Here is a 72089-nt window from a genome sequence, read left to right as displayed (position 1 = left end):
AGGTCGAGGTGAAAGGGATTATAATACTATAGTACCAGAATTCGGTTTTCGGATGGACGCCATTTAAGAGAAAATTAGTCTGGGAAAGCATATGTCTCTCTAGACTTTTCTATTATCCCGGTTAAAATATTCGCCTAAAATACAGGAAAATGTATTTTATATGTAGTTCGGCTTCTAAAATACTCCTTTAGTATCGTGGAATAAAAATGTTATATTGGAAACTTTGAAATATACTAAATTTCGGAAAATTTTTACGATTTCAGACAAGTATCTGACTTGAAGGTCTACCTATATTTTCCATTTTCGGATAAAATATTCGCCTAAAATACATGGAAATGTATTTTAGATGTAGTTCGGCTTCTAAAATACTCCTTTAGTATCATGGAATAAAAATATTATATTGGAAACTTTGAAATATACTAAATTTCGGATAATTTTTATGATTTAAGCCAAGAATCGAGTCTTAGAATACCTAAATTTTCTTATTTTCCGGTTAAAATATTAGTCTAAAATACATGGAAATGTATTTTAGATGTAGTTCGGCTTCTAAAATAACCACGAAGTATCGTTGAATGCAATTATTATATTAGATATTTTGAAATAAAGTCCTTTTAAACCAATTTATAAGGTTTCGTCAGTGATTTCAGTCTATAATACCTAAATTTTCTTATTTTCCCGTTAAAATGTTCGCCTAAAATACATGGAAATGTATTTTAGATGTAGTTCGGCTTCTAAAATACCCACGAAGTATCATTGAATACAATTACTATATTAGAAATTTTGAAATTAACCCAAACTTAGAGGAATTTTTAAAGATCTCAGCGGTTTTTCTGTCTACAACGTCACAATTTTCCAGTTTCAGATTAAAATATTCGCCTAAAATACATAGAAATGTAATAATGATGTAATTAGGCTCCTAAAATACTCTCGAAATATAGTTGATATGTTGTATCTTTTAAAAATAAACTTAATTTCGAGATTCTTTACGATTTCGGCCAGCAGTCAGTCCTGAATACCACAATTTTCTTGTTTCCCGGATAAAATATTCGCCTAAAATACAAGGAAATGTATTTTAGATGTAGTTCGGCTTCTAAAATACTCGTGAAGTATCATGGAATATAAATATCATATTAGAAATTTTGAAATAAACTAAATTTCGTTCAATTTATACGATTTCGTAAAAGATTTCAGTTTTAGAATACGAAAATTTTCTTATTTCCACATAAAATATTCGCCTAAAATACACAGAAATGTATTTTCGATGTAATTGGCTTATAAAATACTCCAGAAATATCATGGAATATAACTAATATATAAATTTTCAAACAATATAACGATATTTTCAAATTTCGTTCAATGTGCCAATTTAAACTACCTCAATTTTCCATCTTTTTACAAAAATATCCATTAAAGGAACAGCACAAGACAACAAATATTAAAATATTAATATAAAAAGAGATATTTTATAGATAAATACTAAAATATATAAATGAAATCAACACTGCACACTTACACGGTCACTTAACACTTTACTATGAACTACTTAACACCGTCAACACTTCAAGTTGTGTGTGTGTGTGTGTGTGTGTTTGCGCCTGTGCAAAGGACACCATGGAAGTGTAGGGACATGGAGTTAGTTAATGAAGGTAGTTAAAAGAGTTGCAACGTTGGGTAGTTAACTAGTTAAGAACTAGGTAGTTTGGCATGGATGTTTGAGGGGTGAGATTCTCTTCTCTCTCTCTCTCTCTCTCTCTCTCTCTCTCTCTCTCACACAAACATGTGCGAGGGATTTCAGTATTTATATATACTTAGGGGAGAGAGAGAGAAGAGAGAGAGAGAGAGAGAGAGATGGTCAATCTGTTTCCTGAGAGAGAGAGAGAGAGAGAGAGAATTATAGATGGTCAATCTGTTTTCCGGAGAGAGAGAGAGAGAGAGAGAGAGAGAGAGATGGTCAATCTGTTTCCATGAGAGAGAGAGAGAGAGAGAGAGAGAGGGAGAATAGATGGTCAATCTGTTTCCTGAGAGAGAGAGAGGAGGAGAGAGAGAGAGAGATGGTCAATCTGTTTCCTGTGAGAGAGAGAGAGAGAGAGAGAGAGAGAGAGATGGTCAATCTGTTGCCTCTAAGATAACCATGTGTAAGGGGAATTATCAAAGAGAGAGAGAGAGAGAGAGAGAGAGAGAGAGACGTGTGTGTGTGTGTCAATAAGAAAACTGCTGAGTAGCGCAGCTTCAATATCATCTAAGCTCTCTCTCTCTCTCTCTCTCTCTTTAAGAAAGACGGGAGGTATGTGAATCCGGGAGTTGAAATCTCCGTAGATTTTTCCACGGGACGGGGATGACCATCTACGCTAGTGCATAGTTCGCTCGTTAAGAGAGAGAGAGAGAGAGAGAGAGAGAGAGAGAGAGAGAGAGAATATAAGATTTAAAACCACGTTAGAATTTAGCTTCAAATACAAGGAATTTCAAAAAATTGCTAAATTACAGCATAAATGAATTTATAAATACCTATTAGGCTTAAAAGCTGTTATGAGTAATTAATATATAAAAAAGATGCTAAATATAAATAAATATATTAAATATATATAAAAATAAGACTTATTAAGTAGATAATATACTCACCAATCACTAAACAAGACGAGGTAAAATCCTGATAATGACTCTTTTTGGGGAAAAAATATACAATAATACACTAAATCACCGCTGATAACAGGAGACACGGCTGCATTTTTTCCACTAGAAGCAACGTAGGTATTTCATTTCACCACCATTGCAACATTGCAACGGAAAATATCAAAAATGAGAGGGATAAATTTTGTTTTTTTTTGCACAGCGCGCGCACGGATAACAGCTCCTCACGCCACTAAGTCCACATGGTATCTGACATTCGTTCTGCCGACTGACCCAGGAGCAACTAGACAATGCACGTGATGCCAGATGTTGCCATATTAGAAAATTGATTTATTTAGCGTTTTATCCTAACATTATCATTATATATAAGTTATGAATCCTTATATATATTCTTATTTTATCAAATTATATAAATTTTCAATTCGTAATGCATCTGGCTGGCATATTTCACCTGCATTGAGATGAATGGCTGGCCTGTAGTGCCATACACCGCCATATTGGAAAATCACATTTTTTATCATATCCTTCTCTGTTTAATAACATTCTAGCTTCACAATCATGTTGTTAATTTATCTATTATCATCTCTTTTTGCATTTGCAATGCATTAGATATGAGATTACACATGCATTGGGATGAATGGATGGGGGGTAGGATTTTCACGGTTGTTGTGAATTTACTACCCTCCCCCAAAGGCTGACCCCCACCCCCATTTATACCCCCCTACTTCTTGAGCACGTAGAAACATCATAAACACTGACAATTGAAAACAAATTGAGTATTTATAATGAAAAATACCATTAAAATTATATTTCTATACGATATTAATTACGAAAAACAAACGAAACGCGTAAATTCAAGCACATAACGGGGATAGGTCTATCCCTCGGGCGATAGAAATAGGCTTACTTGGATTCCGTAGGCCTATGTAATGCATTTCAATGGTGGCCGGGTTAAAAAAAAGAAATCCAATGGTTGTTCTTGTTGCTAAGCTCTCTCAATCCTTCCCCTTTCTCTTTATTCTCTTATTTATTCTTTATTTTCATTATCGCTTATTACTCCAAGTCCGTATTTTACTCTTTTTCCCCCTTCTATCCCGTTTAAGTAAAATGCATATAATTTAGTTTTTCTCTGTTTTAACCCCCGATATACCGAAAATAAATACGTCTTAGTTTAATTCCATTTAGAAATACGCTCAAATACGCCTAAATACGCCTAAATACGTCAACTTTAACTGGACTAAATTGTTATAAACATTAAAGCAATCGATATAAAAATCAGCCCTATTGACGCGTCTGCCTACTCCTGATTGATGCCAAACACCGCCATTTTAAATATTAATATTTAATATAGATAATTTATCAGCGAATAACGCATTTTATATATACCTCTTAGAGAAAGATTTAATTTTTTTGATAAAGTTAAATCGTTGTTTGGATAAAAGAGAATTTGATTTAATGGAGGGAAAAAGTTGATAAAATACGCAAATGGTCACGCTTTCGACAGCCAGGCTGAAAACGAAATTTTCTCACTCGCTCAGCGAGGGTAAAATAAAGTGTTTAGTTTATTATTTTACTTATATATATTTATATTTGTTTATTAAATTTATTAGGAAATTATATAGTTTAGGTTTTTTGTTTATTATATATTAATTTATTTGTTTTTAATTGTTTTAGGGTAAGAAAATTGTGTGAAATTCGCCGTGTTTTCCCAACCGAGCCGCGTTACCTGGAACGCGGCGAAATAAGGAAGTAGGAAAAGAGGCGGAAAGAGCTTGCCGCTCCACCTTTTCTCTCGTCTATCTGTCTCTGTCGGAGACTGGAATAGCGAAGGGGAACGAAGGCGAGGAAGAGGAGAGAGAGAGAAATTAAGTGATTTTGTTTGTGTCCGTCATGGAGTAGATACCAGATCCACCTCAAATTGCTCGCAGCAGTAGCAGGTAAGTGGGCGGAGGGCGTGCGAGGAGATGAAAACGGGCGGGCGGGCGTGGGGGAAAAGGGAAACCGAGTTTTGGATATGGAGGGAGAGAGGCGAGGAAGAAAATATGGAGGGAGAAAATGCCGATAAAAGAGGTGGCCGGAGATGGGGTGGGCCCTTATTTAGGGGGGGTGGGGGGGGAGAGGTAAAGGGGGAGGTCATGGAGAGGGAATAGAAGATAAAATACATGCTTTCCATGCATTGCTTGAGGAAAAGCAGCGTTAAGGAACAATTTTTTACGCCTAACGCGAAATTTAATCCGGACGAATTCGCGAAAATTATTTTAATTCAGTCCCCCCTCCCCGTCCCACCAAAGGCCTCATTTTTCGCGCGGCTTAATTTTAGCGATTAAATTCTTATTTAGGGGGGGTGGGGGGGAGAGAGGTAAAGGGGAGGTAATGGAGAGGGAATAGAGGGAAAAATACATGCTTTTTCATGCATTGCTTCAGGAAGTAAGGTTAAGGAACCATTTTTTAAGCCGATCGCGAAATTTAATCCCGACGAATTCGCGACCGTCCCACCAAAGGCCTTCCTCCTCCCGGGACCGTCCCACCAAAGTCCCTCCTCCCCCCACCGTCCCACCAAAGGTCTAATTTTTCGCGCGGCTTAATTTTAGCGATTCAATTCTTTCCCTCTCCTTCTCTTCCCCTCTCTTTCCCTCTCCTTCTCTCTTTCCCCTTCGAGGGGTGCTTCTCCTCAAGTGAGGAGTCGTAGGAGGAGGAGGAGGAGTTAAAGGAAGAGATGAGAAAACAAGAACGAAGGAATGAGGGGAGACACCTGTTGTCCTGCAGTCGTGACAATTAGATCCCGCCAAATATATCGATGTGCGTTCTTGTTTACAATTTTGCATTTACTGTATATATTAATACATATACATTATACGTATATGTATGTATATATTAACTCTTAATGTATACTTATGGGGTTTATATGAATGTATATGAATGTATGGGCTGTATGTATGGATATATATGGGTAAATCGTTTTGTATGAATAATATTAAAGGGAAGGTTTCCATACACTCACTCTCTCACACAAAGGGATATTAATGTCTGCTATTTTTATCCATTTTTATCCTTTATTTTATCCAAATTACTTTAAAATAGGATAAAAATAGGATAATATAGGATTATCTAATTAATGTCTACCATTTTTATCCATTATTTTATCCAAATTCCTTTAAAATAGGATAAAAATAGGATAATATAGGATTATCTAATTGATGTCTGCTATTTTTATTCATTTTTATCCATTATTTTATCCAAATTACTTTAAAATAGGATAAAAATAGGATAATATAGGATTATCTAATTAATGTCTGCTATTTTTATTCATTTTTATCCTTTATTTTATCCAAATTCCTTTAAAATAGGATAAAAATAGGATAATATAGGATTATATATTTAATGTCTGCTATTTTTATTCATTTTTATCCATTATTTTATCCAAATTACTTTAAAATAGGATAAAAATAGGATTAAATAGGATTATCCAATTGATTATATCATTATTTTAGCTTGAAATTTCCATATATGCATAATTTTTAACAATTAACAGCTTGTCGAAACCACTGATAACATTTGCACTATGCAACACTCACTCTCTCTCTCTCTCTCTCTCTCTCTCTCTCTCTCTCTCTCTCTCTCTCTCTCTCTCTCTCTCACCTACTTCATAGCCTTCTAATTGAGCTGTTTCATTTTAACCCAGAAAATAATTATATTTATATTGAATGAGATCATGAAATATCTATTATTGTTACTAGCCAAGCTACAACCCTAATTGCAAAAGCTGGATGCTATAAGCCCAAGGGCTCTAACCGTGAAAAATAGCCCAGTGAGGAAAGGCAATAAGGAAATAAAAAAAACTACAAGAGAAATAATGAACGATATAAATATTTTAAGAACAGTCATCAACAGCCATTGTCTGGCCCTCCTTGGTCCTACCTTGGGTGGAGGTAGCTCTAACTGCTGAGTCGTCAGTAGCCATTGCCTGGTTGTCCTTGGTCCTACCTTGGGTGGAGATAGCTCTAACTGTCGAGTCATCAGTAGCCATTGCCAGGTCCTCCTTGGTCCTACCTTGGGTGGAGGTAGCTCTAACTGCTGAGTCATTAGTAACCATTGCCTGGTTGTCCTTGGTCCTACCTTGGGTGCTGAACATTGTCCCTTGCATTAAAAATATATACAGTTGTATTATACAGTAAGCATTCAATTACTGTATTGTTCAATTATAAAGAATCGGGTCTATACAGCAGTTATAAATTAGTGTTGTGGTTCTAGTGTGTTCAAACTCATTAGTTTCTTTGGTCGCTACAACCTCACCATCATGAGCTAAGGATGGGGTGTTTGGGGGGAGCCTATAGGTCTATCTGCCGAGTCAACAGCAGCCCTTGCCTGGCCCTCCTTGGTCCTAGCTTGGGTGGAGAGGGGGGCTTGGACGCTGATCATATGTATATATGGTCAGTCTCTAGGGCATTGTCCTGCTTGATAGGGCAATGTCACTGTCCATTATCCCTGCCATTCATGAGCGGCCTTTAAACCTTTAACCCTTTTACCCCCAAAGGACGTACTGGTACGTTTCACAAAACTCATCCCTTTACCCCCCATGGATGTACCGGTACGTCCTTGCAAAAAAATGCTATAAAAATTTTTCTTTTCATATTTTTGATAATTTTTTGAGAAAATTCAGGCATTTTCCAAGAGAATGAGACCAACCTGACCTCTCTATGATGAAAATTAAGGTTGTTAGAGCAATTTAAAACAAATATACTGCAAAATGTGCTTGAAAAAAAATAACCCCTTGGGGTTAAGGGTTGGAAATTTCCAAAGAGCCTGGAAGTAAAAGGGTTAAAAAAGCTATTTTTTGGTATTGTTACAATAAAAAGTTTGCCAGAAGTAATGGCGTCACTAACAATCCTTCATCATTTTCATCGTCCTTTACGTTATTTGAATTTAGAACTAATTTACACACCGATAATTTAACCTCTTAACCATTATTGGCTTAGGTGACTTGCTTTGAATATAAACATAATAGGATAATGAAATAAATTGTTACTATAATACGAACTAATTGTTTGAAACTTCGATTACTCGGGCCTTCTCCATCATGAGGCTCAATACTACTCAATATTATAGAAGTTTTATTCCCGAACAAGTTGTGGAATGATCTTCCTAATCAGGTAGTTGAATCGGTAGAACTTGGAAAGTTTAAAGTTGCAGCCAATGTTTGTATGTTGAACAGGCTTAAATAATTCTCTTTTTATAGTTTATATATGAAATATCTTTTAATGTTAATGTCTTTAAAATATTTTATTATAATTGTTCATTACTTCTTATATCATTTGTTTCCTTATTTCTGTTCAGCGCTGGGCTATTTTTCCATGTCAGGGCCCCTGGGCTTATAGCATCTTGCTTTTCCAACTAGGGTTGTAGCTTAGCAGTTAATACTAATAATAATAATAACCAACGCATTCATTTCGAATCGCGAGCTTTGCCTCGAAAGTATTCTTGCGTCGTAATTATATACTATTACCATATTCCTTCTTCCTGTGAATATGTTTTCAGCCTTATGATCAGCACCCAAGTCCTCTCTCCACCCAAGCCATTACCTATTAGCTCCTCCAAACCCTCCTTCCATAGCTCATAAGGATGGCGAGATTACAGCGACCAAAGAAACTAACGACTTTCAGCGGGACTCGAACCCCAGTCTGGCGTTCACCCGCCAGGGACGTTACTGTATTGGCCACCACAACAGCGCCACTTGGCTCTCTAAATTCCATCAATAGAGCTCCATATTATTAAGTTTTCTTCTTATAGTTGTTTCGATAGATTCCACGCTTGCTATGGCTCCATACGCCGTCTCGGATACATTCACTACATGCTGATTAACCCTTTTACCATCAGGCTATTTGGAAATTTCCAACCCTTAACCCCCAGGGGTATTTTTTTTCAAGCACATTTTGCAGTATATTTTTTTTTTAAATTGCTCTAACAGCCTTAATTTTTGTCATAGAGAGGTCAGGTTGGTCTCATTCTCTTGGAAAATGCCTGAAGTTTCTCAAAACATTATAAAAAATATGCAAAAAAAAAATTTAAATGGCATTTTTTTGCAAGGACGTACCGGTACGTCCATGGGGGTAAAGGGATGAGTTTTGTGAAACGTACCAGTATGTCCATGGGGGTAAAGGGATGACATTCTGAAACGTACCAGTACGTCCTTTGGGGGTAAAAGGGTTAAGAACGGTTAAAACACTGTACTCTCCAAGGTTTCTCTTCTGCAATTGGCAATCTTTATAAATCTGACCCTCTTCAACTGAGACTGTCAATTACTTCATTTCTTGTGTGGATTCTTCCTTTACACTGGGAGTGCAGACCTCCGCCGCGGTAGCTTATTTCTCGTAGCCAGCTTGCCTTTCCCAGAATCAATTTATACCATAGGCATATTTGAAGTCTGTGTAACATCCGTGTGCGAACTTGGGATGAAGGTCAGGGTTGATTCAGTCGACCTTTTGCTCGACCTTGACCTTTCACCTTTGACCTAGGACTTTCTAAATCGAATCACTTCTACGTCTCAATATAACAGTTAATTCTTGTAAGTTTCAATATTCTATGAGTGAAAATGTGGCCAGGAAGCTGTTCAATGATAAAGAAACGCACAAACAGGGGCGAAAACATATCCTCCTTCCAACTTCGTTGGCGAAGGTTTAAACGATGGAATTATCACCTACAGAATGTGTTTTCGATACGTAGATACAGTATATCTTTTTTTTTTATTTAATTGTTTGTTTATTTCCTTGTTTCCTTCCCTCACGGGGCTATTTTTCCCTTTTGGAGCCCTTGGCCTTATAGCATCTTGCTCTTCCAACTAGGGTTGTAGCTTGGCTTGCAATAATAATAATAATAGGTCTTAAAAACTGAGGGAAAAAAAGATCAAACTTGTAACAAATGTTTTTATGTTGATTAAGCTGACTTAAGTCTTTTTATAGTAATATATGACTTAACTGTTTTAATGTTGTTACTGTTATAAAATATTTTATTGTTAATTATTTCTCATATTTATTTATTTTCTTATTTCCTTTCCTCACTGGGCTAATTTTCAATGTTGGGAGCCCTTGGGCTTATAGCATCTTGCTTTTCCAACGAGGGTTGTAGCTTAGCTAATAATAATAATAATAATAATAATAATAATAAAAATCTCTTGTTTCTGTGAATATTATTATATGCATAAATTGCAATGTGTTCTTCAGTAGACATAAAAAATATCAAAAGTCCTGAGTCAAATATGTGGTAATTTTAACAGTTCATTGCATATTTAACGTATTACTAGCTAAGCTACAACCCTAGTTGGAAAAGCAGGATGCCATAAGTCCAAGGGTCCAACAGGGAAAAATAACCCAGTGAGGAACGGAAATAAGTAAACTATGATTTAACGAATAATGAAAATAAAATGTAAATATCAACCACAATGGCATTTAATATCGAATTCTACCTTTGTGAATGTATATCCACTGGAAATTCATTTATGGTAACAGCTTCTGGCTGGGCAGAGATTCGAACCTATGCCGCTTAGTCGAAACCATGCCTTTGGACTCTAACCACCCATGCTATCAAGATAGTTAGTTCGAGTCCCTGTAAGCATGGTTTCGGCTAGGAGGCATAGGTTCGAATCTCTGCCCAGCCAGAAGCTGTTACCATATATGAATTTCCCGTGGATATACATTCACAAAGGTAGAATTTGATATTAACCCTTTTACCCCCAAAGGACGTACTGGTACGTTTCACAAAACCCATCCCTTTACCCCCATGGACGTACCGGTACGTCCTTGCAAAAAAATGCTATAAATATTTCTTTTTTTATATATATATTTTTGATGATTTTTTGAGAAAATTCAGGCATTTTCCAAAAGAATGAGACCTACCTGACCTCTCTATGACAAAAATTAAGGCTGTTAGAGCAATTTAAAAAAAAAATTACTGCAAAATGTGCTGGGAAAAAAAAAACCCCTTGGGGTTAAGGGTTGGAAATTTCCAAAGAGCCTGGGGGTAAAAGGGTTAAATGCTATTGTGGTTGATATTTACATTGATTAAAATCACAAATGTTAGTGATATACATTCAATAAATAAAAAATTAAATTATGTTAAAACAAATCTATCATATAAACTATGAAGTGAGACTCAACTACCTGATTAGAAAGATCATTCCACAATGTGGTCACAGCTGGGAAAAAGCTTCTAGAATACTGTGTAGTATTGAATCTTATAGTTTCAAATATGTAACTCCCCTGGTAGTTTCATACATATAGCTTAAATCCCACGTTTCGTCGCGCGCACGGCAGAAATTCAAATTTTCGCGGCAATCGCCGCCTTGACGGTAGGTGGTCATACACGAGCGTACAGTCAATTTACGCTACGTAGTACTCTTGACGATCATTATTGTTTCACAATTGTATCGTTATTTAATATTTCAATTTGGAGAATACTAATATTAATCATATAACCTATTATATTTTCATTCTAGCCCTTGGCGAAAGAGTATAATCTCTCGCGACGGGCAGCTCTATTTTGATCTAATGTGAAATAGTTAAAAGTGCTAGTGTTCAGTGGCAAGTAAAATAAGGCATTGCAGTGGAGGGTGCGTTCGTTCGTGTTCGTCATACTCCTATCCTGGGACCTCTTCCATGCTCCCCAACCCCTGGGAGAAGGAAAGTCGAAAGCCGAAGGGAGATGTTAGACCTTGATCAGCGAACTAACATCCCCTCGAGCGTTTCTGTTGTCGTATCCCAGTACACTTACCCTCTCCATTGGAAAGGCAAGGTAAAAGTGTTATCCTCGCCGTCGGTTGACGCGAGGCTGGCGTTTTACGTTTTCCCTTCCTGCTAGACAAGAGAGTTGCTCGTCGTGGAACCGAGCGTCGAGATCTCTCCCTCACAGCGATCTGGACGCGGTTCGGGAGGCGGTATAGATCTTGACGATCCCTCACAGCATGCTGGACCCACGTGGGCAGGATGGTTCCTCGCAGCATTCTGGACGCATGCGAGCAGGCCGCTTCCCCGCGTCAGGATCGCGAACATCATAGTTCCAAGCGCGCTCTCGCGGCTAGAACGCATGCGAGCTGCAGCGCCCATAGACGCTCCCTCGCAGCGGTCGGGACGCGTTAAAGAAAATGACAGGGTTGTGGATGCCCCCTCGCGGCATTCTGGAAGCTTACAGAAAGTGACAGGGTCGTGGATGCTCCCTCGCGGCATTCTGGAAGCTCACGGCAACCTGGACGCATGCAGTCAGGTTTTGTCTCCACAGCATGATAGACAAGCAGTTATCTCTCCTTCGCGTCATGCTGGACGCGCTTCTTACGCCTCCTCGCGTCAACAGCACGCAGCACGCTGGAACCTCACGGCATCCTGGACGCATGCAGCAATCTGGACTCGTAGTCAGGCCTTGTCCCCGCAGCATGATAGACAAGTTGTTGTCTCCCCTTCGCGACTCTCTGGATGCGTAGCGAACGCTTCCTCGCGTCACGCTTTTAACATACAGCATGATGGACTTATGCTGGAAGCACTTGAACTTGACTCTCCTTCAAGACATGCGTTAAGCTTCCTCGCAAATGGATAGTATCCTACGCGATGTTCCTTCACAACAGGATGACATTTTTGTGGAAGACGATAACCGACAGGATGACGCGGTTTGTTCTCCTACCCATTCGACTCAGGGGATCGATATTCCCTTAGCCGAAGTTTCAGAGAAGGAATCCCAGGTTACGGGCGGTTTTAACTTCACTATACCCAGAGGACTTTACCCAGCCTATGCCTCAGAGTCCGCCCTCTCAGTTTTTGAAGGGCAGACCCCACTAATCTTCCTCTTTCAAGGAAACATTCTCAGCCAGATTGGTCTAGAGGTCTTTTTCGACTCTGAACGATTGGATTCTCAAGAGAAAAGAACAAGGAAGGACAACCTTTTCCTTTCCCCCCCCCTACGAGATTGGCTTCTAGATCCTGTGTATGGTACAAGCCTGGGGAGGTTCTCGGTTCGGAAGTTCCTACCTCCTCCCAAGGAGACTTCTCCTTTTCGTTGACGCCTCACGTCGTTCAGCCATGACTAAGGCTAAGGTGATGCGGTCCACGTCGGAAATGGTTCGCTTGCAGAAGGACATCTTCAGAACAATCGAGGTCTTCAGCTCGATGGACTGGACTCTAGGAGTCCTCGCAGACGTCATGGATGATTTTGGCCTGTCTAGATGAGCCGTGAAGAACGGGTCAGTCGAATTCACAACCCTTTTGCACAACAGGTTTTATTGAGAAAGAGCTATGCTGTTTTCTTTCCTGTCGTCAGGATTGACTCTCGCTCAGCTCGCTCAGAGAGCAGAGCTCTTGTATGCTCCCTGGACCAAATTCGTCTTCCCTTCAGAGCTATTGAAGGACTTATCGGCAGCTCTTGCGCACAAGCAACGCAAGATCTGATTTCAAGGACTGCGAGGAAGTGCTTCCGACTAACCTTGTAGCCAGGAAGGAGAAGGAAGCTCCTCCCACGCGTCAGCCCTTTCGTGGGAGAGCTTGTCTAGAAGAGACCGGAGAATGGCTGCTGGAGGTCAACCTCTTAACCCCAAACAGAATAGAAGTGGTAGAAGTCCTCTCGTCAGAGGGATTTTACAACAGACTTTTTCTAGTTCCGTAGAAGATGGACGTGGCAGAAATGAGAATGCTTAGGTGGATGTCTGGGGTGACAAGAGAGGATCGGATAAGAAATGACTACATAAGGGGGTCGACAAAGGTGGTGGAAATATCAAAGAAAGTGCAGGAAGGGAGGCTGAGATGGTATGGACACCTGATGAGGAGAGATGAGGACCGCGTTGGGAGACATACTATGCAGATGGAGGTTCAGGGAAGAAGAAGATGGAGACCGAGAAAGAGATGGAGGGACTTTGTGAGAGGAGACTTACAGGAGAAAGGGATTGATGAGGCAGAAGCGCAGAATAGAAAAAGATGGAAACGGCTCATCCGCAACGGCGACCCCATATAAAAATGGGAACCAGCTGGGAAGAAGAAGAAGAAGAACTCAGGGTGATTGGAGACCCGTTCTGGACGTAAGTCCTCTGAACAAGTTCATAAGCAAGTCAAGTTTTCCTTGGAGTCTTCTGCGTCAGTCCTAGCAGGCACCAGACAGGGAGACTGGATGGTGTCGTTAGATCCGCAGGACGCGTATTTCCACGTCCCAATCCACCCGAACTACGGAAACTTTCTGAGATTTGTGTTCCAAGAAACTACTTATCAGTTCAAAGCACTCTGTTTTGGACTGAGCACGGCTCCCTACGTTTTCACCCAAGTGGTTGTCAACGTGGCTCGCTGGCTGCATTTGAAGGGAGTACGGTTATCAATGTACCTGGACGATTGGCTACTCAGAGCCAGGTCGCAAGGAAGTGTCTGGAGGGTCTTCAATCACAATGTCCTTGATGCTATAAACGGCTGGGTTTAGTGGTGAACCTAACAAAATCTCAACTGACTCCCTCGCAGACATCATCTACCTGGGGATGAGGATTCAGGCGGTGGTTTCTTGGGCTTTTCCATCCCCAAAACGCATTCTAGATTGCCTAGAAAAGGTGCGACACTTCCTGACATACGGTCCTGCTCGGTAGGAGAATGGATGAGTCCACTGGGTACCCTCTCATTGATCGAGCAGTTCGTATCCCTGGGGAGACTTCATTTACGGCCTCTTCAATTCCATCTTGCAAAATTTTAGACGAGAGGTCAAGGTCTAGATAAATGGTTGTCGATTCCTCTGAGGATCAGGAATCACTCGAGTCGGTGGCACAATGCCAACAAACTCCTGGACCTCGAACTTTATCAGAGGCACTCCGACCTAGTGTTGTATTCCGACGCCTCAGACATGAGGTGGGGTGCAACACTGGGGAAAGCCGAGATATTGAGTCTCAGAGGGAATGGCACATAAACATCAAGGAGCTAGTGGCCATTCACCTAGCACTAATACACTTTCAGGAGGAAGTCCAAGGAAACTTAGTTCAGGTCGACGCAGACAACACCTCAGCGTTGGCCTAGTCAAGGAGGGAGGCTCTCGTTCAGACCCACTTACTGTGGGTGAAAGCGAGGGACAGAACCCTGATAACTCGCTTCATAGAAGGGGAAAAGAATGTCAGGGCGGACCTTCTCAGCAGAGGAAGAAAAGTTCTAATTACGGAGTGAACCCTACATCACGAGGTGTACATCTGCCTTTGGATGTTGTGGGGTCAACCCTCGATAGACCTCTTCGCTACACAGTTGACAGAGAGGTTGCCAGCGTATTGCTCTCCAGTCCCAGACCAGGAAGCAGCTGCAGTGGACGTTTTTTCTCTTGAACTGGCAGGACCTAAACGTGTACGCTTTTCCACCATTCAAGATCCTGGACAGAGTCCTGAAAAAGTTCAAGGAATTGCACAACGCCCGCATGATCCCGATAGCTCCGTTTTGGCCCATGAGACCTTGGGTGGCAGAGGTGATGAAGGGGCTGGTAGATACCCCCAGAACGTTACCAAGTCGGAGCGATCTACTCAAACAGCCACACATAGAGAGGTACCATCAGAATCTCTCCCCTCTCAATCTGACTGCTTTTCTCTACCGAAAAGCTGGCAAGAGTGAAGGGCTTTTCAAGGGAAGTTGCACGAGCTATCGCGAGAGCTAGAAGGACTTCCACTCTTAGAGTTTATCAATCTAAGTGGGACGTGTTTAGAGAATGGTGCAGGACTAACAACTTTCCTCTACTAGTACCTCTATAGCCCAAATAACGGACTTTCTGTTGCATCTGCGAACAAAAGAGAAGCTGGCTGTGCCTACCTTCAAGGGTTACCGCAGCATGTTAGCCTCCGTCTTTCCCATTGACGTCTCAGGTAAGAAGGATCTCTCGGATCTCATTAGAACTTTTGAGACCGCTAAGAGAAAGGACAATCCAACCCCCTCTGGAATCTGTTTGTAGTCCTGGCTTTTTTTACCTCAAGCAGGTTTGAACCCCTTGACAAGGCTTCTTGGAAGGATTTTACCAAAAAGACTCTATTCCTAATTGCATTGGCTACAGCCAAAAGAATATGGGAGTTACGAGCCATCAGCAAGAAGGTGGGCTTTAATGGAGACAATGCAGTTTGCTCCCTTCACCTAGGCTTTCTCGCCAAAAACGAGAATCCTTATCGACCTTGCCCAAGATCTTTTGCCATCCCAGAGCTATCTCACTTAATTAGACGGGAAAAGGAGAGAGGCCTTTGTCCAGTGAGAGCTCTAAGAATTTTTATCTGCACGCGTCCAAACACCTGAGAGGACAAGCAGACAACCTCTGGTGCTCAGTTAAAAAGCCCTCTTTGCCTTTATCAAAGAATACCCTGACTTTGAAATATTTTATGTTAATTATTTATTACTTCTCATTTACTGTGCATTTCAGACCCCGTGTTATACTGTTTTTCGCAAATATCTTCTATACAAACAACGGGATCAATGTGACATTTTGGCACAGCTTGTTTGACACAGTCGGCTAATTCATGACTCTACACTGCGATGCTTACTCTTGGCTTTCAAGCATAAGTTGGCGAGAACCGAGTAGGCATTCGGACAATGGATCTCCGTGACGTAGGTGTGACGCTTATAATAAGCACTCGAACCCCTCACCACCACCAAACTATATACCTACGTTTGCCATCATTCACGCTCGTTAGCTTGTTATCACCCTCTACATTACCCTCCCTCGCCTTTATTTTCACGTTGTGTCCCTCAAATTATATATATATATACACACACTATGAATGGAGCATGCATCAGTTGTAGGTTTCTATGTTAGAGAGAGAGAGAGAGAGTGCTTGTTGTAAGCGTCACACCTACGTCACGGAGATCCATTGTCCGAATGCCTACTCGGTTCTCGCCAACTTATGCTTGAAAGCCAAGAGTAAGCTCATTAATGAAACACACTTGGCATCGCAGTGTAGTGTCATGAATTAGCGGACTGTGTCAAAGAAGCTGTGCCAGAATGTCACATTGATCCTGTTGTTTGTATAGAAGATATTTGCGAAAAACAGTATAACACTGGGTCTGAAATGCATAGTAGTTTATTTATTTCCCTTCCTGTTGGAGCCCTTGGACTTATAGCATCCTGCTTTTCCAACTAAGGTTATAGCTCTGCTAGTAATAATAGTTATTTCTATGGTAAAGACAAGACTTGAATTATTACTAGCCAAGGTACAACTCTAGTTGGAAAAGCAAGATGTTATAAGCTCAAGGGCTCCAACAGGGAAAAATAGCCCAGCGAGGAAAGGAAATAGATAAATGATTTAAGAAATAATGAACATTTAGAATAAAATGTTTTATACTTCTGTTAGAATTAACTCGACTGGCTGTAATCTCTTAGATTTTTTTCCGTTTGGTCACTCCTTGTTTTCTGTCTGAATGCACAGTGCGTGAACAGACCCCAATCTTTTTAGTTCTGTTAAACATGTTTGTACATTGCTGTGTCAAGTGTACACATTTGCATGTCTAAGGGAGGTACTACAGTCTCTTATGATCTCTGAACCATCAGCATTTCTGTCTGTGTGTGTGCATCTTAGAGAAAAGATGTTTTTGTAGGTTATCATAGAATTACGTTGAACCCCAGTTCCTGTTCTTTCTGCTTAAGGCCAGAGGAGGAAGACAGAGAGGTATGGTTTTAGCAAATTGTCGACTCGTTGAAAAAAGACTTTTCTCAGAACCAAAGGGGTGAATGAGTTTGTTTGAGCGATTGTCTACTGTTTTCTCCTACCGTACGAAAAGGGACGAGTGGTTGCTTCTCAAAACCCAGTATGCTTGCGTGTTAGAAGACCACTGTAAGTTAAAGCTACGAAGGCGATAGTGAGAAGTGTAGGTAGGTGCTATATGCAAGTATCAGAAATGCGAAACTGTTTGCAATCTTTTGCAAGAGTCGTAGTAAGTTCGTTCAAGATACTCGTACGGGGATGGATGACCAACCAGAACGGGAGAAGAATTTATCGGACACAGACCGGGAATTCATACAGCATTATGTGGATGAAGGGATGGATGAATAATACGAATAAGTCATTAATAAATGGTTTAGATTTGGTCAAAAATAGATGCCTGTTGAATCCTAGTAATGAACCGGTCACCGAAACACGGCCGCTCAAGACAGGCGCAGCATTGCGCCCCAAATTTCGACTTGCACCTGATGGAATGAGGCACAGTTCTCACTAAGACAATTAGAATATGTAGCAAGTCTTTACATTTCGTACATTTTAATGTTTTCTGTTATTAGGTAATTTTACACATAGTCATCACATTCATGCAATCTCTTTTGTAATTTATACGTACAGTAGTAGATTGGTTGAGATACCAGCCTCCCATCAAGACACTACTGTTAGGAGTTTATTGGGTCCTTTAACTGGCCAGATAGTACTACATTAGATCTCTTTGGTTATGGCTCATTTTTCCTTTGCCTACACATACATCAAATAGTCTGGTCTAATCTTTACACGTCTCTTCTTTCCTCATACACCTGACAACACTTGAGATTACCAAACAAGAGATTCTTTGGTTATGGTAAGCAGCCCTTTTAGGAGGACACTATAATCAAACCATTGTTCTCCAGTCTTTGGTATTGCCATAACCTCTGTACCATGGTTGTCCACTGTCTTTAGTTAGAATTCTCTCGCTTGAGGGTACACTCAGGCTCGCTGATCAATCCGTTTCTTTATTGCCTTACCTATTTGGGTTATACAGTATTTCCCCTGTTGGATCCCTTGGGCTTATAGCATCCTGCTTTTCCAAAGTGGCCGTAGCTTAGCTAGTAATAACGCTTGAATACAACGGCTTTGGCATTTCTTCCATTACCAATTCACCGTCGTTTCAAGGTCTGCGATGGGGCTGTCGGTCATCCTGCTTCGTGATATGCTAACACGTCATACAGTTCGCCGACTCATTCAGGGGTTATGTTGCATAGAAATCAGCTTTCAGGCTTAGGGAAGATACTGTCCTTATACTACTAGAACACATTTGATGAGAGGTATAACTGTAGAGCTGCGTCATCGTCAATTTTCTATCAATGGACGAGACCACTTGAGAGGGCTGCTGCTGTGCTTCAAATAATCTTTGTCACTCGCAGAGAAATCTTATTAATGTCGCTTTCAAAATACAAATTTGGACTACATCTGTTTGATTCAGAATTTCAGCAGAAAAAGAAAATAGCAATAATATCATACAAGAAATGGTTGACGGAAGTAAACCCAAAACAGAAATCTTACATTGGACAACTCTTTTGAAAGGACCCCATACAGGTCTTCTAAAAGATAGCACGTTACAATACTTGATCCTGGCGCCTCCTTCTGGAGATCTATGGCATGCAGAGCAGTAAATGAACTTCGTTGAATTAGGCTGATCCTGTTTCTTTTATCCAATGTTTAGGAATTGCATCCATTTTACTCTACCTCCTCAGGCCTTCAGAAAAGTTCTCACATCCTTGATGAAGACGACCGTCCAAAACGTAGCAGTAGTTCGAGGCAAGTCGTGCGGAAGAAAGGCTAGCGGGGATAGCGTCTTGGGTGAATTGTTTTTCCTTTCCTTTGCGGCCCATTAGGTGCAACCAGAAGGCCATAGTACGACGAATGAAAACGTACGGAAAAGCGTCTTGGGTGAATGGTTTTTCCTTTCCTTCGCAGCGTAGTAGGTGCAACCGGAAGGTCGTTGTACGATGAATGAAAACGTACGGAAAACCATTTTCTGTGTTGGAAATATCGCTTCTAGCTGATATGCTTTAGGCTTCTGTACCCTCTGTCATATGCGTTGGATTAAATGCTGCCATTTACAACATAATGTGGAACTATTTTGAATCAAGAAGTTCGATAAGAAAAGAGCCTGACCAGCATTCCTCTATATCTACAAGAGACAAACCTTTTTTTTTTTTTTTTTGGTGCTTGTATATTCCATTATCAGGACTTTGCAGATATTAAAGCTTTCTTGTTTTCTAAGTGCTTCAAGAGTGCGGACATGACAATCAACGAGGAATTCGCTATACGATACTCTAAATACCCAAGAATGTATACGACGAATCTTGCGAGTCCTGCAGGCCAAAGGGTTTCGTTGTGTGATAGGACCAGAAAAACATCCTTTTAAGTGATTTAAAAATCTTAGTTGCTCTTTAAGCAAACCGTATTAGCCCGCGTCTGTAGTTAACCGTTTGAAGAGACAGATTAGGTCAAATACTTTCTGGATTTCGACTTCTTAATACCAGTGTTTGGGACTACAGCAAACACACAATCGTGTGTCCAAGACTGAGAACCGATTCTTGTCAATACCAGCTGTGCCTTGCTCACATTGTAATCTTTCCTACCCAGTATTTCTCGGAGAGTTATTTTCCAAGGCCGTCTCATTTCAGAACTATTTTTTCTAGGGGAAACTGGAATCTTGACAGAATTTCACACTGGGATTTGCCGAGTTATCGTCCATGTTTGACGCAAAGCCTGGAAGTTCGGTTAGCCTATACGGAAGTTCCTCAACTTGCATTCGGAGATCCAAACACATACATACATGCATACATATACCAAGGCACTTCCCCCAATTTTGGGGGGTAGCTGACATCAACAAATGAAACAAAAACCAAAAAGGGGACCTCTACTCTCTATGTTCCTCCCAGCCTAACAAGGGACTCAACCAAGTTCAGCTGGTACTGCTAGGGTGCCACAGCCCACCCTCCCACATTATCCACCTCAGATGAAGCTTCATAATGCTGAATCCCCTACTGCTGCTACCTCCGCGGTCATCTAAGGCACCGGAGGAAGCAGCAGGGCCTACTGGAACTGTGTCACAATCGCTCGCCATTCATTCCTATTTCTAGCACGCTCTCTTGCCTCTCTCCCATCTACCCTCCTATCACACAGAGCTTCCTTCACTCCATCCATCCACATATCGAACTGAAATCATAAACAATTATGTGTACTGGTAGTTTCTATCGTATACTTTAATAGGATAATGAAATACTGTATTATAGTAAAACAATCAATTGGGATAACCTGATATTTATTTCATATGAAGCGGGACAACTTATTGAAGCTGGAAGATAGGCATTCGAGTTACGTTAGGCCTACCGTCTGACAAAATTTAATAGAATTCAACTTTCAAACAGCTTGGAAACTCAAATTTGTATGTATTCTCGTGGGAAAGACTCATATAGAAATATTTGATTGCCTATTGTACCTAAAAAGAAATGATTTATGCCGACTTATGTCCGAGATTTAAATGGGAAAGGTGACAAATTTTTTATACTCCATGTCCGAGATTTAAATGGGAAAGGTGACAAATTTTTTATACTCCATGACACGATAGTGTCTCTCTCCAACGTACTCTTGAGATAATTAACAACGTATAAATGTACATTTATGTCGAGGGTCAGAGGAAAAGAGCTAATATTTGATAAACAAAAGTTCCGAGACTTTTTGCGAAAGCTCATACCTCGGAGAATGTATTTTCGAGTCCTTTTGCAAAGGCTCTTACCTCGGAGAATGTATTTTTGAGTCCTTTTGCAAAGGCTCTTACCTCGGAGAATGTATTTTCGAGTCCTTTTGCAAAGGCTCTTACCTCGGAGAATGTATTTTCGTATTTATTGACCTTTGATACATATTAACTTCAAATTGAATGAAGATACAGTACAGTCTGCTGTATTTAAATGATGAATTAGTAACATGATTGAAAATACAGTACTGTATTATCTCGTCTCTGTATCGACTCATCCCAACATTTTGGAGCCTACCCAACATGAATGACCCTTGATATCGTTACGCCATTGTGGCACCAACATGATCGACGTTGCGTTAGGCTTATCCGATGCAGGCCTACGTATATCTTCTTCTCTTTTTTTTCAAGATTATGAACTGCTATGGCGTAGATAAGATTTTAAGATCGGTGAGGGGGATAAATGATAAGATTTTCTCTCGACTTTTATGTTGTTTTGAGACGTTGCCCATAATTTGAGATAAGACCGAGGTCCTTTTGTTTACTATTTATAGAGTTTACGATTCGATGTTGTCTATAGTTCGTAGTTGTAAAGGTTCTTAAATACTGTAGTTTAACTTGACTGATGGGGTATATATGAACAGTTTGAACTGAGTTTATTAAAACTAGTTTATTTATACCGGTGGTTTCATTATTATTATTATTATTATTATCATCTAAGCTACAGCCCTAGTTGGAAAAGCAGGATGCTATAAGTCCAAGGGCTTCAACAGGGAAAAATAGCTCAGTGAGGAAAATATTATAATTATTATTATTATTATTATTATTATCATCATCATCTAAGCTACAACCCAAGTTGGAAAAGTAGGATGCTATAAGTCCAAGGGCTCCAACAGGGAAAAATAGCCCAGTGAGGAAGAAAATAATTTGTATGAGACGTAGAGTAATTCGCTGTAAGTTTGAACATTTGAAGTTCCACCGATTGAACTGCCCAATTGGGAAGATCATTCCACAATCTGGTCACAGCTGGAATAAAACTTCTAGAATATTGTACAGTTTAGTATTGAGCCTAAGATGAAGGCATGTCAGTTTGAATTAACTGCATATTTAGTCTGTATACAGAATGAGACAGTCTGTGATAGTACTTTGCTTATAAGAATAATATATAGGAAACTGTAAAAAAGTCTGTTTTGATATTGTTACTGTTTTAAAAATATTTTATTTTAATTGTTCATTATTTCTCATATCGTTTATTTCCTTATTTCCTTTTTTCACTGGGCTATATTTTCCTGTTGGAGCCCTTGGGCTTATAGCATCCTGCTTTTCCAACTAGGGTTGTAGCTTAGCTTGTAATAATAATAATGATCATACATACATACATACATACATACATATACCAAGGCACTTCCCCCAATTTTGGGGGGTAGCCGACATCAACAAATGAAACAAAAACAAAAAAGGGGACCTCTACTCTCTACGTTCCTCCCAGCCTATGATAATAATAATAATAAAAAATAATAATAATAATAATAAAGTAATAAGGAATCTATATAATTCAGTTGTTTTGTTTTAAGTAGGGTTATCCTGTGTAAGGGTTAGTGACAATAACTTTAGAAGTTCAAACTTTCAGCAAATGTTTTCATGTTGAAAAGGCTGACGTCAGTCTCTCATCATAATTTACATACAGTATTTCAGATTTAGTTTAACAGTGTTATTATTATTATTATTATTATTATTTTTATTATTATTATTATTTGCTAAGCTACAACCCCATAGTCCATTTCTTTTAGCGAGGCATATTTGCACCGACTCGCAGCGGTGCCCTTTTAGCTCGGAAAAATTTCTTGATCGCTGATTGGTCGGGCGAGATAATTCTAACCAATCAGTGATCAGGAAACTTTTCCGAGCTAAAAGGGCACCGCTGCAGGTCGTTGCAAATCTGCCTCACTAAAAGAAATGGACTATAGTTGGAAAAAGCAGGATGCTATAACTATAAACCCAGGGGCTCCAACAGGGAAAATAGCTCGGTGAGGAAAGGAAACGAAAAAAATTAAATATTTTAAGAAGAGCAACAACATTGAAATAAATATCTCCTATATAAACAGTGAACCCTCGCTACTTCGCGGTTCGACAAATCGCGGATTTTCCGGAAAATTCGAAAATACAGCGAAATCTGAAGATAACCAAATACGATATTTTGTTACCTGTAATTCCATTAATACTGTAATTAGTAATATCTGCTCTTACTGATTGTTCATTGCATTACATATGATATATAACTCAGCACAGAAAGAAATAAAAACACGAAAAGAGAATGTGATCATACGATAATTCAGTACGTAGTAAAATTAAATCGAACATGAAACGCAAATCAGATGCAGTCATACCATATTAGAATGGTGTGTACTGTAATGGATGTGCTTCTTTTCCATGAATCTTTTGTATGTATACGTACGTAGTACAGTACTGCATCCAATAATATTCTTTGTTGCAAAAATCACATTTTCGAATAAGTACTGTAAGCGTACGAGAGAGAGAGAGAGAGAGAGAGATGAGAGAGAGAGAAGAGAGAGAGAGAGAGAGAGGCGTAAAATAGCGTACGTACGTAAATTTTTATTATTATTGTTATTATTATTATTATTGTTGTTGTTGTTAATAAAATTATTATTGTTATTTTTATTAATCATTATTATTATTATTATTACTGTACTGTACAGTATTATTATCATTATTTATTATTATTACGGTACCCTTGTACTTAATCTACGTACGTTCAGTATGCGCGGGGCATCTTCTATGAGTAACCAACGCACCATGTACTGTAAGACGGGTTGTGATTGGTTCAAGCGCTGACAGATGACGAATCAAAACTCAAGTTTTGTTATCTAGCCTGTGATTGGTGTTTTGCCCGCATCTTCAACTTCCAGCATCACAGTTCTCGCGGGTCTGCAATCGTTCACTTTCTCTTTCCGCGTATTGCTGAGTAGACGTTCTTAACTTTGTGAAGTTTAATCTGTGCTGTGTGCGACTGTTTTAAGTTGAACTTTTTGTTGAACTTTCTGTTACAATGGCTCCCAAGCGTTCTGCTTCTAGTAAGGCTGGTAGTGAGCCTAAACGCCACCGAAGAATGATGACGATAGCTGAGAAGGTTACGCTTCTCGACATGTTAAAAGATGGTAGAAGTTACGCGGCCGCCGGCCGCCATTTTGGCATCAACGAATCCACCGTTCGCTACATCAGGAAGGACGAGGCGAACATTAGAAAGACTGCTGCAATCACCTTTAGCAGATCAGCGAAGCGAGTCGTTACAACGCGTAATAAAAACGATCGTACGCATGGAAGGTGCTTTAGCTGTGTGGATTGCCGACTGTCGGAAGAAGAACATAGCGTTGGATACGAAACACCATCCGAACAAAGGCTTTGAGCTTGTATGAGAATTTTGCGGCAAAGGAACCTCATGACGACTGATGGCGACCATGCTGAAGAAGATGATGATGTAGATGATCCTCAACCAGGGACCTCCACTGATTCCCAGCGTCAGAAACAACGTTTTTCCGCCAGCAAAGGATGGTTCGCGAAGTTTCAGAAACGCTTCGCCCTGAAAAGCGTTTCCCTGCATGGGGAGTCTGCTTCCGCTGACACTGCCGCTGCTGAAACTTACGTGAACCAGACTTTCAAGAACATTATCGCTGAAGGTGGATACAAGCCGGAACAAGTGTTTAATATGGATGAAACCGGCTTGTTTTGGAAGAGAATGCCGTCGCGAACTTTCCTGTTCAAAGAGGAAGCCAAAGCCTCTGGCTTTAAGGCATTCAAGGATCGCGTTACCCTCGTGATGTGTGGCAATGCTGCTGGATTTTTGTTAAAGCCGGGGCTTATTTATAAGTCGAAAAATCCTCTGCGCTTTGAAAAACAAAAATAAGAATCTCCTTCCCGTGTACTGGATGCATAATCAAAAAGCATGGATTACGAAGATGCTGACCTCCAACTGGTTCCACCAGTGTTTCATCCCGCAAGTCCATGAATATCTCTTAGAGAAGGGCTTGCCATTCAAGATCCTTCTCCTTATGGATAACGCTGGTGGACACGCAACTGACCTGTCGCGTGAGGGCGTTCAGGTTGAGTTCCTGCCACCCCAACACCACGTCATTAATTCAACCAATGGACCAGGGGGTTATCAGGGCGTTCAAGGCCCTCTACACGAAGAATACCTTGGCGGACCTCGTTTGCGTGTGTGGATGCTGCCCAAGATGACGAGGATGAAGACTTCAACTTGAAGGCGTACTGGCGGCAGTACACCATAGCCACGTGCCTGCAGAATATTCAAAAGGCACTTCAAGAGATGAAACCTGCAACCGTAAATGCGAGCTGGAAGAAGCTGTGGCCCGATATTGTTTACGACGACAAGGGATTTACTCCGTCGGAAATCCAACACTCTGCAATACGGAAATCTGTGCAGTTGGCTGCCATAATTGGGGGTGACGGGTTTGGCGACATGACGACTGAAGACGTCGACGAGTTGTTGGACTGCCATTCCCAGCCCCTAACTGACGCAGACCTCGAAGGACCTGACGAAATCGGCAAGTGAGGAAGAGAGTGAGGGTACCCAGGAAGAGACCCAAGAAAATGTAGAAGAAACGGGCTTAACATTAGAACGGCTCGCCAAGTTCTGCAACCATATGAAGGAGGCGAAAGAAATGTTGCAAGAGTGGGACGAGGATATGGTTCGCTCGATGCAATTCTGCAACAAGGTCGATGACATCACGACTCCCTACAGGATGCTCTTGGATCGAAAAAAGAAGCAGCGGGCAACAACTTCCGATCACAATGTTTTTTCAGCCTCGCAAAAAAGAGCCAGTTCCTCCTGCTAGTACGCCTTCGGAAGAAATTGAAGAAGTTGAAGAGGTGTCCCAGGAAAAGACACCTCCGTCTGAAGAGACGTAAAATACTATCATTGACTGCACAGTAGAACACATCATCAGCTTCATCATCATCATTTCTACTGTGCAGCAAATTCATCGCCATCGTCATTCAAGTTTTTCTTGAACTTCTTTCGTGGTGAGTACAGTAACAATCTTTATTTTTTACTTTAACCTGTTTTATAGTTTAGTAATGTACGTACTGTATGCATTAAGTTAAAGGGAAGGTTTTAAAGTCTACATGTTGTAACCTATCATATTTTTTTTGTTTAAAATTTACATTTACGTACGTAAAACAATCTCTCTCTCTCTCTCTCCTCTCTCTCTCTCTCTCTCATCTCTCTCTCTCTCTCTCTCTCTCTCTCTCTCTCTCTCTCTCTCTCTCTCTCTCTCTCAAATTGTTTTCCTGCTTTGCTACGTACAAGTACTGTATAATTTATATTTGTAAGGTAACATATTTTGTAAATGCTTTGTACTGTAAATACTGTATGTACTGTATCATTATTTATCACTATCATCATGCGTGTTAAATGCCTTGTTTGTTCTGAGCTGTGGTTGTTTACTGAGCGTACACACGCCGTCGTTTCAGGCGGCGTCATAAAGAAAAAGATTTCATTTGGAAGTCCTAAGAAAAATACGTAAACTAAAACATTGGTAATAAAAAAATCAACATACAGTACTGTATAATCAATATAATCGATGCAAAAACTAACCATATCGTACATATATGTGTACACTAAATGAGTTTGTTTCTTCATTATGATCAGAGATGAACGTAAACAAAACATTGGTTGCCATTTTTTATCGTGCTTTTTAGGTGTTTAGGAAACACATGATATAAAATCGCCTTTAATATTTGTGCCTGTTTTAGTTTAGGGTGCTGTAGTACATGCATTAAGTGTTCTGTACATTACAGGGTGTAAAGGGGTGGTTTGTTAACAGTTACTACGTACAAGGGAAGGTTTTAAAAGTCCGAATATACATGTTAAATAAATAGGTAAATATGCTGTCACTACTTCGCGGATTTTCACCTATCGCGCCCGCGTCTGGAACCTATCTACCGCGATAAACGAGGGTTCACTGTATAAAAACTTTAACAAAACAAAAGGAAGAGAATTAAGATAGAATAGTGTGCCCGAGTGTACCCTCAAGCAAGAGAACTCTAACCCAAGCCAGTGGAAGACCATGGTACAGAGGCTATGGCACTACCCAAGACAGTGGAAGACCAGGGTACAGAGGCTATGGCACTACCCAAGATTAGGGAACAAAGGTTTGATTTTGGAATGTCCTTCTCCTAGATGAGCTGCTTACCATAGCTAAAGAGTCTTTTTCTACCCTTAACAAGAGGGAAGTTGCCACTGAACAATTACAGTACAGTAAGAAGAATTGTTTGGTAATCTGTGTTGTTAATTATATGAGGCAGAGGAGAATATGTAATGAATAGGCCAGGCTATTCAGTATGTGTGCGTGTGTGTGTGTGTAGGCAAAAGGAAATTGAACCGTAACCAGAGAGAAGGATCCAATATACTACTGTCTGGCCAGTCAAAAGACCCTATAACTCTCTAGCGGTAGTATCTCAACGGGTGGTTGGTGCCCAGGCCAACCTACTACCTACCAATCTTAAGATGTTTATAATTAATCGTTGGTTCTCACGTAGTTTATCCATTTCCGTGGTGCCTTCCCTCACTGGGTTGTTTTCCCTATTGGAGCCCTTGGGCTTATAGCATCCTGCTCTTCCAACTAGGGTTGTAGCCTAGCTAGTAATAATGATGATAATGATGTTGATTGAGGAAGGAAGATGAAAGGAATAGAAATAAATTTGGGATTAATAATGTCGAGAGACTTTTAACATAGTTTTAGATTTTATTAATCTGTTGACGTCCGTCCCAGATATATTTTAAATTATCTTTGAAAATTAAATTAGGAAGATTTTTTTTTACAATTTTTTTAAATTTCATATATTATTTTTGAAATTGATGGATAATAATAATATATTTTTTATTATATTATTGCCTTATTTTTCTGTGAACATAGTTAAAAATCAAATTTTTCCTCTTTTTCATTGTAAATTTTTATATTTTTGAATTTATACTTGCAAAATACAAGTCATAATATTTGAACTTTTATTAATATATATCAGAAATGCATCCATTATCTTTTTTCACCCATTGAAGAATTCATTCTCTCTCTCTCTCTCTCTCTCCTTCTCTCTCTCTCTCTCTCTCCTCTCTCTCTCCTCTCTCTCTCTTCTCTCTCATTTCAGTTCTTTTTATATATATATATTGCAAAATACAACTTTATCTTCCTTTTATAATTACTTAAAATATTTTGTGACCTTCAAGGAATAAATTCTCTCTCTCTCTCTCTCTCTCTCTCTCTCTCTCTCTCTCTCTCTCTCTCTCTCTCTCTCTCTCTCATTTTTGCAAAATACAACTTGATTTTAATTGCTCAAAATACTTTGTGACCGTCCAAAGAACTAATTTCTCTCTCTCTCTCTCTCTCTCTCTCTCTCTCTCTGTCTCTCTCTCTCTCTCTCTCTCTCTCTCTCTCTCTCTCTCTCTCATTCCAGTTCTTTATATGTACATATATTTTACAAAATACAAATTAATAACTCATGACCGTCACCAAACTAAATTTTGACGACTAACTCTCTCTCTCTCTCTCTCTCTCTCTCTCTCTCTCTCTCTCCTCTCTCTCTCTCTCTCTCTCTTTTTCCTTCGTAATTTGGCACAAACTTATCTGTATGAACTTTGACATTCTCTCTCTCTCTCTCTCTCTCTCTCTCTCTCTCTCTCTCTCCTCTCTCTCTCTCTCTCTCTCTCTCTCTCTCTCTCTCTCTCTCTCTCTCATTCCAGTTCTTTATATGTACATATATTTTACAAAATACAAATTAATAACTCATGACCGTCACCAAACTAAATTTTGACGACTAACTCTCTCTCTCTCTCTCTCTTCTCTCTCTTCTCTCCTCTCTCTCTCTTCTCTCTCTCTCTCTCTCTCTCTCTTTTTCCTTCGTAATTGGCACAAACTTATCTGTATGAACTTTGACATTCTCTCTCTCTCTCTCTCTCTCTCTCTCTCTCTCTCTCTCTCTCTCTCTCTCTCTCTCCTCTCTCTCTCTCTCTCATACTCCATATATAATTAGTTTTAATAACTCATGACCGTCACCGAACTAAATTTTGACGACTAACTCTCTCTCCCTCTCTCTCTCTCCCTTCCAGTTCGGCATGACTGAAACGCCTCCTACGGCAGGAGGAGGCGGAGGCGGAGCTGCTGCTGCCGCAGTAGCGGTCCGCTGCCTGCCGATCACTTCTGCCTGCGTTGGAACAACTACCAGACCAACATGACGGCCGTGTTCGACCAGCTGTTGCAAGAGGAGGTGAGTACAGGGAGGAGTTGGTGGTTCGAGCCTTGCGGCAGGTGACGCCGCGGTTGGTAGGCCGTTCTGAGGAAAGATCTTGCGTTAATGTTAGTGTGCCGGAAGCGGTTTAAACGTTATAGATGCTGTGTCAGCAAAAAACTGGCAGTAATTTTAAATATTTATTCAGATAAACCATTAGGGTTAAGCCTAAGGCTTAAACAGAGGGAAAAGGGACTGCGCTTATCCTCCGAGGAGAAAAGAGCAAAAGTATACTAAGGCTCCATAGGCAACTAGCCTAGGCGCAGTCTTTGGAAGCATTTTAAACGTTAATTTTAGTGTTTCGGAAGCGTTTTAAACGTTATAGATGCTGTGTCAGCAAAAATCTGCCAGTAATTTTAGTCTTTGAAAGCGGTTTAAACGTTACAGATGCTGTCATAAAAGATCTGGCAGTAATTTTAGACTTTGGAAGCGTTTTAAACGTTATAGATGCTGTTTCAGCAAAAATCTGGCTGTAATTTTAGACTTTGAAAGCGTTTAAAACGTTATAGATGCTGTGTCAGCAAAAATCTGTCAGTAATTTTAGACTTTGGAAGCATTTTAAAACGTTATAGATGCTGTGTCAGCAAAAATCTGGCTGTAATTTTAGACTGGAAGCGTTTTAAACGTTATAGATGCTGTGTCACCAAAAATCTGGCTGTAATTTTAGTCTTTGGAAGCGGTTTAATAGATTCTGTGTCAGCAAAAATCTGTCAGTAATTTTAGTCTTTGGAAGCGTTTTGAATGTTATAGATGCTGTGTCAGCTAAAATCTGGCAGTAATTTTAGTCTTTGGAAGCGTTTTAAACGTTATAGATGCTGTGTCCAGCTAAAATCTGGCAGTAATTTTAGTCTTTGGAAGCAGTTTAAACATTATAGATGCTGCTTGAGCTATTGTACAACACACGGAGCAGGAATGGGCAATCTTTGTCTTTCATTCCGCGTGTTTGCTCCGAGATGGCCGATTTAGTACATACCTATACGTAGCCTACTGCATGTCATTGTTTCAATAATTAACTCTAATTTCATTTGTAACTCTGTTGTTTACCACTTATAAGCGCGACCTTGATTTATGTTTATCCTCTACGTGAGAAGAATTGGTTTGTATTGCTTCCTTTTCCTAAGATTTGAGGGAAACTTTGTGTTTCATCCTCTGCATGAGGAAAATTAATATGTCCTTTAAAGCTTTTACCCCCAGGGTATTTGGAAATTTCCAACCCTTAACCTCCAGGGGGTTATTTTTTTCCCAGCACATTTTGCAGTATATCTTTTTTAAATTGCTCTAACAGCCATAATTTTTGTCACAGAGAGGTCAGGTTGGTCTCATTCTCTTGGAAAATGCCTGAATTTTCTCAAAAAATTATCAAAAATATGAAAAAAAAAAATTTATAGCATTTTTTTGGAAGGACGTACCGGTACGTCCATGGGGGTAAAGAGATGAGTTTTGTGAAACGTACCAGTACGTCCTTTTGGGGGTAAAAGTGTTAATTATACCATGTAATTAATGAAAGAGATGTCAGTTTTATGTATACTTCCATAGTAAGACAAATAAAATAAGGAATTGTAACAGAAAAATCAGTATATATTGAGCAAGTAATATTTCTCGCGTATGTGTATTATCAAGTGGTCCTCAGCCACTTAGATATACAGCAGTTGCCCCCAGTTGATTAACAGTTGCCCGTGCCTGGCGTAGCGTACAGTTACTGTATAGTAGCCTTCCTCCCCCAAAATCAGTCCCAAAATCAGTAATCTTTAAGGAAACACCATCGCAATGATAGGTTGCGTTCAAAATCTAGTCATCCTCACGTCCGCATTGACGGAAGGTTAGGGAACTCGGGGTGAATGTAGTTTATCGGGACAGGGCGATACCTTTCTTATTACTAGCCCAATCTTTTTTTTCCCTATGGGGAAGATGTGCTTTACTAATATCCGATATACCATGATATGAAGTTATTTTATATTATCTAAGTCCAGCCCAATAAGGGGGTCCGGGGGCTGGCCCCCGGCTAGGGGTTGTGACCTGGGAACTACTAGGTTTGGTTAGGTTGGGTTTGTGAGGTTTGTATGATAGCGACAGTGGTTGGGGGGTCGCAGGGGGGGCGGGCGTTAGGCCCCCCGTTAGGTCATTAGGAAGGTAAGGACATGGCTTGTAGGTCAGGTTATGGGGGGGGGGGGGGGGGGGAAGTTTGGGTTAGTTGTTGTCCATTTTTCTCAGCGTGTCCCCATAAACTACAAAGACTCCGGGAACTCTCGTAAGGAGTTCCAAAACTGGATGGTAGTAGTTGACATTATCCACATTCAATTAGGTTGTGAAAACGGATGTGTGCCAAAATCGTAGTTATTCTGCCTAATGTAGACCCAAGTTCTCAACTTTTATCATGTTTTAACCCTTTTACCCCCAAAGGACGTACTGGTACGTTTCACAAAACTCATCCCTTTACCCCCAAATACGTACTGGTACGTTTCACAAAACTCATCCCTTTACCCACATGGACGTACTGGTACGTCCTTGCAAAAAACTGCTATTTACATTTTTCTTTGGATATTTTTTATAATTTTTTGGGAAACTTCAGGCCTTTTCAAAGAAAATGAGACCAACCTGACCTCTCTATGACAAAAATTAAGGCTGTTAGAGTAATTTAAAAAAAAAATATACTGCAAAATGTGCTTGAAAAAAATTATCCCCTGGGGGTTAAGGGTTGGAAAGTTCCAAATAGCTGGGGGTAAAAGGGTTAACGAACCAATGTATTGTATTTCACCTGGTATAAGTTACTGTATCATTTATACATTACTGTATAGTATTTAATAAGCATGAGTTTACGAATGACAAACTAAACCGTCAGAAAGGTTTACCTCGCAATTTCTCAAAAAGGAAAATTTTCATGACCTCTGCTAGGATAAGTTGACAGTATTGAATCTTGAAAAACATGCTACCTAGGGTGAACACTTTAAAATTCTATTTATATACAAAACCGGAGGAGTTAGTTCCAAAACGTCCGACACACCTACTAAGCCAGAGGGGCACTCAGTCGAGCATAGACCTTCGCCTTGGCAGCTTATTTTTAATATGTATTAATTGCCGTGGGGTTTCATACACTCAAATATTCACCTAGTTTGAATTCTCAGTGACAACGATGTCCAAACTTATGGCTGATTATGTGAATGGAACATTTTGCTTGCCTGTGACCTTGATCTTTGACCTTGACCTTCCAAAATGTAATCATTTCCACTTTTTTACATAAAGGTTAACCCCTTCAAGTTTCATTACTCTACAATGAAAACTGTGGCCGGGAAGCTGTTCACAAACAAAACATACTCAAACAGGGGGTAAAACATAACCTCCTTCCAACTTTGTTGGCTGAGGTAGCTATATTTCATTTCTTTTAGCGAGGCATATTTGCACCGACTCGCAGGGGTGCCCTTTTAACTCGGAAAAGTTTCCTGGTCGCTGATTGGTTAGAATTATCTTGTCCAACCAATCAGCGATCAGGAAACTTTACCGAGCTAAAAGGGCACTGCTGCGAGTCGGTGCAAATCTGCCTCGCTAAAAGAAATTGACTATAGATACACTTGTCCTTCAGTTCCCCTAAAACCTAAGTTAGAACTAGAGTTAGATGCTTCCTTCCCCAACCTGCTATGAATCATAAAAGTTTATATTATGCTCTTGCTGTCTGTGATCAATGGAACAGTTTTCCTTGAAGCAGTCTGTATTTAGTAGTGCTAACTGTTGCACGGACTGGCCATACAGTACTACATTGGATTCTTCTCTCTTGTTACGATTCATTTTCCCTTTTACCTATTTCCGCCAATAAATATGTTGATGAAGGTACTAGACAAACTCAGAACTTTCAGAGGCCGAGTGGCTCTAGTAGCCCCCAACTGGCCCAAGAGCAACTGGTTTCCCCTACTGGTGGAACTGGGTCTCCATCCTCAACGGATTCCCAAACTCGCAGTGTGTTAGCTTCCTCAAAAATTCAGAGTGCCCTAACTTTATGGACTTTATGAAATTTGCAGCTCAAAAGGATGCGGAAATTGATCCTCAAAATACCTTATTTTTAGAATCGGATAAAAGAGAATCCACTCTTCGACAGTATGATTGAGCTGTAAAGAAACTCGCAAAGTTTTTAAGATACTCAAAGGTTGAGACGAAAACCGAATAGTCTGGCATAATCTTTACATATTCTCCTCTGTCCTCATACACCTGACAACTCAGTTTACCAAACGGCTTCGGGTGAATTTCAAACCCCTAATGGTGTACGGTAGTATTGTTTGGTTAAGCTTTGATAATGGTACGACCCGATGAAATCTGTTTCTCTGTTAGGATCCTCTTCCAAAAAGGTTGGAATATATACATACATATACCAAGGCACTTCCCCCAATTTCGGGTGGTAGCCGACATCAACAAATGAAACAAAAACAAAAAGGGGACCTCTACTCTCTCTGTTCCTCCCAGCCTAACAAGGGACTCAACCGAGTTCGGCTGTTACTGCTAGGGTGTCACAGCCCACCCTCCCACATTATCCACCACAGATGAAGCTTCATAATGCTGAATCCCCTACTGCTGCTACCTCCGCTGTCATCTAAGGCATCGGAGGCAGCAGGTTGCAATACAGGTACAAAATTATATGGTTGATCCAAGTCATCTTTCTACTTCTGTTGGGATGTGCTCTGACGACGTCGTCAGTGTGTTCTGGGCAAAATTCTGACGCAAAAGAGTCTCCCGTTGTGTTCTTATCCCGCGTTGTCAGTTGATACCCTCAGTGCGTTGGCCAAAATTAGGAACGACTTGAAAAGGCACTTAAACATACATAATGCCCCGTCTATGAAGGCTGGCTAGAATTATTGTAACGGAGCCAAGAGTGGGTTGTGAACTCAAAGGCAGGAAGCAATCAACTGAGTTGTTTATTAAGGAACACTCTTTATATACAAAACCTCAAGGCAACAGGACATGACCTGTTCGAGAGACAGACAGTGTTACAGAGCAAAACGGAGACGTGATCATTCAGGTTCCTTTTTAGTGCGAGGGAAGAGCGCAGATACAAGCATAATATATACAAAATAATTATGTACAATTGTGTGATACACGGTTGGTACATTATTCTTTAACTAAAAACATTCTTTTTCTTGGCTTTCTGTAGCCTAACCTGTTGGATCTTACATTTGGATGACTTTACTGTACTGTAAGTATATGCCAAGCAATGTAGTGCATTGATTACGGTTCCTTGTATACAGTCGTTATGAGGCAGTGTCTTCTCTTCTCTGTTGTGTATGTTTGAAAAGGTAGAGCTGTTACTCTTCTAGTTTAAAAGAAGTTCATGATGAGGTTATGAGTAGCAGGGGGTCTCCTTTTCTCTCGAATGTGTATATGGAAGGTAGATGGCCCCCTTTTGGGAAGAGACAAGGTCCCTGTGGCCCCACAATAAGACTTATAGGGTCCTATCAGTTTACCATTGCACAGTTTCTGTCGTGGATGTACAGGGCAACGTTTGCAATGTGTCACCCCATCCTGCTACTTGATCATTGGGAAGCTTGTTGCAAGGTGGCAACTTTTTTAATTTCACTGGGGAAGACCAGGAGCTGCTTGTCTGCGTTAGTGACGGCTTCTTCTCCATTTTGACGCGATTGCTGACCATCTAGTCTGTTTTTGTCATCTTACTGGAATCACCATTTTTATACCCCATTTTTAGTCAGGCATTGATATCCATTACAATAGCACGGCTTCCTGCTTTCGCTGTATAAGCCTCTGAACTGGCTTCCTGTACAATTGCTCGTTATCCACACATCACTCTGTTAAAAGTGACTCGCTTTGGTCCATATCCAACGTTCCGCAAGATTCTTGAAATACAAATAAAGCATTATCCCTTTCTTGTATCACTGAAAAAGTAGACAGTCCACGTGATTTGCAATTTAGTAGATACAGTAAGTAGTTCACCCTTTTACCCCCAAAGGACGTACTGGTACGTTTCACAAAACTCATCCCTTTACCACCATGGACGTACTGGTACGTCCTTGCAAGAAACTGCTATTTACAATTTTTTTTTCATATTTTTGATAATTTTTTGAGAAAATTCAGGCATTTTCCAAGAGAATGAGACCAACCTGACCTCTCTATGACGAAAATTAAGGCTGTTAGAGCAATTTAAAAAAAATATATACTGCAAAATGTGCTTGAAAAAGGAAACGCCTGGGGGTTAAGGGTTGGAAAGTTCCAAATAGCCTAGGGGTAAAAGGGTTAACTGACACGATGATGTCTGGTTTGATACATCTTGATTCTAGGGGTACTCCTTCATGGGGCATTTTCTTACCCACTGTGTTTAGGGAAAGGTGGTTTTCTTGGGCGTTATGGAAGCCGCAACCAGTTTATTGTTGAAATCCTACACACATTTGATAATATCTCTGACTTAGGGCTGTGACCCTCAATGCAATTGGATACAGTACTCTGTAGTTTCTTTATGAAGAGTAGGTATATGTAAGGGATTGTGACAAAGGAAAAATCTATTTTTGAGTGAGATAGCCATGTCGTCCTGATGGAAGTTCCTCCTGGGAACTTTCTGCGATTGATATTACAAGAGAATTACCGTCAGGTATCACAGGGTTCCAACCCCCGGATCTATACGAAGATATCGTGTATAATCAGGGACGTATCATAAGATAACCATAGATATCTGACAAAGATATACGTAATAAAACAAACTATGACTAATGATGTAAGGGGACTTCTGTATTTGAATTCAGGTGTTCAAGCAAGGTGAAGAGAAGGTTTTATTAGGTTATGTATCACAATGTAGTTGCAATTTTATGATGATTCAATATGCCGGCAATCCAGTAATACAATTTACTTAGAGATGTTATCCCTTTTACCCCTAAAGGACGTACTGGTACGTTTCACAAAAGCTATCCCTTTACCCCCATGGACGTACTGTTACGTCCTTGCAAAAAAATGCTATAAAAATTTCTTTTTTCATATTTTTGATAATTTTTTTTTAAAAATTCAGGCATTTTCCAAGAGAATGAGACCAACCTGACCTCTCTATGACAAAAATTAAGGCTGTTAGAGCAATTTTAAAAAAATATACTACAAAATGTGCTGGGAAAAAAAATAACCCCCTGGGGGTTAAGGGTTGGATATTTCCAAATAGCCTGGGGGTTAAAGGGTTAAAGAGAGATAATGTGAACAGGGTAATGTGATGTTATTTGTTTGCGTATTACGATGTTTATAATGTATGTACAAACCACTTACGAGAATTAACTTGCATACATTGATTCGTACACTATGGCGTAGAAATCAGTTATTGTACGAGAACGTCAGAAGTTCAATCTTAGCGAATGTTTTTATTTTGAACAGCTGACATGAGTCTCTCTTCATTGTTTACATATGAAAGATCTATTTTAATGTTACTAATCTTAGGGTAAATGTAGCCATTCCTAGTCTACTGTAGAACAAGGGCTTCAGACATGCCTTATTCATATCTGGTGGCCAGTTTTCATCATCACGCTAGCCATCTGCGGATTGGTGATTGTGGGAGATTTCAGTCTGATCGGTCACAGCAAACCAACCTGTTATGATTGGCCATGACTAGTACAGCTTTCCTGATCATGGCGATACACAAACCCTTTCACCACTTTAAGGTATCCTCACTCAGAAAGGTTTTTACAGACAGTCATATATTATTTTAATTGAACAAATCATCAGTTTGACCGACAACTTTAGCATGATTCGTTTCACCGTCTATGACTCTACGATGTCATGTCCTTCCCTACATCATTGCTTATTGTAAATTTATTTTTCCTAATATGAGGCTACAGTTGGGGTATCATTTAGATGATTTTTGTAGCGTTTGATGAGAAAGTGGGTGTGATGTATAGTAAGCCGGTAATAGAAAAACATCTATAAGATATTACTTATACTTATTGTGCTGTGAAATAATACAGTATGATATATTTACTTTCAAGCGCATTACAGTAGAGTGCAATCCTCCGCTGCGGCAGCTTATTTCACGACCTTTTGCTTGACCTTGACCTTCCAAAATGTGATCATTTCCAGCTTATTACATAACAGTTAATCCCTGCAAGTTTCATTACTCTACAATTAAATTTGTGGTCAGGAAGCTGTTCACAAACAAACACATGCACAAACGGGGGTTAAAACAAGGGACGTTTTCAGCTCCAAGACGATATTTCTGTGTTGAACAGAGACTTACAAGTCTCTTCGTAATACGCAGTAGATACGACAGATCTGATTTAACATTGTTACTGATCTTAAGACATTTTATACTCTATTCAATACTTCTCATATAGTGTTTTTATTTTTATTTCCTTTCCTCACTGGGCTATTTTTCCTTGTTGGGGCCCTTCTTACATCATCCTGCTTTTCAAACTAGGGCTGTAGCATAGGTCTTAGTGATTATAATAATATTAGAACACTTCTCACATATTTGTGTAGAGATTCCGAAACTGTCACCCGATACAACCTCCAGACAACGTCCCGATACTGTAGCACCCTGAGTCGTAATATTTACAATTATTTTATTCTTAGGGCCGATGCTAATGTAACTCTATTTTACTAAGGTAAATTGAATTTCTTTGATTGGGGAGGTGTGGGTCTTCAAGATTTGGATGTGTAGGCTTTTGTCATTAACTTTATTGTTCGGTAGTACGTTAATACTAACTTTTTGTAGAATAGGTGGGACTTTTTCCCTGGTTTAAAACTTTTTGTAGAATAGGTGGGACTTTTTCCCAACCCTTTAGCTGGAAAATTTACACTTCCAACGCAAACAAACATATTCTTTTCTTCATAACAGATGTGACATACAGTTGACGTAAATGAAATTAATCAGCTGAATTTAGTTGCTACATGTTTAGCCTTTTATAATATACTTTTGAAATCAGGTGTGAGTTGAATCATATATATTGCTCTACAGGAAAGGGTACCCTCAGTGGGACAACTCTTCACGTAGCATTACTACGTATTCCTAAGCGTACCCAAGAAATTGAATCGAGGGATGGATTTGCCTTTAGGAAGTATTCTTAAAGATTTAAAAACCGAATCTTCGGGGTGAATGTAGTTTATCGGGACAGGGCGATATCTTTTTTATTACTAGCCCAATCGTTTTTCCTTATGGAGAAGATGGGCTTTACTATGATCCGATATACTATAATTTGAAGTTATTCTATATTTTCTAAGTTCAGCCCAAGAAGGGGGTGCGGGGTTTGCCCCCGGCTAGGGGTTGTGACCTAGGAACTACTAGTCAATTTTTTTAGCGATGCAGATTTGCACCAACTCGTAGCGGTGCCCTTTTAGCTCGGAAAAGTTTCCTGATTGCTGATTGCTTGGATAAGATCATTCTAACCAATCAGCTATCAGGAAACTTTTCCGAGTTAAAAGGACACTGCTGCGAGTCGCTGCAAATGTGCCTAATAAAAAGAAATTGACTATAGGTTCGGTTAGGTTGGGTTTGTGGGGTTTGTATGAAAGCGACAGTGGTTGGGGGGTCGCATAGGTCATTAGGAAGGTAAGGTCACGGCTTGTAGGTCAGGTTAGGGGGGTGGGGGGTGTTTTTGTTAGTTGTCCATTTTTCTTGGCATGTTCCCATAAATTACAAAGGCTCCGGATATTCTTCAGAGGAGAGGATAAGCTGATAGCTCTGCCAGTGATAGGAAGTCCGTTTGATGAAATGGTCGAGTCTCGTGTTGATTTTCAGTGCAGGTCAAAACTATATTTAATGAAGGTCGTTTTTTGTTATAGGTAGGTTTTCGATCCAGATCTATTATCATGGGAGATCAATACTATATTCCCTTCTGGGAGGGAAGGAGGGGGCCGGTTGGTTTCATTTCAGGTCAATACTGTATTCAATGAAGGTTGACTTTCGGTGTAGGTCGGTTTTCGATCCAGGTCCATTGTCACTGCAGGTTAATACTGTATTCAACAAAGGTCGACTTCTGGTGTAGGCCTGTGAAGCAGGTCCATTTTCTGCGAATTTTAGCCCTGTACACTTATTTCTATGTTCCCTAAACACATACTGAACATGAATAATTACCTATAACAAAATATCTTCATTATTAATACTTTAAGATATTGTACAGCCATTACTAATACTGTACAGCCATTATTAATACTGTAAGGTACTGTACAGCGATCAATCATTATTTTACAACATAGAAACATGACGTGAAGTCCAGAAAACCTGACCTATTGTTAATTTGATTTTGGTATTTGCACATAAACTTATTTATATCATTTAGGATGCTGATAATTTTGTGGACAACAAACTAGAGGTTCAGTATTACTAATGCTACTAGAATTACCAAAATTACTTTGTGTTTATCAACTTTTCATAATAAATTAATTATGTTTATCAACTGTTTTGGATAAAGTAATTATGTTTATCAACTGTTTTGGATAAAGTAATTATGTTTATCAAGTGTTTTTGTTAAAGTAATTTTGGTTATCAACTGTTTTTGATAAAGTATTTATGTATATCAACTGTTTTTGATAATTTAATTATTTTTATCAACTTTTTGATAAAGTAATTATGTTTATCAACTTTTTGATTGTAATTATGTTTATGAACCTTTTGATAAAGTAATTGGTTATCAACCTTTTAATAAAAGTAATTATGTTTATCAACTGTTTTTAAGGAAGTAATTATGTTTATCAACTGTTTTTAATAAAGTAATTATGTTTATTAATTAGTTTTGATAAAGTGGTTGTGTTTATCAACTGTCTTTGATAAAGTAATAATCTCTATCAACTTTTTTTATATCCTGTAGATAGAAGTCGAGGGTGATCGACTTGTAAGAAACTAAGGCTTAAATATTGATTAGTTTATTGTAATTGGTTTTATTCATTGCTGTGATTTACTCTGATTATTTCACGCCATCGCTAACGCATTTTCTTCTCCTCTCCGCAACAGGTGTTCGTAGACGTTACCCTCTCGTGCGAGGGAGGGCAACAGCTGCGCGCGCACAAAGTCGTGCTGGCCGCGTGTTCCCCGTACTTCCAGGCGGTGCTGCAGAACAACCCTTGCAAGCACCCCATCGTCATTCTGCCTCGTGACGTGGCCTTCGCCGACCTGCGGGCCATCATAGAATTCGTCTACCGCGGTGAGATAGACGTCGCTCAGGAACAGATCAACTCACTCTTGGCCGCTGCCGACACCCTCAAGATCAAGGGCCTGTGCGAGGTGGGGGACGACCCCACGCACGTCCCCCCCGGGTTTACGGCCACGCCCTCCAGCGCCGCCTCCAGGCACAACAATAGTAGCAGCAACTCCAATTCCGTGAATCCCACTCCCACAAGAGGACGGCCGCCGTTCTCCAGAGGCCGCTTCAATACCTCTTACAGACCACGCGGCAGGCCGCCCCTCTACGGCCGTCACCGGTACGAGAGGCCCACGCCAGGCGGAACGCCTGGATCTCGTCGGGGAGATCATCATGATCATTCCGTGAGTATTCGCTGTTGTGGGTTATTTTAGAGAAGAGAAAGAGACAAAGACCATAACTTAGTGGGAAGAGTAGGCCTGTCTCTAATTATTAATTATTTTCTTACCAACTTTAGCTAAGTGAGCAAGTTATCTAATGTCCACAATTGTTGAGCTTGCTATGAGTGGTTGAAAAATGGAATGACACCTAGAGTATTTGTGCGATTGATCAAGTGACACGGATGTGTAAGATATATCGGGAACGCTTTTGAAAGTGGCTGGTGGGAAGACATAATGGTTGTTACTTAATGATTCAGGAATGGAGAGATAAAGAGTGGATATGATTGCAATCGAGTCCGCATTATGGTGTTGAAAGTGGCGTAAAATGGATGACGGGGATGAGCAAGGTATGTTTGTAGCATGGAAAAGTTTCTTGAGACCGTAACGTTGCTTACGGAAGAGTGGAAGTGGTTGAATTGTATATGTGTTAGGGAGTTTGATGATGTAGAACAAGAGTTTTTCAAATTAAAATCTTGTTGTCACAAACAGTACTATACATTATGTTTAGTACTGTATTGTACAGTATATCTGCTGATAAAATGTTGCATAGGAATATATTTTAACCCTTTTACCCCCAGGCTCTTTGGAAATTTCCAACCCTTAACCCCCAAGGGGTTATTTTTTCCCCAGCACATTTTGCAGTATATTCTTTTTTAAATTGCTCTAACAGCCTTAATTTTTGTCATAGAGAGGTCACGTTGGTCTCTTTCTCTTGGAAAACGCCTGAATTTTCTGAAAAAAATTATCAAAAATATGCAAAAAAAAAATATAAATAGCAGTTTTTTGGAAGGACATACTGGTACGTCCATTGGGGTAAAGGGATGGGTTTTGTGAAACGTACCAGTACGTCCTTTGGGGGTAAAAGGGTTAACATCCAAACAGTACAGTATATAATTTCGTAAAGCTTAAACCTTTCAATTCATTTTGCTTTTGATTTTTACACGTCACAACCATTCTATTAACAACCCTCTCTCTCTCTCTCTCGGACGTCCGTTCCCCCCGCACAGAACAAACGCATCAAATTAGAGGAGGGAGGCACAGAGGCCCTTCACCCGGTAGCCGGCGCGCCTGCAGCCGACGAGAACAACCTTGTCAACCAAAGAGCGCCGCCTCACCCCCACTACGTCCACAACGGTAAGTCTCGAGCCCCGCGGCGTTTCATTTCGATTCACTTGTAAATTCGTTTTTTTTTATTGATGTCGTCGCTTTTGGTTGTTCTTGTGGGTCCTTCGTCTCTATTATCATGTTTTTTTTTCTTTTTATTGTAATTGACTGTTAATATTATCATCATGCTTATACATATACAGTATATGCATACTGTGTTAATTTGAATGTCTTTTAATCTTTTAAGTACGTAGGCGTACTTTGTTATTTTTTCGTACTATGTATTTATTCAAATTTAATTTATTTATTTATTTTCATTATCATTATTGTTTAGACTGATGAGTACTTTTTGTTATTTTTTTATTTATTGTTATAAGTACTCAAGCTCACTTTCATATATTGTACGCTATATTTGTGTACGTACATATATACTTTACTGTAATTTCATCTTACATACTATACGTGTTTATTTTTTATAATGATACGTAGTCATTTTGATATATATTTAAAATTTTTCATGTATTTTTCCATTATTTTTTATTTCGGATGAATATTATTTTTTTTTATTACACATCACTCATTAAATGATTACTCCTCTCGTACAAGTCTCAAATAACTGGCAATAATTTCTAATGAACCTTTGGTTCATTGCATTTGCTTATGTCAAACTACCCCTTAGTTTCTGCTTCCGTTTTGCACAGAGAAAACATCTATGGTCGGAAAGATACGTGAACATTACATATATGTTCGTAGAGCGATTAATTTTACGTGTTATGTTAATGCTTTTGTGACGGAAGAGTTAGAAAATGATACACCATTAATGTATGAAGAGTGATAGATTTTTTTGTTTATCATTTAAATGGAGGATCAGATTTTTATTTCAAAATAAATTAGTTGGAAAAACAAAAAAGAGAATGATTAGTTTGTTCGTGGGTCAAAGTAGCGAGAAGTTATACAGACTGGTAAAAGACAAAAACCAAATGGAGGAGTAGAAAGGATGAAATACATATATTATTTTAGAATTATTATTATTATTACTAGCTAAGTTACAGCCCCAGTTGAAAAAGCAAGATGCTATAAGCCCAAGGGCTCCAATAGGGAAAAATACCCCTGTAAGAAAAGGAAATAAGAAAATAAACAATATGAGAAGTAATGAAGTTAGAATAAAATATCTTGAAAACTAACAATATTCAAACATATATTTCATATATAAACTATAAAAAGGCTTTTGTCAGCCTGTTCGACGTAAAAACATTTGCAACAAGTTTGAACTTCTGGAGTTCCGCTGATTCAACTACCCGATTAGGAAGATCATTCCACCGCCTGGTCATAGCTGGAGTAAAGGCGGTTCAAGTAGACGGCACTGTATGGAGAAGTCGCACGTGCCGATGGACGCATAAAAAACATGTTGCATATAAGTATTACCAACTTATAATTGCAGAAAGCAGATTGGATAAGCTTAGAGAGTGCGACTACAGAACTTCTACCCCTATAGAAGAAAAGTTTCCGTTTTAAGGGCAGTGCATCGCACAGTCTCGAAAGCTCTGTGATTGCGTGAATTTGCCACTGTAGTCGGTCCTTCGCGTTTGGGGAAACATCCATTGCTAAACATATTGTTACCTAATCGCTCTGTCCAATACTATCATCGTTCACTCTAGAAGAAGCAAAGGACTGTGTAATGTCCAAGAGACTGACCATATATACATATAATCAGCTAACGAATCCACTCTCTACCAAGCTAGGACCAGGGAAGGCCAGGTAATGGCTGCTGATGACTCAGCAGGGAGAGATATAGTCTCCCTCTAAACCCTCCCATCCTTCGCTTTCAAGGATGGTGAATTTGCAGACACTAATGAAAAGTTTTTGAGCCTGAGAGAGTGCAAGTCCTGTCCAACGGAATGCGAAGTAGGGATATTTGGGACATTTCTAATAGGATACCAAATTGGAAGAGGGATAGGACAATGTCCTAGAGACCAAACATCATACACTTACGATCGAATTCAAGATCAGGGTTCGCCAAACATTGAATGATGATACACTTGGGAGGCCTATAGCTCTGTAAATTGTACGTCGGCAGGTCATGAAGACAGTTTATTTAGGTTTTACCTTTGGCGATTACCAGTCCATGAGCTCGGTTTCAAAGCCGGATTTTCCGATTGCGAGTAGCTGAAAATCCGCTAAGCTACGCGATAGGCCGCTCGTTGAATCGATACCAATAAACCTGGTCTCGTGTCGGCTGTATGTGAAGCACTATTGAATATAGTAATTCCTTAGCCATTGCGGGTGTTACATGCCCCCCCTCCCCCGTCCCCCAACAAGTAGCTGAAAACTTTAAAGTAGGTTTAGAAATCTACTTTATACTTTTCATTTTATAATTTTTTTCATAATTTTTATTATCTTCATAGATTTAAGCTTTCATAGTCCCAAAATTTAAGTTTTAATGAAGAATAATTAAAATATATAAAGCATAAAACTTAGCTGTCCGCAGAAATCCGGATATAATGATGAGTCAGCAATATAGATTTATATATATATTTATAAATTCTTGTATACTAAGGGAGCGACAGTTGAACCGTGATATGGCAAGAGGTTACTGTTAATATGCCGAAACCAGGAGAAATAGAGCTTATATGAAATTCAGTTAGGTTTATGAATGAGTTGATAAAACGTGATTGTTTGAACTATCAATGAAGAACGAAAGTTTATGTTTTGGGTTTGACTCAAGTCGAAAGAAGCGTTAGTTAGCTTGGTGTGAAAGATTGATAAGTTGGAAGAGGAAGAATAAGTTTGACAAGTTTGGCTTAAGGAAAATGAATGAGTGGACGAGAAAGTTGTCTCTTTACGAGTGGAAAATGAAAGAATCGAAATTAGGGAAAAATAAATGAGTGGACGAGAAAGTTGTCGTGTTTACAAGTGGAAAATGAAAGAATCGAAATTTGGGAAAAATGAATGAGTGGACGAGAAAGTTGTCTTGTTTACGAGTGGAAAATGAATATAGAGCTGCCATATTTACGAGTATAAAACGTAAGAATCAAAGTGTCGAGCGGTCACGCCACGGAATCTTTATTTTTGAGCGAAATTGTCAAAGTCCTCCCTGAGTACGGTAGTCTCCATTTCTTAACAGTCTCTTCATTACCTGGCTAAGATAAATGACTAGATGGGACTGAGGTGCCCAACATACACAGACGAGTTAATACGAAGACTTAAGCCTCTCCAGAAAAAAAAAAAGTTTTATGCCAAGCACAGAAGAGCTTAACTAAAATTGAACTCCCCATGTACAGCTCAGGAAGGCCTCCCCCTAAGAAAATAACCCATGCCCAACTTAGAAAGGCCTCGTCCAATAGAAAACACCTCATATAGCTCAGAAAGGTCTCCCCCACCCCCAGTAACCCTTTTACCCTCAAAGGACGTACTGGTACGTTTCACAAAAGCCATCCCTTTACCCCCATGGACGTACCGGTACGTCCTTGCAAAAAAATGCTATAGAAATTTGTTTTTCATATTTTTTGATAATTTTTTGAGAAAATTCAGGCATTTTCCAAGAGAATGAGACCAACCTGACCTCTCTATGACAAAAATTAAGGCTGTTAGAGCAATTTAAAAAAAGTATACTGCAAAATGTGCTGGGGAAAAAAATAACCCCCTGGGGGTTAAGGGTTGGAAATTTCCAAAGAGCCTGGGGGTAAAAGGGTTAATAGAAAACACCCCATGACCAGTTCAGAATCAGTAAGGTCACGTTGCCTGTGAACTGATAATCCAAGATTGGAACTGGAACTCAGAAAGACAAATGGGACGTCATAGAAATTAATAGATGCCTCGAAAGGACACGAATCTAGTGGTACAGTCCCTTTAGACCTTCAGGATGTAATCCCTGAATACTTTTTAAACCAGGTTCTCTGAAACTCATTTTCTGTAAGGTTACTACCGCCACTAGTTATTGGGTCCTTTGACTTGGCCAAACTGTACTACATTGTATCCCTCTCACTGATCACGGTTCATTTTTCTTTTGCCTATACATATATGCACCCAGTAGTCTGGCCTATTCTTTCCACATTCTCCTCTCTCCACACACCTGACAACAGTGAGATTACTAAACAATTCTTCACTCAAGTGATTAACTACTGCACTGCAATTGTTTAGCGGCTATTTTCCACTTGGTAAGGGTAAAAGAGACTCTTTAGCTATGGTAAGCACATCTGCAAAATCTTCTAGAAAGATACTCCAAAATCAAACCATTGTTTTCTGGTTTTGGGTAGTGCCATAGCCTCTCTACCATGGTCTTCCACTGTCTTGGATTAGAGTTCTCTTGCTTGAGGGTACACTTGGGGACACCATTCTTTCTTATTTCTCTTCCTCCACAGCTAACGATTCAGGCAAAGTTGTCTGTGAAATAATGTTAATTTAGAGAATTATTGAGTCCACTATATACAAAGTTGCCCACAATACAATTTCAACGTTACGATTATCATTATAGCCATCGCCTTTACTGTTGATATTATAGTCATTATTTTTATTATCCTTATTTTTATTATTATTACTGATTGCATGGATTCAAATTTCGGTTCTGCATCTTAGTTAGCTACGAATCGTGGGATCTTTTCATCTGTGACTTTTTCATCTGTGACTTTCTGGGGTTTATCTTAAGCAAAGAATTTATTTCCCAAGTGAATCCAGTTATGATCTTACTCGTCTCACCTAAATGTTTTTTTTTTTTCTTTCAAATCACATCATTACATTATATGTTTTATAATTCTTTCTCATAGTTGTAATGCATGATTTAATTGGAGCATGTGTTTTATATATGCAGTTATTTCTCAAGTCCAGGAATTACATGCTAAATCATTATTCTAGAAGGCGTGCGTGCATATTCGTCCGGGGGTACGCACAAGAAGTACGTACTCGCGCTTTTCTGTCCGTACTTGCGTGACAAGTATGTACAGGTTCTAACGATACGCACACTAATGTGCTTCATTATTCTAGAAGGTGTGCGTGTGTGCGTATTTGTCGGGGTGTACGCATGGGTTAAGTATGTACAGGGAGCGCGAGTGTGTACGTTACAAGTACGTACACGTTCGAACAATATGCACGCATGCCGTAATGTGTTACATGGGAATGGTTGTCGTCACATTAGGGTTCTGGTTAAAATTCCCGAAGTAGACGAGCCATAAATGATCCATCATTTGACATAATGGGATTTTAGTTGTTGTTATTGTTTGTTCTTAAGTGTGAAGGGGAGAGAAATTGGTGATGGTGCTGATGAATATGATGATGATGAGTCTGTCTTTAAATAAGTGTCTTGTAGTCGTGAGAGTTTTTGGTGGACTATAATGTTTATGTTGTGCACTGGTGGCCTGGCCTTCCTACTCTAGGCGGGGCGGCCGTACCCACTGCCAGCCATGCGCCGCCGTCCGCCCATGGCCACCACGGCCCTCCTCCTCCTCCACAGGCTGTTCACCCCCCTGCAGCTCACGTTCCGCCCCCCCTTCCAGAGCTGGGCCCATCCGTCGGTCTGCCACAGCCAGGTAAACAACACAGCTATTTCTTCTATTTTTTTCTTCTCCTTCCTTCCTTCTACTACTCTTTTCCTTTCTACAAATGCCGCAGCACGTCCACACTGCCCGAACCCAGCCACACCTCTTCTCTCAGTCTCTCCGTCTTGTGCGATGTCTCTGTCTCCCTACGATACGATTAGGAAATTGTGTGCGGCGGACTCTCTCAGATCCGTCCGGAGAGTCGGAGATCTTATATCTACCTTTGCTCTCTCTCTCTTCTTCCTCCTCCTCCGCCTCCTCCTCCTCCTCACTTCCCTTTCCTGTCTAGCTCTCCTGTGGTGGTCTTCTTCCCCTTGAACATCTACCTTAATAATACTCCCGGCTCATGTTGCTGTTGTACGCATTTGTAGCTAACGTAGTTTACGCTTTGAGTATGGCATAGTTGTCCCCTTGTAGTGTTTGCTTTCTGTACTGTATGCGTTCCTAGTTGGTGAGAACGCGGTTGCATTCGCCTCCATGTATTAGATATTAACTGAAATTACATTTTCCAAACGAGCCAGACAAATTTTATATTCTTTTTGGCAACCATCAATCATTACTTTTTTAGTATATCAAATAACAATTTTATGTGGAATACTCTTAACGTGTTTTAATCCCGACTATAAGCAGACCTTACAGAACTTACGTGGAAGGTATTTATCGACTTCACACTCGCTTTATCTTCCCCTGCTTCAACCCAACGACTAAAACCGAACCTTCTGACCTTTAGATTTTAAAATTTTAGCTTTATGTGATGTAGCACTCGAGACTTGATAAGGGTCACGGTCCGGGTCGGGAATGGTCTCGGCTCGTAAAGTATGGTACTTGAAGTGAACCTTGTTCGACTTTTGAACCTTGTCCGACTTTTAAATCTGGGTGATTTGAGATCTTAAAATGACTTTGACATGGCGTGTGACTTCAATTTAAGATGAAAACTTGACACTACAAGTATGATTCCTTTTTTATAGAGTTTTAATTTTGTAGTTTATTGGAAGGACTTGGACTCTTGAGTATAACAGATAACAAGGATGACTTGAGCCCTGAGTACGACTTGAATATATAGCTATATTTATATTGAAAACAATACGAAATGTGAACTTTTGAGTAAATTTTAAGTTTTGAATATTTCTTCAATCCGTTGCGTATGTCTTTTGTGTCTGATATCCCCTCGGTAACACGATACTAAAACTTTCTTTTCATGTGGTTTTTGTGCCTGTATTGAAAACATTTAATTCCTCATTTTGATACGCCGTAATTATTAATTTTACATTCCTATAGTCTTCAATGTAGAACATATTATTAGTTCTGATACAATACACTTGTTAATTTTACATTCCTATAGTCTTCAATGTAGAACATATTACTAGTTCCGATACAATACACTTGTTAATTTTACATTTTCTATAGTCTTCAATGTAGAACATATTATTAGTTCCGATATAATACACTTGTTAATTTTACATTTTCTATAGTCTTTAAGCTAGATATTATTAGTTCCGATACAATACACTTGTTGATTTTACATCTTCTATAGTCTTCAAACTAGATATTATTAGTTCCGATACAATACACTTGTTAATTTTACATTTTCTATAGTCTTCAAACTAGATATTATTAGTTCCGATACAATACACTTGTTAATTTTACATTCCTATAGCCTTCAATGTAGAACATATTATTAGTTCCGATACAATACACTTGTTAATTTTACATTTTCTATAGTCTTCAATGTAGAACATATTATTAGTTCCGATACAATACACTTGTTAATTTTACATTTTCTATAGTCTTCAAACTAGATATTATTAGTTCCGATACAATACACTTGTTAATTTTACATTTTCTATAGCCTTCATTGTAGAACATATTATTAGTTCCGATACAATACACTTGTTAATTTTACATTTTCTATAGTCTTCAATGTAGAACATATTATTAGTTCCGATACAATACACTTGTTAATTTTACATTTTCTATCGTCTTCAAACTAGATATTATTAGTTTCGATACAATACACTTGTTAATTTTACATTTTCTATCGTCTTCAAACTAGATATTATTAGTTTCGATACAATACACTTGTTAATTTTACATTTTCTATAGTCTTCAAACTAGATATTATTAGTTCCGATACAATACACTTGTTAATTTTACATTTTCTATCGTCTTCAAACTAGATATTATTAGTTCCGATACAATACACTTGTTAATTTTACATTTTCTATCGTCTTCAAACTAGATATTATTAGTTCCGATACAATACACTTGTTAATTTTACATTTTCTATAGTCTTCAAACTAGATATTATTAGTTCCGATACAATACACTTGTTAATTTTACATTTTCTATAGTCTTCAATGTAGAACATATTATTAGTTCCGATACAATACACTTGTTAATTTTACATTTTCTTTAGTCTTCAAACTAGATATTATTAGTTTCGATACAATACACTTGTTAATTTTACATTTTCTTTAGTCTTCAAACTAGATATTATTAGTTTCGATACAATACACTTGTTAATTTTACATTTTCTATAGTCTTCAATGTAGAACATATTATTAGTTCCGATACAATACACTTGTTAATTTTACATTTTCTATAGTCTTCAAACTAGATATTATTAGTTCCGATACAATACACTTGTTAATTTTACATTTTCTATAGTCTTCAAACTAGATATTATTAGTTCCGATACAATACACTTGTTAATTTTACATTTTCTATAGTCTTCAAACTAGATATTATTAGTTCTGATACAATACACTTGTTAATTTTACATTTTCTTTAGTCTTCAAACTAGATATTATTAGTTCCGATACAATACACTTGTTAATTTTACATTTTCTATAGTCTTCAAACTAGATATTATTAGTTCCGATACAATACACTTGTTAATTTTACATTTTCTATAGTCTTCAAACTAGATATTATTAGTTCCGATACAATACACTTGTTAATTTTACATTTTCTATAGTCTTCAAACTAGATATTATTAGTTCCGATACAATACACTTGTTAATTTTACATTTTCTATAGTCTTCAAACTAGATATTATTAGTTCCGATACAATACACTTGTTAATTTTACATTTTCTTTAGTCTTCAAACTAGATATTATTAGTTCTGATACAATACACTTGTTAATTTTACATTTTCTATAGTCTTCAAACTAGATATTATTAGTTCCGATACAATACACTTGTTAATTTTACATTTTCTATAGTCTTCAAACTAGATATTATTAGTTCCGATACAATACACTTGTTATTTTTACATTTTCTTTAGTCTTCAAACTAGATATTATTAGTTCCGATACAATACACTTGTTAATTTTACATTTTCTATAGTCTTCAAACTAGATATTATTAGTTCCGATACAATACACTTGTTAATTTTACATTTTCTATAGTCTTCAATGTAGAACATATTATTAGTTCCGATGCATTACACTTGTTAATTTTACATTTTCTTTAGTCTTCAAACTAGATATTATTAGTTCCGATACAATACACTTGTTAATTTTACATTTTCTATAGTCTTCAAACTAGATATTATTAGTTCCCATACAATACACTTGTTAATTTTACATTTTCTATAGTCTTCAAACTAGATATTATTAGTTCCCATACAATACACTTGTTAATTTTACATTTTCTATAGTCTTCAATGTAGAACATATGATTACTTCCGATACAATACACTTGTTAATTTTACATTTTCTTTAGTCTTCAAACTAGATATTATTAGTTCCGATACAATACCAATGTTAATTTTACATTTTCTATAGTCTTCAAACTAGATATTATTAGTTCCGATACAATACACTTGTTAATTTTACATTTTCTATAGTCTTCAAACTAGATATTATTAGTTCCGATACAATACCAATGTTAATTTTACATTTTCTATAGTCTTCAAACTAGATATTATTAGTTCCGATACAATACACTTGTTAATTTTACATTTTCTATCGTCTTCAAACTAGATATTATTAGTTCCGATACAATACCAATGTTAATTTTACATTTTCTATAGTCTTCAAACTAGATATTATTAGTTCCGATACAATACACTTGTTAATTTTACATTTTCTATAGTCTTCAAACTAGATATTATTAGTTCCCATACAATACACTTGTTAATTTTACATTTTCTATAGTCTTCAAACTAGATATTATTAGTTCCGATACAATACACTTGTTAATTTTACATTTTCTTTAGTCTTCAAACTAGATATTATTAGTTCCGATACAATACACTTGTTAATTTTACATTTTCTTTAGTCTTCAAACTAGATATTATTAGTTCCGATACAATACACTTGTTAATTTTACATTTTCTATAGTCTTCAAACTAGATATTATTAGTTCCGATACAATACACTTGTTAATTTTACATTTTCTATAGTCTTCAAACTAGATATTATTAGTTCCCATACAATACACTTGTTAATTTTACATTTTCTATAGTCTTCAATGTAGAACATATGATTACTTCCGATACAATACACTTGTTAATTTTACATTTTCTTTAGTCTTCAAACTAGATATTATTAGTTCCGATACAATACACTTGTTAATTTTACATTTTCTATAGTCTTCAAACTAGATATTATTAGTTCCCATACAATACACTTGTTAATTTTACATTTTCTATAGTCTTCAATGTAGAACATATTATTAGTTCCGATATAATACACTTGTTAATTTTACATTTTCTATAGTCTTCAAACTAGATAATATTAGTTCCGATACAATACACTTGTTAATTTTACATTTTCTATAGTCTTCAAACTAGATATTATTAGTTCCGATACAATACACTTGTTAATTTTACATTTTCTATAGTCTTCAATGTAGAACATATTATTAGTTCCGATACAATACACTTGTTAATTTTACATTTTCTATAGTCTTCAAACTAGATATTATTAGTTCCGATACAATACACTTGTTAATTTTACATTTTCTATAGTCTTCAAACTAGAACATATTTAAAGGAAGTGATTCCTCCGGGCGATAAGTCAAGCTCGACTCGTACAGATTAAGGTGTGATATCTGCGAGATTCGTGGAAAAATTAACAGAATTAGATGCAAAATAGATGTTGAATAGTTAAAATAACTCGGTAGGAAGATCGATACCTTGGAACGAATGTCGCGGAGGTTGACGAAACAATAACAATATCGTTACGTATTATCGGCTCCGCAATCTAACGTTACACGAGAAAATTTCCAGTGACGAACGTACCTAGCTTTTCAAACTAGATATTCAAATTAAACCATATCACTTTATTTCATTTAAATTTCATATTTCATTAAATATATAGCTGAAGAAAATAACTTAGAGGCTATAAATTGTAATGAGGCTAGCGTAGAACACTGTATTCAGACATAATCATATTTTAATAAAAAAAATTTTGATAATAGATTTTGCTTCTTTCGGACTTGAAGATTTTTATAGAAATTTTCGGATTTAGCAGAATTAAAGTAATTTACATATTTTGTTAAGTGATTTCCAGACTTGCTTTAAATATAAAAAAAAACTAAATTTAACTTATTTGTAAAGCATATGAAATTGTAAGAAGTTTGTAAATTACCGATTCTAAAACGACAATTGTAAGAAGTTTGTAAATTTCCAATTCTAAAACATTGCAGTGAAATTTTATAACCAGAAGACAAGTTTACATTATTATCCTGAGCATCATATGGCAAGATCCACCATCGAATGTATATACCTCACTGATGAAACTTGCTATCGTTTCTACGTGTTTTAAATCTAAAATTGTTTGCTTTGCTCCCGAACTTCGGTTTCTCGGTTCTAAAGTATCTCTATGAATTTACCGCTCGTGACCTTAGATGTATCTCTCTATTGTTGACCTTACATGACCTTTCATGACCTTCATAACCTCTTGACTATACGATTGGCTTTTGTTTTCTCGTTTCATTAAACGTAAACTTTGTACAGCTTTGATATTGATGAAACGCACAAAACCTCTGCAAGTGATTTTGCCCTCGTTCTTGTTCGCTGTTTTTAGATAACAGAGACAATCTTGAAAAATCTTCCGGGCAACTAAAAGATACATTTTTTGTCTTGAAATATTTGACGCAACATCTTTAAAATAAAAAAAGTAGTTTAGGGAAGACAATTTTAATTTCTATCTCAAAAACTGACGTAACTAGTTCAGGGCGACAATGAGGCCTTTATCTCCTGATTAAACTTCCTTTTGTGAAATCCTTCCTTCCTACCCCTCGTCTGACTCCGCCCAAGGCGTATCCCGTTCCGAAAACTGCGGCTACGACTCCAGACAACTGTGTGACTGGGTCTTTACTCTATCCTTCCTTGTTCCTCTTTGGAATGGCAGTGAAGTTATAGTTATTTGTGGCAATACGTCTCTCTCTCTCTCTCTCTCTCTCTCTCTCTCTCTCTCTCTCTCTCTCATGCATGTAAAAGCTCCTTCGGTGTAAATTTATCAACCCTTATTTGTGGCTGGAGAGATAGGCTTGTTTATTTACTCCAAATCTTTCAAATTACAAGTCCCAAACAATCCCTCGACACAAAAACAAATATATAATCAAAAGTGGCAGGTATCCCTATCAAATATGCTTTGTAGTGCTTGCTGTTGTTAAAAATAAAAAGAGTATGTGGCCCTCTAGCTAACCCTGAGGATATGCGAATTGGTACTTCTCTCCGTAAGCTGAACGAATCACGCCTGCTCGATTTTTTCCTACCCCTCCCTTTCCCCCTCGTAGATGTGAGTGTGTGTGTGTGTGTTCGGCCTGTAACCTGTGATCCTACTTGTAGTTGCTTGCAAATAAATGCCAGGAGATATGATAATGATGATGTGGTGTTAAAAGGTCAGATGCAGGTGCCATCTCATCGGTGGTTAATCGGAGAGGATTAGTACATGCTTAGGTGTTGGTTGTCGCTTAGTAGTAGATGATAATAGCACCGAGACTCCTGTATCTGTAGTGGCTGTTGAATCCAGCTTCTGCTTATTCTCCTATGTAGTGAGTGCCCCGTTCCACTTGCTTTCCGTGTGGGAGGGAAGGGAGACGAGAACGTCGCTCGCGTCGACTCGTCCGCGGTGTACTTTGGGGCATGTGACGTACGTTTGAGTGCGAGACTGTAGTTCGGCAGTGAAATACGGTACTTAAGTGTGTAATTACAGTATGTAAATGTGTAATTAAATTTTTATTATGGTGTTTTGTTATTTCTCCTAAGTTTTTTGTACATTGCTTACCTAAAATGCTGTTTAAAATGGCGTACTAACCAAAAAATTTAAGGTGATTTAAACGGTTTTGGAAATTTCTTTCGTTAGAACATAATAAAGGTGTACAAGGTAAGCTTAAGCCTTCTTCTACAGTCTCTTAACAGGCAGTTTATATACTCCTTAGCAAACATTGCTCGCGAGGAAACCCATATCTAATGAAATTAATATCTCGAGTGGGTTCCTAGTAAGAAATTTAAATATTTTAAAGTGTTTTATCATATGGATCACAGCCACAGCACATCAAGGATGTCCCCCTTTTGTATATTTATATTAAATCAGTCTCCTTTTTTTATATTACATATGACTTAGTGGGATGTAACTATGACTTCTGTTATGTGCATTGGGACCGAACTTGACCTCGGTTTGTATCCATAGTTATTTTGGAAATAGCTGAACCTCAACGTGCGACGTTTTTTCGACGACGTAGCATTTGTACGTCTACTGATAGTAGTATTGAAGGAATTGCAAGATGGAACTGTGACGTAATTGGAGCCACGAGTTAAAGCTCAACTTAATGGAAAATTTTTCGTTGATTAATTTACGAAGTGCAAACATTTTGTCGATTAATTTTATGAAGTGAAACATTGCATCGATTGATTTTACAAAGTGGAAATTTTGCGTTGATTAATTTTACGAAGTGCAAACTTTGTGTATCATAGATTCATTTTACAAATTGCAAACTTTGTGCGCTGTCGATTCATTTAACAAAGCGCAAACTTTACTTCGATCAATTTTACGAACTGGAAACGTTACGTTGAATAATTTTACTAAATACAAACATTACGTTGATTATTTTGCAAAATGCAAACTTTTATGTTGATAAATTTTATAAAGTGAAAACCTTACGTTGATTAATTTTATGAGGTGTAAAATTTACATTTATTAATTTTACGAAGTATAAACTTTGTTAAATAATTTTACGTTTATTAATTTTACGTAATTTACAAAATGTAAACTTTACTTTACAAAATTTTACAAAGTGTAAAATTTCATTGATTTATTATATGAAGTGTAAAATTTTTGTTAATTAATTTGTCTGTTGACCTTATAAAAATGTAAACTTTACGTTAAATGATAATGCAAAGTGTAAAATTTCATTGATTTATTTTACGAATTGTAAACTTACACAATTTAATGTTACTAATTGTAAGCATTACGTCGATGAAATTTATAAAGCGCAAACTTGACGTTGATTGATTTTATGAAATACAAATTTTACCTTGAATAATTTGACTGAGTGTAAACTATATGTTCATTAATTTTACTCAGTAAACTTAATGTTGATTAATGTTATCAATTGTAAACTTTATATTTATTTAACAAAGTGAAAACTTAATATTAATCAATTTTGTGAATTATAAATTTTACGTTGGTAACTTTTCACAAAACATAAACTTTACGTTAAATAATTCTACAAATTGTACAATACATTGAAATAATATTAATTTTGTGAATTGTAAATTTTACATTGGTAACGTTTCACGAAACAAACTTTACGTTGAATAATTCTACAATAATTAATTTTACGAAAAAGTGCGAATTTTACGGTAATTGATTTTAAAAAGAGTAAACTTTACGTTCATTAATTTTACGAAATTTAAAATGTTACATTGATTAACCTTACGAACGATGTAAATAACTTAGTAAAGGGAAGTACGTAAAAATACTGTTATTAATTTAGTGCAATATAATGTACGTACAATAGAAGCAATTTTACAAGCAATGTCGTAAGCTGTAAATGCAAGTGTATAGGTGAGGTTAAACAGACATTTAGTTTATTATAAGCGTGCAGTGACATTTTACGAGTTGAGAACATGGGATTATTTATTTTCGAAGAGAAAATTTAACCCGTTTTGCCGAGACGTGGTTTTGTAAGTCATCAAAATTAATAACTAACTTATTTGTTGATTCATGTTGCTGTTTATAGCAATCATATATTAAAACATTTAATTACAGTCTATTAATTGCTATATTATCAATGCTAATTTCAGTTAGTTGTTCTTTTTGCAAACTTTAAGTGATTGTTATAAATTATGTACATATGTAAAGCATAACTAAATTTATGAAACTTTTGGTTATCATGTTATGTTGATTAATTAATATTTCCGTATAATCGGAGAAATGATGATGTCCCATGAGGGATATTGAATTAACTCTCCCTCGTTAGAGAAATGGAGATTTTAGCTATAAATCTAAATCTAAGATTTTGTCAGTCTTATTGGTGTTCGTTATTATTAACCGGTGTAAATGCTCCGAACATTCGAGGCGTTCGCGTCACAGACAGGTATAAGAGTGCCTTAAACGCGTCACAGACAGGTATAAAGAGTGCCTTAAACGCGTCACAGACAGGTATAAAGAGTGCCTTAAACGCGTCACAGACAGGTATGAGAGTGCCTTAAACGCGTCACAGACAGGTATAAGAGTGCCTTAAACGCGTCACAGACAGGTATAAGAGTGCCTTAAATGCGTCACAAACAGGTATAAGAGTGACCCAAAGTGGAAAGCGTCTATGTCGGATGGACGTAGAGTCGTAAACTCTAATCTATCCGGCGGTCTGTGCTTGCAGTATGTTTAGCATGGGGCCCGGAGTGTCATTCCGCCGCTCGTCCCGACGAGAGATGCATGCCTTCCTATCTTCCGCTGCAGTTCGCATGACCGTTTTGGAAGTGCATGCGCTAAGGAACATAACATCTTTAATTGCATGGCAAGGTTGTTTGGTTGTTAGTCTAATTTTAAGAGGTATTTCTGCATGGTCATTCGCCTTAGAGGGTTTGATGTCTACGGGAGTTTGGTCTGAACTTATATACCCTTTAAGAATTGACAGTATATATGTTATAGAATGTTTACCATAGCTTCATGATGATCGTTTTGAGAAACATGACCTGGTTTTGTTTTGCAAAATGGTAAACCCCTCCTTGTTAGAATAATTATTATAATTTAAATAACTTGTCCCATTAATATTCAATCCAAGGGTTAGCTTATATAATCAAACAATATCCGATTAGGGTTTCAGTTTGCTCAATCAGTACATTCAATGAAAAGATCCGTCCCTCCCTGTGTAGACTTCATATATCTTCCAAGTTTAAAAGAGAACCTCAAATAATTTATAATCGGGAAAATTGATTAATGAGATTATCAAATTACCTTCACAACCAAAGAGTATTTTGATATAAATCAAATAAAATTATTTTATGAAATATCTTTCATTAATTCCCCCTTAGTTTGGGCCAGTGGTTACTTGGATATATACTTGTTATTTCATCAGTGTTCGGGTGTCATTTTGCATACCGTTTAAAATGGATTCCGTAGGGAACATACTTTTGAGTCCTCGTCACTACCATCGTTACGTAAATGTGACCACATGCCTGAGTGCATATCGAGATCACAGAGCGATATCTTTGCCGAGTCTAACCTCGAACACCGGGAGGACGAAATGACGCTCTGACCTCTCATTGCCGAGCTTTTCCCAGAAATTAAAAGGGCCCTAGATCTTTTCGAAGCAGTTTGGCATGCAGACGTATAGTCCTCCCCACACCCCTTACGCGAAATATCGCACGAGCATCGGGCATAATCATATCTCCACCACAGATGAAGGCCCAGGCACCTCTCACGCCACGGAGTACGACGCCGCTTACGGCACCTACCCCAAGACCGAGGCCGACGGGCAGCACATGTCTGCAGACGGCATCGACTCCAGCGGGCATCGCATGACGGTCACGCCCGAGTTGTTGGGTCTCATGCCGTCAAATGCCACGTCACATTATTCGTCAGGTAAGCCGATGAGCTGTCTGTGTCCTTCTCTCTTTAGACATTTTAACCCTTTTACCCCCAAAGGACATACTGGTACTTTTCACAAAACTCATCCCTTTACCCCCATGGACGTACCGGTACGTCCTTGCAAAAAACTGCTATTTAAATTTTTTTTTCATATTTTTGATAATTTTTTGAGAAACTTCAGGCATTTTCCAAGAGAATGAGACCAACCTGACCTCTCTATGGCAAAAATTAAGGCTGTTAGAGCAATTTAGAAAAAAAATATACTGCAAAATGTGCTTGAAAAAAAAAATAACCCCTGGGGGTTAAGGGTTGGAAATTTCCAGAGCCTGGGGGTAAAAGGGTTAATCTCCCCTCGCTATCAAAAAGCAATCTTGCTACAACAACATGCTGAGTTATAGGGTTTAGTGAAATTCTCACGATTATAGAGTTCATTTACCTTTACGTACAAGAACTAGGACTGTAAACTTATTACACGTTTGAGGGGGAACTTACAATACAGCCTATAAGATTACATGGTTTTTTTAACTACACTTATTCAGTTTGAGAAATATACAGTCGACCTTTGACGTTCCGGGGGGAGGGGATAGGTAAGAGGTACTTACTAATGCTGATCATTATTGCTTTATTAGTAACCCTTCACTCTTATTTAGTTAACAAATGGGCGTAGATATATCTTCTGAAGAAATGTTCAGATAGCGTCATTTGAGCTTAACCCTTTTACCCCCAGGCTATTTGGAACTTTCCAACCCTTAACCCCCAGGGGTTAATTTTTTTTTCAAGCACATTTTGCAATATATTTGTTTTAAATTGCTCTAACAGCCTTAATTTTCATCATAGAGAGGTCAGATTGGTCTCATTCTCTTGGAAAATGCCTGAAGTTTCTCAAAAAATTATCAAAATTATGAAAAAAAAATGTAAATAGCAGTTTTTTGCAAGGACGTACCGGTACGTCCATGGGGGTAAAGGGATGAGTTTTGTGAAACGTACCAGTACGTCCTTTGGGGATAAAAGGGTTAATCAGATCCACAAATGTTGTATTATCTAATAGTAAGGAACGACTGTACTGGGAAAACGTGTAACCGCGCAAGGTATTACTTCTAGTTAATACGCTAAGCCCGCGATACCTGTACCATACTGCAAATGTTCAACCACCTCAAGATACTCCGTACATTCTCCCAACAGATACAGAGAGTTTATCCGGAACGCCGACCGGCCGCAAACTGTGGAACGACGAGGACATGGATAAGGCCCTAGAGGCCTTGAGAACCACAGGGATATCCCTGAGCAAGGCCGCTCACATGTACGGCATCCCCGCGACGACCCTGTGGCAGAGAGCACACCGTGCCGGCATTGAAACCCCAAAGAAGGAGGGACCTAACAAGACCTGGAGCGAGCACGATTTAGCCGGCGCCCTGGAGGAGCTGCGTAGCGGGAGGATGTCCGCTAATCGGTAAGGAACGTTAAGTTTGTTTGAGGGTCAATGTTTCTGTTAAAACTCCCGAGATAAAACTACGTCTCCCTTTGTAGATTCGTTTCTTCAACTGGTCATTTTTGTCTTTCCAATTTGGTTGTTTTCCCAACTTGTAAACTATTTTGAATACTTGATTTATCGTCATTCATAAGAGAGACAACTTCACTTTGATCTTAAAGACATAATTTATTCATTCACAAATAACTATTATTTAGATATCTAAATGTTGTCAATAAATTTACTAAATTTGCATACAACTGGCACGTTCCCTCGACTTGTCATGTACTCTCTCTCTCTCTCTCTCTCTCTCTCTCTCTCTCTCTCTCTCTCTCTCTCTCTCTCTCTCTCTCTCTCTCTCAAGAGCACATTCCCTAACCCCCTTCCTCTCTCTCTCTTTCTCACAGGGCCTCCAAGGAATTCGGGATCCCAAACTCGACGCTGTACAAGATCGCGCGCAAGGAAGGCATCAAGCTGTCGTCGCCCTTCTCCGCCATCCAGCCCTCGTGGAACGCCGATGACCTGACCAAAGCCCTCGAGGCCATCAAGGGCGGAATGAGCGTCCAGAAGGCCGCCCAGGAGTTTGGGATCCCTACGGGCACGTTATACGGCCGCTGTCGGAGGGAGGGGATTGAGCTCAGCAAATATCAGGTCTGTCTGAGAAATGTAAATATTCCTTTGATTTTTTTGTATTTTTTAGATTTAAGAGAGTGCACGTGAGAGAGTAAGAGAGAGAGAGAGAGAGATAAGAGAGTGCAAGTGAGAGAGAGAGAGATATGAGAGAGTGCAAGTGAGAGGGTAAGAGAGAGAGTGAAGAGCAATTGGCTGCAAAAGGGAGTGTGTTAAATCGACGAGATCTACGGCCTGGATGCTGCGATCGTCATACCGCTGATCGGAGGAGACGGCGACCTGGTTTAAATGTTTTCCATAACTCCATTTTTCTTCTTCTTCTTCTTCCTCTGGAAATTTATTATTATTGCTTTTCATTCCTTCTTTTCTATCCTATGCATTCCCCGTTCATTCTCCCTTCCGTTCAGGGTGGCTTCAGAGAAAAAAAATTTTCAGTTCCTGTCCCATTATATTCTCGTGGTTTATCTCTATCCAACGGAAATTTTCTCACTTTTGTAATTATTTTTATTATGTATTTGTATTGCAAATGCCATGATACACTCTCCCTCTGGAAGATTCTATCCCCCCCCCCCCCATATTTGCAAAGTAACTGAATCCTTGTGTGTTCCCTTTTCGCATTGTGATAAAAAAATAAATTTTTCCCGGACTGGGCTTCTGGACTCCTGCCACGGTCATCCCGGTGCTTTCATCCTTTCCCGTCCATCCCACCATCATCCTTATATAACCTTATCACCTTCAAATCCTTATCCCGCTTACTGGCTGTCAACACGGGCCCGCGTCCTGCCATAGTCCTGCTATGTCCAGGGCAACCTAATACTATACCGAATCCTAGTGCCCAATCTCTTTCTAGTCCTATGATATTCCTTCTACTTGAAACCCTTTGTGACCTACGGAAAAGGAGAAACGATAAGAAAGAAAAGTCCCCGCTCTCTCTCTCTCTCTCTCTCTCTCTCTCTCTCTCTCTCTCTCTCTCTCTCTCTCTCTCTCTCTCTCTCTCTCTCTCTCTCTCTCTCAAAAGTAAAATGAAAATTTCCCCGTTTTGTATGATCTTCATTCTTCTTTATTTCTCCTTTCTTTCTTTCCTTCCCTCTGCATTCCCCGTTCCATTTTTCCTCATCATTCTTACCTCTTTGCCTCTTTATTCAATTGTTCTATCCTTTTTCCCTCGCGATTCTCTATACTTTCCTTATTCTGCATTCTCCGTTTCTTCCTCTTTCCCTTTTGTATATCATTGAGATTTCCTTTTTAATCTGATTAACCGTATTTCCTCTTCTTTCCTCTTCTTCTTTCCTTTCCTTTCCATCCAGGTCTTGTATCCAAAGGTGATTGGAAGACGTTGTGAAAGAGTGAATTGTGTACGTGTAGAGAGAGAGCGAGAGAGAGAGAGAGAGAGAGAGAGAGAGAGAGAGAGAGAGAGAGAGAGAGCGAGAGAGAGGGAGAGGTTGTTTACGAATGTGGTCCTAGTTTTAAGATTATTTTTTATTTTCCTTTTACTTGAGATATAAATTCAGTGTCATTTCTGCGTATAAGTGTGTTTAATATTTTAGATTTAGTCGTATGGATCGTCACGTTCGAAACGGGTTGGATGTTATGCCAGGTGGAGGTTAAAGTTGATATTTGTATATAAAAATTGCTTTGTGAATCATATACGGTCTGACCTTATCGTTTTTGTGCTTGGATAAGAAACGCGGAGTTTGCTAGTAGAAAACCTAAGTGATAGCTATTTTTCGTGTTGGAGCCCTCGGGCTTATAGCATCCCGCTTCTCCAACTAGGGTTGTAGCCTAGCAAGTAATTATAATAATAATAACAACAATAATAGTAACTAGTGGAACCCGTGTAAATTACACGAGATGATATTTTCAAAACGAACCTATACAGGTTTGAATAAAATGTCCCGAGATTAATTTTATAAACTAGGTTATGGAAATTGATAGAACTTGAATTTTTTGTCTAATTTTTAAAAAAGAGAAGTGCCGAAGACAAAATTGGGAAAACTATATAAGATGCACTTTGGTTAAGTAATCAAAGTCTAGTGTGAATTTGTAAGAGTATACCATGAAATAATTTCTGTTTTCTTTAAAGCGTGAATTTGTAAGAGTATACCATGAAATTATTTACGTTTTCTTTAAAGCGTGACACAAAATAAATAACACACGCTATCGTATTGATATATAGATATCTGCCGTTCTCAGATAGAAAGGCGAGTGTGTAAAAGATACGGTAATAGTGTTCGTATTTATGTAACCAATACAGTAATATCTCGCTTTAAGCTGTTAATCGGTTAGACGTTATTTCACTTTCAAAATGAATTTATTTTTACCCTGTAAAGTAACTTAAAGATACCCTATACGTGGTGTGAACATTAAAATTACTTACAAAAACCTATTTAAGTATCCTTCCATGCGAAGTATATTAAGTACTTTTTATTTGTAACTATTCGTCTTAGAGAAAGAAGTAATGTGGGATAAAACGACATAGGTTATATTGTCTACCTGACGGGATCGATGTACCGTCGGAATTAGCGGATAATTCAGTCTGAAATTACTCTTATTGTTATTATTATTATTATTACTAGCCAAGCTACAACCCTAGTTGGAAGAGCAAGATGCTATAAGCCAAAGGGCTCCAACAGGGAAAAAATAGCCCATTGAGGAAAGGAAATAAGGAAGTAAATAAATGATGAGAATAAATTAACAATATATTCTAAAAACGATAACAGCGTCAAAACAGATATTATTATTATTACTACTAGCCAAGCTACAACCCTAGTTGGAAAAGCAAGATGCTATAAGCCCAAGGGCTCCAACAGGGAAAAATAGCCCAGTGAGGAAAGGAAATAAGGAAATAAATAAATGATGAGAATAAATTAACAGTATATCATTCTAAAAACAGTAACAGCGTCAAAACAGATAATATTATTATTATCATTATTATTATTATTATGATGATTACTAGCCAAGATACAACCCTAGTTGGAAAAGCAAGAGCTATAAGCCCAAGGGCTCCAACGGGGAAAAATAGCCCAGTGAGGAAAGGAAATAAATAAATGATGAGAATAAATTAACAATATATCATTCTAAAAACAGTAACAACGTCAAAAACAGATATGTCATATATAAACTATAAAAAGACTCATGAATTTTAAACTAAATATGATTCCTCTATATTTCAATATGAAAAAATAAACGCAAATGATAAGGTCAGACAGTACTTTTAAGCTTTGGGGTGTCGAAAATGTGATTCTACAGTGTAGTCGATTTTTTTTAGTGAGGCAGATTTGCACCGACTCGCAGGGGTGCCCTTTTAACTTGGAAAAGTTTCCTAATAGTTGAATGGTCAGAGGTATCTTTGTCGGAATATTTCCGACCAATCAGCTATCAGGAAACTTTTCAAACTAAAATTGCACCCTTGCGAGTCGGTGTAAATCTGCCTCACTAAAAAGAATTGACTATAGATGATCATAGCAATGTTTTTACTTTATTATGAAACTTGAGATTTATTTTGTCTCGTGTGAATTCTGTTGTGGTGTCGTTTTAAGTCTGAATTTCCTTTGCTTTCTTGTGGTAAGTTAATATATTAAACGACACTTTCCCCTGGCACGACATCCACATCCGACGGCGACTGTCCCCAACCACTGCCTGTCGGACCCTAGTGATCGTTTTAAGGCGTTTTCCTTCTGATTGTATCCCTCCAGGGAGTTCCCTGGTCCGAGGAGGACATGAAAGACGCCCTGGAAGCCGTCCGTCTGGGCGAGATGTCCATCAACCAAGCTGCGATTCACTTCAACCTGCCTTACTCCTCCCTCTACGGGAGATTCAAAAGAGGCAAGTACGAGGACGGCCTGCCCCACCAGGATTTCCTGCACCAGGAGATGACGGTGGAGCACTACCCGGCCGACCCCCAGCCCAACGCGGGGACCCCCAACCAGCAGCCCTCCCTGCAGCACACCACTCCCCCTCCTCCCGGACCTCAGCAACAGCAGCAGCTGACACCGGGACCGCCCTCAGAGCAATATTGACTAGATGAAGGGAACACTGGCCGCCACAGCGCCGACGTCGCGCCGCAAGACCACCACCGCCACTCGGAGCGCGCGTCGGACGAAGAGAAACCACAGCCATCTCAACATGATTTACACAAACTTCAGGATTTACAACAGCAGCAGCAGCAGCAGCAACAGCAACAACAACAACAACAACAGCAAGCGCCTCCACCGCCGCAACAGCAGCAGCAGCAGCAAGCAGCTGATGTGCAGGCGCAGGGACCTCCCCAGCAGGATCCCGCCGCCCCACCAGCGTCCGCCCTGGGCGCTGCCGGCTCCGATTACAGCAAGACCGGGGGCCCTGCTACTCCTGTGGTCTTCGCAGGAGGAGAAGGGCCCCTGTACCCCGCCAACGCGGGGACAGCCGAGCCCCCCCACCACCCAGCACTGTATTCGCCCCCTGCCTCACTCCCCCAGGAACCTCTGTATTCCTCTGCTGCTTCTCTGGCTCAGCCGCCACCACCTCCACCCCCGCACCCTCAGGTGTACCCCCACTATTATCCGCTCCCAGAGTATCCTGCACTGCGGCCCGAGTACCGCGCGTACCAGCCGTATCCGCCGCGCCCCGACGACCCCACTCGGCCCGTGCAGTATCCGCACTACCCCCCTTACCACTTCTGACGCTGTGGCCGCCAGTGTTCCCGCAGTTCCGCAGCCCAACTCACCTCTCGCAGCCTGTAGGGCAGCGCTGCGCTTGAGCACTTACTCTCGAAAGAGTTCTCGCTAAGCTCCGTGCGAAGGAAGCACGATCCACAACGCTACTTTCGATATATCCCCTTCGAGCATCTGTGCTTCCCCACGACAATTCTCTCTCCAGCTGAAGAAGAACTGCTGTCGTGGAAAAGGCAATTGCCCTGGAGTAAGTTAACGCGAAGACTACAAGAAGAAGACGAAGAAGAAGAAGAAAAGAAGTGATTGCGTTGTAGTGCGTCTTCAAGTAGAAAAGAAAAAGGATCAGAATGAAACATGATTCAAAATGTACTTCGCTGTCACGGCGAGATGTTGCGTTGACGTCTCGTGACAGGTATTATTGCATTGTACACTGACTTTCGGACATACAGTTATAGTTTTTATTAGGTTAGGGTTTATAGGGTGACTCAGTTTGCCAGCAAAATGTGTACGTACGTACGTTGGCGGGCGACTGCAGATGAACGGAGAGTACGCCAAAGTTGTGATGGTAAACCGGATGAGTTTGGTGCGATCAATAGTATTGTGAAAACTGGGTCTTTTAGTGATTATGGTTATAGTATTGTAAAGACAAAGCTTACCGTAATGAATTGGAAATCTACGATGCCCGCCCGTTAGTGATTGGTGGCGGGCGTCCCCCCGTGTCTCTTAGGGTGTTACAGGATTTTGTCTTTGCCATTCAAACGGAACGATAGACCTCAGGGTAGATCCCCCAAAAAATATCACCCGCTCACTCGGCACTTGACCATGCGAGTGGTGTTCCCCTCCCCCTCCCAGTGTTACGGTAGAAATAAGGTATAATGAGATGGTAATAGTGAATTTTAAGTTATTGAAGGTGTTTAGGTAGAATTTTATATAGAGAATAGTAGTTCATGCACTCCTCATAACCAATAGGGAAGTCGTCACGACTCCTTTTCGGGGAGACGAGAGGTTAGAAAGAAAAAAAGTTTTATCGATAGACCTCACGTGAAACAAAGCAGTATTTAATCCCTCGGCATTGTAGAGACGTTTAGAAGTTATCGGCCGTCGGCAAGTGACGACGACTTCCGTTGTTAGTTGGGGTCGTTAGGGTGGGTGCAGACGACATCCACGTTGACTGACGGGTAGTTTGTGGTTCACACCTGCAAGCGTTACTTAGTATTTTCAACCTGCAGCTCCGACCCGACAAGCGTCAATTTCACCGGATCGTACCTCAAAAATAAACCTCATCTTTAGGAAATTGTATTTTTTTTACAACTTATTGTTATGATTTTACTTATATTTGATGATATTTACATATTTACCGCCATGTCTTGGCACTTGTTAATGGAAAACAGGTCGTGTGCACCTCCATTTAGGCGTAAGGTTAGAAAAGGGACTTCCCTTTTAAAAAAAGATAAGAAATCTGATGTCTTAAAAATACACGGAAAGCAACTTCGCCATTTACCTTTGCGGCATCGACTCGGAAAAGAATCTAGCTCGCGCGCGACTGGTGCCGGTACGTCGTTATACCTGCGATAACTCCAGCATTGGTGGAGAGAAGCCAGAGATGCGTTTGATAAACTATCTTCTAGGGTGCGAATTCTTGCACTGCCTTAGTCATTCATTTTCTTTCTTTAAACTCTTGTAATCCATGCAAACAGTAGGAAAAAAATGCCTTGTTCTACTTCAGAAGAAATTAATTTGGTTCTTGGAAAACCAGATGTAAAAAGCTCTTAATCAACGTAGTTAAATTGTTAATGTTAAATTTACACTTGCATTTCTTAAAAATTGTTTGTGGCCGTCGAAAGAGGTGCAACACGGGTATCGTCATTTCAATCTGCGTAGCCAGCAGGAATGATCATTATGAGCGCACTATCACCAGACCGTGTCTATCAGGCTAGGATCCCGTTATCTTAAAAGATTTTATCGGAGTTAGAAGATAAAAGAAATATTCAAGAAGAGATAGAAAGTTTGAAGAGCCTCTTCGAAAACGATACGTCATCGGATCGCGCAGAGACGAAACTCGATTGCCACGCGTACGTGCGCTTACGTACTTCGTCGCGAGATCGGCATACCATAACCAATGTACCTGACAACACCAAGTACCAGGTCTCGTCCTTCTCCTCTCCGAGGATTTCGAATAATCAGGGGTCCGTACTTATCCAGCGATATGCAAAGAAGAAACGAAGGTTTTGTCTGCTTTTCGAAATTCTCAACAATACACAAGAAATCAAGTTCGCCCAGGGTGTGACGTCTTCCCCCCTCTCCCCCCCCCATGCAGGTGTCTCAGGACAATTTAAAGATTTATTTTAATGTATGTTACGACATTTAGTCCATCAATACCTCAATTTTTCACAGCGGATTAGATTCGGGTTTCACCAGCTCTTAAGCCGTTATAGGACATCTTATGTACGTACAGATGAAGTGAGACGGGAAAGACATTGTAATAAATTGTATTTATACTGTATACGTATATGTATATTATGTATATATTATATAACGGATTTTGAGCGAAGCGAAAAATCAATTTTTGGGCTCAAGCCATGTTGTCCTGATGGAATTTCCTAAGGTAGTTTCAAAAGGATATATAATACATCCTTTTGAAGCTACCTTAGGAACTTCCATCAGGACGACATGGCTTGAGCCCAAAAATATAATCATATATACTCTATATGATATATACACATGTATACATATGCATGTATATGCACACACACTTGTATACAGTCAAACTCCTCCATGTGACGTTGTTCTGACTTTCAACTTAAGCAACTCCGTATTATCGCTGATACAATAAATCGTCATTTAAGATTTCCCTACCATCTTTCTAATAGATTCACAAAGATTGTAAATATATGAAAATACATTTGTTCGTTTCTTGATAAATCGCCGAGCATTAAACCACGTTGTCTTGGTGGGTGACTGTACACACTACTTTTCAGTAGCTAATGATGTCTTTTCGAGCAAATGTTCATAAAATACTGTACTAGCAAAAGATCATCAATCGTGTAGAGATGCATTTTATCTTTCAGCTGTTACTGGTAATGTGGAGTCGCGTTGCCGTTCCCTGTATTTGTTAACCTTTTTCTGTTTCCAACAAAAGCAGTCCGTCTTGTGGGTACCCCTGTTTCTGTTTAGTTCCGTGTTGTTGGTTCCCTCGTTGCTGTTCTATTACGTTTAGATGTTTGGATAGCGTGCCTCTTCCCCATTTCGGGTCGAGAAGCATCTCGTGCACGGCATTGTTCATCAAGTGAAAAGGCGTCTCGTTAGGCGCGTCCAGTCAAAATAAATGCTTTTTTTTCTTAAAGGAGTTTGTTTGCGGGCTAATATTTCTCAGTCATTTACGTCTTGGATTTGAGGCCTAGTCAGGGAAATCGCCTTCGTTTTACACCATCTCGAGCATAAAGGGTCCTTGTCCACTTCCATTAAGTTTCAGTCTCATTCCCTACCACGGGAATTAAGCGGGTAAGAGACGGGATAATAAACCTGCCGTAGTAGTAAGCCACTCTTCTCGTCTGCAAGGTACGAAGACAAATCGTGACGACGTGAATCGAAACACGGCACGTGTCGATCCAGGATATCGACTCCCAGTTTCACTTACAGAGAGCAGAGGTAGTACTTGTCCTCCCATACGGGGCTATGCCAATGTTGACAGGATTTATATATACCGTATAAAGTACTCAACGTCTCATTGAGGGAGAAGTCAAGCATCAACTCCATACACGTGCAAAAGAAATTAGAGTTACGAGCATCTCTGTAAACCTTTTAAAAGCATCTTCAGCACATCGTAAGAGCATATATACTTGTGTGTGTCTTTTCTATTATTTTTACAAGTAGACCCTTGCCATTTGATCGTCAAATGTCCCCGTGCGAGTCGGTTATTTAGTGTTAATTTTACTCGGTGTTTTGGTTCGGTGTCACAACATCAGTTTTTATTTCCTACGTGTTAAAGTCAGTGGGGAGGGTCTACACAACCATCTTTTGAGTGTTGGAAAATAAAAGGTCATTATCCTTGACTGGAAACGATTCATTTTAAAAAAAATAAAATTTTTAGGATATGCAAACTTTGTGCGGGTAGATACTAGGTAGACAAAAAATGAATACTTTTTTGATAAATGCAGATTATGTAAACAAAAAACAAAAAAAAAAACATTATCCATAGTAGATTTAATTGTATAAGGATTAGAAATTTTCCTTAAGCAGAGGAGGGTTCGTTTTGAAGCTTGTTACTTTACGAAAAGTGTGACTTAATCGGACGTCGTATCCGAGGGACTTCTAAATTGCACGTTGTAGCACCGACTTCTTTCGGTCTAGACGATTTTTTCATCCCAGAACTGTATTTAATTGCGTATATTTTTTAACAAAACGTATTCGATTATGTACAGTTTTGACGAACTGTACGTTAGTACGAATTGTTTGGATAAATATAGTACGTACAGTTTGGATAAACTGTAATTTAATACGTATAGTTTGTACAAACTGTAATTTAATACGTACAGTTTGTGCAAACTGTAATTTAATACGTACAGTTTGGATAAACTGTAATTTAATACGTACAGTTTCGATAAACATTAAGTACTAACGTATGGTATGGACAAACTAATTTTGTACGTGCAGTTTTGACAAACTGTATTCTAGCACGTACAGCTTGGATGAATGTTAATTTAGTGCGTACAGTTTTGACAAACTATAGTTTAGTACTTACATGTTCGACAAACTGTACCTGACCACGTGCAGTTCAAGACCACTCTGTCTTCCTGCTTGTGCAAGCTGTACGCGGGGGTACAGAGTGGTCCGAATTACGTACAAGCGAGTATGATGTACTGCGTATGCTCACGTCGGAAAGAGCTCGCTGCTACAAATTAGTGCAATGTTGTAAGGAAGCATTTTTGCACAGAATTTTTAATGGAAGATTTTTGCTAAGGAATATTTTCGTTGTGAAAACGACGCTAAAGACAACGTTACCGAGGAACATTCTAGGAACGATCATTGTCTTTAAAATGTTCTATGGAGATGATTTCTATAGAATGTTATTTGCAAAAATGTTCTGTGCAAGATCGTTTTAGAAGTTTCTCGTCCCGCGATAAAACGGGAACCAAGTCGCCCGTCTTTGGCCGACCGGGGCCGAGCGTCGCTTTTCTCCTTCTCGCTCTGCCGAGAGGGAAACACGGCATTGGCCGAGTCGCAGGGAAGTCTCTCTGGGTTTTAATTTTTTTTTTTTTTTTCGTTTTTTGTTCGCCAAGTTGTAACAGTTACATTTGTACATATAATATATTTGTATAACAAACATAATGTTAGGGAGATGAAATTCTACTTTTTTATCATTTTCCAAGAAAGGTGTTGACGGTTCCGAAGAGGAGCAGCTTTTTCGCGTCGTCGCTATCGAGAACTTATATCTCGTGTGTAAATGTTATTAGGGTAAAAGAACCGTTTGGTTTCACATCAAAAGAATGATTGCCGTTTAGGCGGAGAAAAGTGGGCAGCAAAATCGTCTGGTGCCAAAAACATGATAACAGTATTAGTTGTGGATGGTGAATAAATGATACCGCATCGGTATTTTGTCTCACGAGCTTGGCTCAGCGGTAGAATGCTGAGCTGGCATTCCATTTCTTCTAGCCAATCACCCGGCTGTCATTGGCCACCGACACAGTCGGTGGTCTTCCCCTAAAACGGAAGATAATCAAGTACGTAAGCAGATGGATGACCGAGGATCACACCTTGATAAAGTTTTTGCTTATCGCATCGAATGTTGATAGGATCCTCGGGTAAATGTCGATGAAATTTAGACGCGTTTTGTGGCAGCTTCGCGGTACGTATGTCTGTCTGTGTGCGTGAGTTGTGAGAGCAAAGCATTTAATCAATCGGTCTCGATAATGTCGCTGCGGCGTCACACACCGACAATGTCATGAGGCGATCCAAGGAAGCTGCTCCTCAGGTATAGCGTCAACGCATCCCGAATGCCCTTATCCTCTCCTCCTGATCCTCTTCTTCTTCTTCTTGTTCTTGTTCTTCTTGTACCTTCTCCATGTCTAATCCTTCCTCCTCCTCCTCCCTTCTCTTCCTCCGTCGTGTAGGCAACATTTTTTATCGTGTGTTTACTTGTTAGACAGGAGCAACTCATTATCAGGGATACCGTCTAGGGCCTCTTTTTCCTTCAGGTTTGTATGTGGCGGCACCATAACGCTTCCAAACACTTAGCTAGCTCACGTAGAAAAGAGAGAGAGAGAGAGAGAGAGAGAGAGGTAGATTGAGTTTGAGAATAGAATAAAAAAGCATCGCACAATTTGTAGGAGTGGTCAGCGATTGGGGCCCCCTTACGATGCTTTTTAGCCGAGCGTCGTTGCCCGAGGTTTCGACTGGGAGTGCGATTGGTGTGTTTTCACCGCTCGCCGGCAGAATTGCATTTTGAAATGTTGTACCATCCGATATGTTTCGAGAGGTCTGGAAAATCCCGGTTCAGTATAAATTAGTGGTGACAGTATTAGATTTTGTAAAGTATCATTATGCCAAATGCCCTGGAATAGATATACATCTATATATGTAGGGGTATAAATCACGACAGCTGAAACATGACAACCGTAGATTATGTATTACTGTATAGCCGTGAGAGGAAAAGTGGAATAGACCTGATTGGAGTTAGTACTCCAGTCTTATTTTTGACATCCTCGGATCCGTTGGTGTCGCCAATAAGACGAAAGCATCGACTCGAATCGAGTCTTTTTCCCTTTTCCTCTTGTGGCTATAATACATATATATGTAAGTATAATGCACCAT

At 39.0% G+C, this 72089-nt stretch overlaps 2 protein-coding genes across 6 annotated transcripts in view; one reads left to right on the top strand and one right to left on the bottom strand.

Moving 5' to 3' along the window:
* LOC137633660 (longitudinals lacking protein, isoforms A/B/D/L-like) overlaps positions 1-2864 on the bottom strand; it is a 44034-nt gene extending 41170 nt beyond the window's left edge. For 4 of the 5 annotated variants that reach the window (XM_068365911.1, XM_068365909.1, XM_068365907.1 and 1 more), the window contains exon 1: positions 2620-2864. The gene's annotated coding sequence lies outside the window, so the exon portion shown is untranslated. Of the gene's footprint in view, positions 1-1513; positions 1600-2619 lie in introns of those variants that run through there. The other variant, XM_068365908.1, reaches the window with a different exon arrangement.
* Positions 2865-29196: 26332 nt separating this feature from the next.
* LOC137634017 (protein bric-a-brac 2-like) lies at positions 29197-68982 on the top strand. Its single transcript, XM_068366257.1, is given in 9 exon segments — positions 29197-29265; positions 29268-29348; positions 40279-40809; positions 41853-41979; positions 47319-47471; positions 58341-58523; positions 59712-59979; positions 60405-60648; positions 64323-68982. Coding segments are annotated over 9 exon segments (1980 nt in total). The 3' UTR covers positions 64647-68982.
* Positions 68983-72089: the final 3107 nt, after the last annotated feature.

This window comes from Palaemon carinicauda, chromosome 43 (assembly GCF_036898095.1).
Source record: "Palaemon carinicauda isolate YSFRI2023 chromosome 43, ASM3689809v2, whole genome shotgun sequence".
Lineage (NCBI taxonomy): Eukaryota > Metazoa > Arthropoda > Malacostraca > Decapoda > Palaemonidae > Palaemon > Palaemon carinicauda.
The sequence above is the reverse complement of the archived record's forward strand: the minus strand, read 5'-3'. Positions and strand labels throughout refer to the sequence as shown.